At 36.9% G+C, this 72,089-nt stretch overlaps 2 protein-coding genes across 2 annotated transcripts; one reads left to right on the top strand and one right to left on the bottom strand.

The window, feature by feature from the left end:
* Nucleotides 1–31,377: 31,377 nt before the first annotated feature.
* On the top strand, nt 31,378–40,810 carry LOC149792113 (NKG2-D type II integral membrane protein-like). Its single transcript, XM_089969338.1, has 5 exons — nt 31,378–31,406; nt 35,168–35,289; nt 36,259–36,306; nt 37,968–38,144; nt 39,084–40,810. Exons 2-5 carry the CDS (start codon nt 35,175–35,177, stop codon nt 39,320–39,322), a joined length of 579 nt encoding a protein of 192 aa, XP_089825464.1. The 5' UTR covers nt 31,378–31,406; nt 35,168–35,174; the 3' UTR covers nt 39,323–40,810.
* Nucleotides 40,811–45,207: 4,397 nt separating this feature from the next.
* LOC149792112 (uncharacterized) lies at nt 45,208–50,784 on the bottom strand. The gene is made up of 4 exons (XM_089969337.1): nt 50,729–50,784; nt 49,455–49,540; nt 47,690–47,866; nt 45,208–45,929 (listed from the first exon to the last, which is right to left on the bottom strand). Exons 1-4 carry the CDS (start codon nt 50,740–50,742, stop codon nt 45,685–45,687), a joined length of 522 nt encoding a protein of 173 aa, XP_089825463.1. The 5' UTR covers nt 50,743–50,784; the 3' UTR covers nt 45,208–45,684.
* Nucleotides 50,785–72,089: the final 21,305 nt, after the last annotated feature.

Below are 72,089 nucleotides of genomic sequence, written 5' to 3'. Positions count from 1 at the left end.
AAGTCACTGATATTCGTTTGACTTACATTATATCTTCACCATTTAACTCAGTAGTTGAAGGTTCACTTTAAGCATTATATTTACTTAACCTGAAAGACATACGTTGCAGACTGGAGTGATTTCTGAAAATCTTATTTAGAGATTTAAATGAATCTTGTCAATCAAATTTTGTAAATCTAGTATTATTACTAGGAAACATTAAATTTACATCGAAATTTTAAAACAGAAAACCAAACCTGCAAGAGTTGTACTTTGATTTGATATTTCATTTTCAAAGATCCAAAATTACTAACGTTTTTAACCAAATTGAATCATGTGAAAACATCTTTTATTAGGGAATAGAGTAGTAGCTATGAAAATGGAATAATGTGATCACTGAAAGAAGTGTTGAGTCTGAGAAAATAGCCATTTTCTCTCACTCTCTTTCTCGTATGGGTATTTTGGCAGGTATGCACATATATGCATATTTATGTGTGTATATAAATGTGTATGTATGCGTATATGAATGTTTTGTGTACATGAGTATGATGTATGCGCATGCTCTCGTACTTATATTTGTAGAAGTGCTAATATTTTCATATATATTATTATGTTATCTTGAAATTATTAATGCAAAATATTTATTTTTCTATTCATTAGTTTCGGTCTTCTTTACTGGCTTCCTTCCTTTTATCTTCCCCTTGCTTTACTTGTGGTTTGCATTATATATATATATATATATATATATATATATATATATATATATATATATATATATATATATATATATATATATATATATATATATATATATATATATATATATATATATATATATATATATATATATATTACTTTACTGATATGCTGTGAAAATCTATAAATTGTTCCATTCTTATCCCTGACTGGATATAAAGTTTGCCAGTAGCACTAGTCTTTATTTGTAACTAATGCTGATTATTTACTATGTAACATAAATCAATGTGAAGCACATGTTTAACCTTCAGATGCTCAAACAAACTTGAAATGGCAAAGTAACTATAACAAAATTTTCTTCAGTTATTCATTTTGTCCAGGAGAACTAGTAAAACTTGTTTACTGTGTAATTAGCTACTCGAACACTTGTATAATATGTAATTAGCTACTTTAACACTTGCATACTGTTTAATTAGCTACCCGAACACTTGTATACTGTGTAATTAGCTACTCAAACCTTTGTATGATGTGTAATTAACTACTCGAACACTTGTATACTGTGTAATTAGCTACTCGAAAACTTGTATACTGTGAGTAGTGAATAGGGATACCCTACGTACAATGGGAATTAGCATTACAGAGCCCCCTTGGGACAATCTACGTACAATGGAAATTTAACATGGCGAAAAATCGTGGGACAATCTACGTACAAGGGGAATTTAACATGGGAATAAATCGTGGGTCACTTTACGTATAAGGGAATTGAATATGGGATTTTTTAAAAAAAAATTTTAAAAAAAAAGGGGTAGGCAATGGAAAGGCTATCTCTTTTCGAGAAATATGGGGGCCCTGAAAAGGGCCTTTGGGTTTTCTTCTGCTTCTAATTTCTTCTTTTCCTCCACCAACTTCTTATTTTATCTCCAACACTCTTTCTCTTCTTTTTTTTCTCCTCCTCTTCTTTCTTCTCTTCCTCCTCTTCTTTCTTCCTCTTCTCATTTTCTTCTTCTTTTTCAATTTTTTCGTTCCATGTTCTTATTCTTATCTTTTCCTCTTCATCCTCCTTCTCCTCCTTTATTTCCTTCATCACACCACTAATCTTGTCCTTTGCTTTTCTTAAGTTGTTAATTTCCATCTTTACACGATGGGGACTATAGGAATAATGGTCTTCAACGAGTCTTATTAGCATCTGTTCCATTATTCCTAAGTTGTCTAAAACGTCTTGTAAGGTTTGTATTTTGTCCATTTGGTTTGACGCCATCTTCTTTTTATTCTTTGCAGAATGGTTTGAACAACTAACACTATGGGTTCTTATACTTAAAGCGCGTACGTGAAGGAAAACATCCCCCTAAAACGTAAAATTGATCTTACCTAGATCATGACCCAACAACGCGCGAACGTGAAGGAAAACATCCCCCTACTTTCTCATTTCATATAATATAACCACAACTATACTCTCTACATACGCTAAGAAACCTATAATCTACTATTCACACTAACATACCTTAGCTCTTACAAACACACAAACTCACAAACACACAAACACATACCCTCACATTTTTTAAAAAGAGTTAGTGTTTATATTCACACTACTCTACCTACACACATTGGCAAATCGATCGTTATTTCTTTTCTAGAGTATTGGGTAGCCCTGAAAAGGGCTGTTTTGTTTGGAACTTCATGGACACCTGGTTAATGGTGGCACCTTCCAGGCCTGGCGCCACATACACATCTTATCCCCCAGTTACCTTTTACCTTTTGGGGGGAGAGAGCAGAGGCAGGATATGTCGCTTCAGAATCCCAATTTTCGCTCTCTGGGATTCTGAAATTTTTTCTTCTCTCCTTTTCCTCCTCCTCTTCTTTGTATCTTCTTTCCTCTTCTTCTTTATATCTTCTCTCCTCCTCTTCTTTGTTTCTTCTTTCCTCCTCTCTTATCCTTCCCTCCTCGACAATGGCTTCCGCGGCCAGTTCATTTAATATGCGCCTGGCATATTCCAGATGCACATGAAGTTCCAACAGTTTCTCCAGTCTCGTGTTCATTTCTTGGTGTTGATCAATCAACAAGGGTAGTTGGACTGCCGAACGAGTTTTAATTTATACTGAAAGCGCGGACGTGAAGGAAAACATCCCCTAATAACATGAAATTGATCTTACCTAAATCATGACCAAAAAAACAACAACAACGCGCGGACCTAAAAGAAACACTCACTTTTTTATGCTACCCATCACTATTGTAAAATTTTTTATAAATCACTTCAATAGACTATCCACATAAGCAAAGTAATCCAATCTAACCCCAAATATACACCTCAAACACCAAAAAAAGACATAATTTTAATCTACTATCCACACCAACCTACTTTATCACTTACAAACACAAACACACAAACACACAAACACATACCCTCACATTTTTTTATAAAAGAGTTAGTGTTTATTTTCACACTACTCTACCTACACACATTGGCAAATTGATGGTTATTTCTTTTCTAGAGTATTGGGTAGCCCTGAAAAGGGCTGTTTTTTTTTTGTTTGCTATGGCATTCTTTTTTAGTTTCTAAGAATGCGATGTCCTCGGAGGATTGACTTTCTGGCGATAGGTCTGCTTCTTCGGAAAGAGAAGAAGAACTCTTTGGTGTCGATACGGCAATCGACAAAGCCTCTGTCAGCTTCAGGTTGCTGCTGTTGTTGCTGCTGTTGCTGCTGTTGCTGCTGTCTCTGAAGTCTGTACTTCTCTGTCCATTCTTCTTTCTCCCTGTTCATTTCTTCTCTGAAGAGCTCTTCTATCAGGTCTTCAGTGATTTTTAACATTCTCACATTCTCTATTTCTTCTGGCTTCGGTATCAGACTGTGTCTGACCCTATGCAAATTCACGTAGGCTTCGTTGAACTTAGCTAGTTTGGAGCACATCTTCGTAGGAGGATGAGTCGACAATGGATGGTTAGACTGGGAACAAACCGGTTCTTAAAGTCAAAGCGCGGACGTGAAGGAAAACATCCCCCACACGGTTTTTCGAGCCGCAACGTTCATGAGAGGGATAGTAAGAAATGAAAGAGCATCAATCCAACATTCTTATAGCTAAACAAAAGACAAAGTCATTTTTTTTTTCAAAACACAACATTTTTTATTCAAAAATCACTTAACACTAAACAACAACTCTAACATTTTTAACAATAATCCAACACTATAACATCAAACATTTTTTTCAAATCACAAACATTTTTTTTCTCAATTAACAATCTACTTTAAACAGGGTTGACAACGTTGTGAATGAAATTGTGATTTCCACTGTTGGAAATCATTAGGCCATTGATGGACACTACGTTTCCTAGCTTGAGACAAAAGATACGCATAATGGTCACAAAACCATCGATCTACTTTCACATCGTTTCTAGCAGAAGAACGAGGATCGAAATGAGTCACTAAATGTTCTAAGGAATAGCCCAGGCTGCGATGATGCAGAAAATACACACAGTATTGTCCACACACCAAGGAATCTGTGCCTTGTAATTTCACGTTATTGAATCGGGTGGTTTGAGCATTTCTTCTCATAAAGTCGATGATATCGTCTTCCAAAGGGGGCAATCCGTACGAATCGAAATATTCCACACATCCTTCTTGAGGAAAGTAAACGGCTACCCAGTGGGTTCCTGGGAGATGACTGTCGTCCGTGTTGATCACGTAAGCTTGATGGTCTTTAGGTTTGCGATGAGGGAGTTCATCTTTAGCACAGACGACAGGATTCCAAGAAGCCGTATATGAACTGTGGTTCAAAAGGTAATAAAGTTCCCAGGTATCCATTTGTGTTTTTTTCTTCTTCTTCACAGGTAATAATAAGTCGTCAATTCGATCCTGACTTTTTGCTTGAAAATGTCTGACGAATAAACAGTTATTCGTTCTGTTTCCTCACTCTGATTCAGGAGAGCTTCGATACGATGGATCTCTTGAGTGGTTAATGGTGGACAAGAATGTTCACGCAAGTCTTTATACCACTGGTGCAACACGTCTTTGTTCGAAATGAGACTCCAAGCTTCGTCCAGATACTCGTCCAATTTTTCTTCTTGACTTAACATCAGGCATTTATCGTGTTGAATTTGACTGGGATGATCGTTTTGACATCCATAACAATTTTTCTTGATCAATTCCGTCATTTTATCGACCAAGTGTTTGGCAAAACAGGAGACTAAATGGGCTTCTTATTCTGGCCATCTCGATTTCATCATGATCACTTCTTCTTCTTTTTCTACAGTCTCCTTACATTCCATGTCCAAAGTTTCTCCACTAGGTAAAGAGGGATAACAGTCTTCCATGGTTTCTAGTAATCTAGAATGACTTCTCTCAAACTGTTGATTTCTATCGTATTGTCGAATTCTGCATACAGGATGACGTTCACCGTTACATCAGGGGTTCGGTTTGCAAACTGAATTTCCACACGAATCTGGCCAGATTTTATAGGGTGGAAATGTCCCTCGTCGCTGCCTTGGTCTGGAGTGAAATCGAAAGCCCACAAAGCATAGCCTCCTGCGTAATCTTTGTACGTAATACCGTGACTGGTGTTGGTTCCTAACTGGCCGGTGGCTTCGTACAGGGACAAGTACGATCTCAAGTAATTCTTCTGGGCAAAGTCGGGTTCGAAAGGTCGGGTACACAAGGTCTTGCCATCGCGACTGACTTCGATCTTGGACACGCCAAAGTGATGAAAGTTAAAAGGATTTTTACCTAAATCTCCGTTGAAAGCTGTATTCTCGACGATACCAATGATCAAACGTTTGGGTAACTGTCCTTGGAACAAATGATCTTCGATCATGGATCGCTGTCCCTTGGGAATGGTGAACGTTTTCACTTCCACGCGTCGTATGGGATACTTGGCGGTCGTTCTGCTCAATGTTTGACTGATGTCGTTACCCACTTTAGGTAACACTTCCACGCGTCGTACGTAGAGCCTGGCTACCTCGATGTCAGTTTTGCAAGCGTCATTACCTATCAAATGGAAAGCGGCACTGCTACAATTCAGTCTCAGGCGGACATCCACCCCGTTCAGCAAATATTTCTCTTGCAACCACATGTCCAAATGCAAACGATCCATCAGTTCTAAACTTTTGTTTTCTATGATTCTGTCTCTTCGTTCTACAAATCCCGCATTGTGTTCTTTCTTTGTATCAATTTCGAATTCTTCAAACTGGCCTGCATCGTCAGCTTCCCATACCACACAGGCATCGAGATGAGTGTTCTTGGCGTCTATTCCGTACGTCAAGCTGCTGCTGACCAGTTTGTTGTTCAAGTACAAGTCCACTCCGCTAAACAAGGAATGCATGAAATTGTTGACGGGAGCTATTACATCAGTACTTTCTAGGGGCGAATTGTCATTTTCGATAACTTTGACTTTCAAGTACAAGTAACTGCTATTCAGATCGATGTAATCTTCGGGCTGTCCTTTGATTTCAAACTCGATGGGAGCTGAGGCTGTCAATGAGGAGACGGGATGAAATTCCACCCACTGGGATTCTTGCATCGTCATCATGGTGGGGGGCATGGCAAACAGATCCAGTTCCGTCTTGGAACAAGCGCAAGACTCTCGGTGCATCATTTTTTGTTCTGTTCTTTCTCAATAATCGAAAACGTCTAAGTCTCGAACGGTTCTTCTTTTCTTGGCCTTTCTCGCTTGAAGTCTGGTGAAAGGGTGTTTTCTTCGTCGTCGTCTCTTTCTGCCTTGTCCTTGCTGAATGCCTGACTCGGTAGCGTGCAGGGCATTTATAGGTGTGTCTCGTCGGCCTAAAATGTCTTTGCCCGTTTGCAGCAAGACATTTTTGCCTGCCCTCATGAAGGCTTCTTTAGGGTTTTGTTTGTCGATGATGACATTTTGGAGAAATTCTTTGCCTTGCGTCAGTGCCGCATCTTTCAAGGCGTGCAATCCGCGTGTCACCATCGGTTTCAACACCGGTACCACCGAACGAAAGGCCGATTTTAACATGTCTCCTAAACCGTGTCCTCGCTGCTGAGCCACCCCTCGGTACACTGGATACATGACGTATGAATCGTGAGAGAACCGTTTTCGAAAATGGAGTTTCACCGTGACTTTTCCTTTGGTGAATGGAATATTTTGTCCCAAATCTCCTTTTATAGTAATGTTGACCGTGTCCAAATACGACTTGCTGACCGGTAAATAGTGAGGATGGACAAATTCGCGGTGGACGTGGTAAGTGTTTCCACCTTCCTGGTCACTGGATGTGGTACTATCCACTTTGAAAGGAATGACACGCAGTAACGGCACAGAGGTGTGTCCCACTACGTTGTACTCCACCACATCGGAGTACACAAACATTAAATTCAGTCCTTGGTTCAGTTCTACCGGTTTTCCGAAAGCTTTGTAAAAATCCATATTACTGTTGATCCTGGGGCTCCAATTGTTTGCGACCATTGTTGAATATCCACCCAAAATTTCAAACAAACTACCATTGAACCTGAAGGACACCAGTTGAGTATCCTGAAATTTCATCAGTAAGCGACGAGCCACTTTATGGTACTCCAGGGTGACACGTTTAGTAGGTTTGTTCAGGGCTTTGCCAAAGGCGAACTCGAACCTGTCCGCAATAGTGTCCACCAAATGTTGACCACTAAAATAAAACCCTGCCGGAATTTTGAAGGTGTAGATTTTGAAGACTGGATTGCTGGCTGGTCTTGTGTCCCCTGAAAACTCGATGTCATTCATGGTCTTTTGTAATTGTTCGTTCAGGATTTCGACCTCAAAAGTGTTTTGCTTTTCGGTGATGTTTTGGATTTGTGTAGGGTGAATCATTTCTACCAAAGCCACTTCCCAATGGGCTTCGTGATCTAAGTGGATGGCTTGAGGTAATTTGGCCGTGTAACAGCACAACGTGTTGTTGGGAAACACTTCCATGGAACTGTCACTGGGTAACGTTAAGTAAAATTGGTTTTCGTGACTCATAATTCCAGAGTTCTGTGGCTGTCCGAGGGGATATTACTGGACGTCAGAGGCGTGTCTCCACCCAAAATGGGGTTCTGGTTGTGGTTGTTGGAGTGGTGACTGGCACTGGCACTGGACACAACGTTCCCGTTCGAGGAGAATTTCAGGGAGGGATTGGGAAGCAGGTAACCGATGCAACTGCTCAATAAAATGGTCCACAATTGTTTGTCTCCTTGTTGCAAACTCAAATTGGCAATGGCTGCCCCGATGACACAATACACCACGAAGATTTGGCAGAAAAAGACGATTTGCGTTTTAGGCACACGTTCTCCACACCACACCCACAAGGGTTGTTTTTGTAAATCTTGCACAGAAGAACTGGGTGAAGAAGGAGTGGTCGACGTAGCTGCGTCTGCTGAGTGAAAGGGCATGATGGTCACTTCTTCTTTTTATAGTCGATGACTTGCGAAGCGTCGATCCAAGAATCGAAACTGGGTGGATATCCTTTCCAACGTACTTTGACTTCTTTGACACGTCGTTTGCCCACTTTACGGGTTCTGCGTTCGAGAATGCTTTCGATGTCGTACACGTCGTCTTCTTTTTTGGTGACACGTTGTAACTCGGGCAAATAAAACGTTCCTTTGAACACTTCTCCGTTCATGTCTTCCAATTTATAGACGGCAGGATGACGGCCATGCACTCGCCCAGTGACGCGAAACAATTCGGTCGTCCAGTTAGGTAAGTAACCTAACTTGTCGAAAGTGCGTTTGGTTTTGCCAATGTGCACCCAATCTCCTACGGCCAACATTCCACTTTTCTCGGGGACAGCCCTCGTCGGGGACGTACCGAACAGGCGCTCAAACACCAGCACTTCGTTGTCGGGAGTCACATCTTGCGGGGCACGTCCGATGCTTCGATGGTAAGATTGGTTGTACGCTTGCACCAGGTGCGGTAAGATGTCGATGTACTTCAGAGTGTGGTGATGCGTAAAATATTTCCACATGCGTTCTTTCAAAGTGCGTTGAAAACGTTCCACGATGCTGGCTTTGGTTTCGGGATTCTCGGTGGTAAAAAAAATGAATGTCACGTTTCTTTAATTCTTTTTGGAAAGCTTGGTTCAGAAATTCGGTGCCTTTGTCCGTTTGCCATCGAAGAGGGTGACGACCGCTTTGTTTCAACACCCGTTGCAGGGCTCGCACTAACTCGCTGCTCGATTTGGAAGTCAAGGGCACGACCCAGGCAAATTTGGAAAAGACGTCGATGACACAAAACAAAATATTTGTAGCCACGATTGTAGCTGGCCAAATGAGAGACATCGGCTAAATCGGCTTGCCATTGATGATCGATGCCTTCCACTCGGGTGCGACTTCTGGCAAACTTGCGTCAAATAAGTTTGTGTAAAGTGTAGGTAGCTTGTTCTTGTAACCATCGTTGTACTTGAGGTAAACGGAGACTTTTCAGTCGAGTTTTGGCAGCACGATACAATTTTTGAACTCCTGCGTAACCTGCAGGATGCGAGGGATCGTAGTAAATGCTAGCTAAGACTTTTTCCATTTTTTTGTGTTTGTGTGTTAATAATGCACCCACTCTTGGAAGAGGCTACTCTTTTTCTCTTGGGGTATTTTCTTGGATTGCAATGCTTTGCGTGTGCGGCCAGCAATAGGTGTTGAAGAGGAGGAGGATGTCTGAGCGGGGGATATCGGTTCTTGTTTCACTTCTGTCTTCACTTCTGTCTTCACTTTCTTTTTCTCTTGTGATGAAGAAGGGGTGGCCATCATCTTTTTAATCCATCCAATTCTGGAGGTAGGTGGTGTTGTTAACTTGCGTACTTTTTCTGGTGGAGTTTGAAACCCTTCTTCTTCTTCTTCTTTTCCTTTTTCTGTCTTGGTCACTGGTACTGGTGGTACTGGTACTGGTGATGGTGCTGGACTTTTCATCAAGGTCTTAAAATCTTTCAAAGTGGGTAGAGCTGTTTCGTCTAAAGCTTTCTGGTGAAAGAGTTGTAGTCGTTGCAAGAGTTGACCGTACTTTTGCGATTTTTCTGTTTCGGACAAATCTTGGCGATCCATCAAGGACTGCAATTCGTGTTGTAACTGGGACATCTCGCTCAAATTGGGATTGGGAGGTAAATGCGGGGTGCGTTGTTCTTGCCACCGATGGTATTCCATCCATCGTTTGTAAGGCACTAAAGCTAGTTTTCGTCCTTCCATGGGGTTGTCAGGGGTCGATTCTGAGATCTTGGGACTTCCGAGGGCCTTTTTATGTTGCTCCCACCAGTCCTCCCAACATGGTTCTCAAGACTCCTTTCAGTATGGGGCCTAACAAGAGAGGTAAAATGCCTCCACGTTGGACCAACATCTTCTTTTTTGACGAATGGGAATTTTCTTTTGAACCATTTTCCGAAGAACGTGACGATGTTTGCCTAAGCATTGTTTCTGGTGTTTGGACAAAGGGATCGTGCCTTTCAAAACGTTCAAACAACATTCGCACACGGTATCGATGACCTCTTTGGAGGCCGTTTGAATGAGTTTTTTTCGTAGGGGTGGAGAAGCTTTGGACAGGACAGATAACAGGTCCCCTTGTTTGGCTAAACGTGGTGGCAGTCCTTTCCTTTTCTTTCCTTGGGGTTTTCTGGAGGGTGACATCTTTGAGTCTTTAGGAGCACCAAAAAAACACTCGGTCACAAGCCTTTTTTATACTGGAACGCGTCGCCACTGATTGTCTTTACGGCGTATTAGTTTGAGGACAGGCATGACACGTCATGCAGGGGTACGTAACGGACTAAATCGAGCCAGTTCTTGCTTGGACAAATCCAGTAAACTTTGTAACATACCCGATCTTTCATGGACTTTGATTTTGGGAGAAGGTACTTTGTGAGCAGCAGCCACTGCCGCTAAATTGGAGGGTCCTGCCACTGGGGAAGTTCTTTTGGGGGTCATCAACGGAGAAGTTCTTGGTGTGATCAACGTCTCCAGGTACTCTTCAGTTCTGGGTGTCATTAACGGAGAAGTGGACAAACGTGAGGCTGCCGGAGACGCAGTCACCGCTGTGGCATGTCGTGGTTTTCGAGTGTAAGGTTGCGTCCTGGCCGAAGTGCCTCTCTTGCGACTAGTTTTCTTCTGTGGACTTTTCTTTTTCTGAGGACTTTTTCTCTGTTTCTTTTTCTGGGGGCTTCTTTTCTTTTTCCGGGGTGGTGTCTGGTAAGAGGAGGGTCCTGCCACTGGAGAAGTTATTCTTCTTGGGGACCTGGTCTTTTTCTTTTTCTTCTTGGGGCTTCGTTGGACTTTTGTCTTGGGGAGAACTTTGGGGGCATTAGGATCCCATCTTAAGAGTGAGCGAATGATGACCCCTCCTAGAGTACCGCTCCCTCCAGGTTTCAAAATGATTTGTTTTTTGGTTTGAGTGTCGATGCGGGGATCGGCCAGTTGGACCAAAGCGACTTTGTTTCGATCGAAAAAGCGTTTGGTTTGATGAGGAATCTGAATGATTCCTTGGAGTAATTGACGTGCCGTCACCGTGAACCATCGTAAGACTTCTTTGAGACTAGCTTCTAAGACACGAGCTCGTGTTTGTGGATCTTTTTCTCGACTGATGCCATACAAGGCACGAATCAATTTGACGGGAAGATGCGACTGAAGGGTCGTCATGTTCGCACTGAGAGTGAGACAGACGAAAAAGGGTCTGAGGTTTTTATAGATTTTTTTATGGGGAGTGAAATGAAGTCGAGGACGGAGACGTGTACAGGACAGGCCCTCCGTCTTGGCACCAGTGGTGAAACAAGTGGGTACGAAATCGCAAATCCTCGGGGGTCGTAGGTTTCAAATCGACGAGTAAATAGGCGTGTGGCGTTTTGAGTGGCATCGTCGTACGCCTGAGTCAGCCAAGGCGTTCCTAACTGTTTGGCTAAGACTTGCACTTGCGATTTATCTCGAGGGCTTTTAAACAAGACCACGTAATGCGCATTGAGACTGATGGTGCGATGGGCTTTATTTTGTTGAAACAAATTTTGGGTGATGTAAACGACACTGGCATTACGGTGATGCCCTTTGCGCGTGAACCACAGTTTAATTTCTTCTTCGTCTTCTCCTAACATGTCGTCGAAAATGACCAAATGGGTTTGACGGGAGTCAGAGACGATGCCGTCGTCTTCTTTAGGAATGCCTTCCACAAACACGATGGAATCGCCTTGACTTTCTCGCAAGAGGCTGTACGCCGATTGCCACTCTTTGTAACACCACACGATCCGCTGAGGGGGCCGATCGATCAAATGATGTTTATGTTCGATCAAACGTTTGACGAATTCGGTTTTGCCAGAACCGCTAGGTCCAGCAATGAGCATGTTAAAGGGATGGCGAAGATACAAAGCCTCCCAACTGGCACGATCTAAGTGTTCGTCGATGACTTTGACAGTGGAGGAAGAGGGAGTAGAGACAGCAGAGGTAGCCATGGTGTGAGAAATGTCACTTGTGACACGAAAACAAACAAGACAAGAGTTTATATACTTTTTCAGAACACGTTTATTGAATGTTTTTTTTTATCAAACATGAATACGAAAGAGAAAAATACATAAAAGCCAAAGGCTTAAGTACAAGGATAAAAGGCACATGATAACGATGAACGTGGAATAAAAACAAGTGTCTGTACAACAACATGTTTTGGGTAATGTTCTAACCAGTTCTATAGTAGGGGGTAAGGTCACACAAGTGTCCTCCCGAAAGGGTCTTTCAGGTCTGTCCACGACAGTCCTGTCCTGGGTGACGGGTTCTTCTGGCACCGTCACTAACACGGGTTGAAAAGTAACTTTTTTCCTTGAACAATTCTCGTGCATACTGGGCCACTTCTTGGGTCCAAGCCTCAAAACCCCATTCTTTCCAGGCACGGACATCTGTCCAATGGGGATGTAAGTCACAAGCTACACACACATCGTCATACACGTCTTGGGTAGCTAAAAGTTGACGAATCTTTTTGTCCTGTTGAGGTCGAGAAGTATCCAGATGAAAACGCAAGGCTTTGAGCAAAAGGAGTTTTTCGTGACCATTTAAGGCCATTGAGGTGGTAAGTACTGATCGTAAAGAGTCCACAAAGAATCGGCTGGTAAACGAAATCCCAGAAAACAAGTCACTAAGACACACACCACTTGTCGTCCCAAATTGAATGGATAAAATTCTTGTAATAATTGATGGTAATGATCCACGGTTTGAATATGGTCATTGAGTTCCTTCCACGGAATCTTTTGGATGACATGTGACATAAACCGTGGCATGGCAGCCTGTTTTTATATTCTCTTTTTTTTGGATGCAATACACGTACTTTCTAGCCAGAGATCTTCGTTCTCCAGTAGGGAATCTAAATCTTGCATACTGTAACCGAAACGTCAGAGTTCGTTTAGAAGTTTCCTCTTCCGCTAAGTAGATTCCACGTAACAAACGTTGGTAATCCTTTAACTTGTCTTCCTCAATGTATTGCTGTAGGTGAATCTCGAAGTAACCATAATTATGAACATGTCGATCATTAGCGACCTCAAAGTGTTGAACAATGTCTGACCATTGAAACAATTTCTGACGAATCAGTTCTCTTATACCATTCAGGTACCAGTGGTTAAAGATCTGGTGACGTAACGGATGCAATTGTTCTTTACGTTTCACTTGTATTTTCACCAGCTCTCGGTAAATCCTTTCTCTCAACTCCACAGGCAAAGCACGAATGTTCTCTTGTAAAGTATCCATAATTATATACACTGTTTTTTGGAATCGTTGGCTGGTGACCAATAGCCTCGTTTACCTTTGTGCCTAATGTAATATCCACTCATAATCAATCTTCTTGTACTTTGGAACAGAGCATAATTTAAAAACGGACGAATCACTCTGAGTTTGCGTTTCACTTGTATTTTGATCAGTTCTCGGTAAATGCGTTCTCTCAACTCCACAGGCAAAGCACGAATGTTCTCTAGCAAAGTATCCATGAATAGGTCATACTAAATCCTCTTTGGTCTGACACAAGAAATGTACTGTTTACACAAACATGGTTTTACTTCAGTGTCGAATTTAAATCGTTGAGTCACTAATCTACACATTACAATTCGTTCAGAAGTTTCCTCTTTCACCAAGCTGACATTGTGTTCAAGATGTTGGTAATTCGTTAACTCTTCCTCTGGAATTCGATGCAGTACGTTTACAATGATGTAGGTAGAATCGTCCATACCAAACCAATCCTTTTTAAAACTAGAGGATCGTTCATCAATGTCTGTCCGAAGAAACACTTTCAATTGAATCAATCCTTGTAAAGCCTTCAGGTACCAGTGGTTCAAACACCGGTGACGTAACGGATGCAATTGTTCTTTACGTTTCACTTGTATTTTGACCAGCTCTCGATAAATGCGTTCTCTCAACTCCACAGGCAAAGCACGAATGTTCTCTTGTAAAGTATCCATGAACAGATTATTATGGTAAGAAGTTACTTCAATGTCTCGGTCCCACTAAAGGTAAGTAATGACAATTCGGTGACCATCGAGCATGTTCAACGTAGGCCGAATCTTGCGGTTCCCAGTGGTGAAGTGACACACCGCAACTGAAGCACTTGACTTTATCTCCTTCGCCCAAGTAGAAAAATCCGGCTCTGGCTAATTCTTCAGGGGTCGGTCCTCCCAGATACTTTGGCCATTTTCCTTTGAACGATTGAAGACGATTTTCAAAGTCGCAGTATTCCGACAAACGCACAGGAAACGAATATTCGTCTTTCACAGGTTCGTTTCGATGAGGGTTGAGTGACATGGGTAGGAGTTTGCTCAGGGCTGGATGACATCCGTAGGGGGGTAGACGTGAAGGTGAACATTCCCCTTTAAAACGAAACCCAGTAAAATGTCCAAGAGGACGAGCAGCATCGCTTTCGCATCCCACAGGTTTGACACGCACAGCATCACTTTCCATGATAGGGGCAGGGGCACTAAAGTTCCCATGATGCTTTACGGCATCGCTCAGGTCACAAGGTACAGCATCGTACCCATCGCAAGGCTCACAATCGCACTCGTCTGCAAACTCCGTTACGCAATTACAATGGTAACCACATGGACAATCGCAGTTTCCTTCCGGACATTTTCCGTCGCAATGTCTGGGTCTTATCCATCCAGTATTAGTCACACTAGAGGAGGATACAACCTTTTTACAATCCCCAAACTGGAACGATGTCTCTTTCAAAGTATTCATCTTGTTCGCTCGGTCTTGGTAGTCACAATGAACTATCGATCTTGCCTAGGGTTCCTTTTTTATATACAGACCAATACCGACGTGACCGTACGGTAAGGTGAAATGATTGGGAAGTCTCACTCGCATCTGGTACACGATTTGATAGATTTTTTCCAGGGGTCGACTGACGATGTGGTGAGTGGGTAAACGTACAATCTTGTTCGGTTGGTGAGTGGTCACTTTAAAGTTTCCATCCTCTCCCGATTGCAAGACTTCTTTCAATACCCCAAAGTTGACCACTCGACTGGTACGATAATTCAGAGTCAGTCCTTTCACTTTGCACGTCGTGTGCACTTCTCCTTGTTTGTCACGGTATTCGTAGCCGTAATTTTTGGGACCACCACTGACGAAACTTAGAATCTTGTCGTCGGGATGCTCGTCTGTCCAGGCTCCTAAACGGTCTCCTTCGATGTCAGGGTGCTGTTGAATCGGGTGATGGATGTAAATGCAACTGTCCGTGTCAAAGTACAGGACGCGTTCCCCTAACAGTTCTAAAGCTTCGTACAATTTTAAGCGAGCATGGGCTGTCACGTAAGCCGCAATGATGACATTTCCAAAAGGGTCGTCTTGTACAAAGTCCAGATCTTCTTCGTAATTGACCAAGATCAAATCCTCTCGAACGACGTCCACGTGTTTCATGTATTTGGTTTTGTCGTGAATCATCTGGAAGTAGCGGGAAGGTTCTGTCAAATATTCCGTCTTGGGTAAACACGGTCGTTGTGCCATTTTACCCCACAAGCAATTTAACATCACTTTGGCAAACGATCGCCTGCCTTCGTTTTTTTCGATGTGGTCTAAAAAGATGCCTTCTTGTTCGTAGTATTTCTCTTTGAATTGTATTTGGTCTTCGGGAGTGTGACACCAGGAAGGATAGCCGCTGGCTTCTTGTTTCAGTTTCAAAAAGGCATCCACGTAGTCAGCGAAAATGCCTTTCTGCGTGGGGTCACCCTTGTGGTACTGTTGTGTCTTGGGAAAGTGGCAAATTTCGTACACTTCTAACAGTTGGTATCCCATGTCCAGAGCTTTGAACAATTCTACGCTGACCCAGGTTCCCGTCAAGGCACGTTCTTCCTGGGTGTGCTGACAAGGTTGGTCTTGGTTGCACGTTTCGGCACAAGTACGGCACAAGGGAAACATCAGTTTGCCTTGACAATGGTGAGGTAAGACGGGATGGTATAGGTTCGTGGGAGGCAAAACTTTACACTTGATCAAGCCTTCGTATTGTCGAATGTTTTTCAGGTCGATGTGTTCCGTCAACAATTGTGGGTGCCCTACAGGAAAGCGACAATATTTGCACACGTAGGGATACAGCGAACACACGTCCAAGTATTTCATTTCTTCTCCTTTCTCTTCGTCGGCTTGGTACAGCAAACAGGTGGCATTGGTTCTTCCTCCGTACAAACTATCCCTCGGGTTCAGCGGGTCCATGAACTGGTAACTTTCCACGAGGCGTTTAAACTCGGGATCGGTTTTCATACGGTGATCGTACTCGTGTTCCCACATTTCCACCACTTGGTATCCTTGCTGTTCTAACTTTAGGCGTCGCTGACAAGTGTCCTGGTACAAGTCTTCCATGGTTCTTTGTAAAAACTGATTTTTAGTGCCACGGTCAGGGTAACAGATGGGACATCCGTGAAATAAGCAACCGTTAAACTCGTACACGATCTTGGGGTTTTCTAAGTCCCAGCCATCGACCGAATACGTTCCAATGGTCTTTTCGCCCCCTCCGTTGCGAGCATGCTGAATCCACTTGTCTTCCTTGTCGCACAAGTAATGTAACCAACGTAGGGCTTTGACCGAGTATTGACGTTTGACAAAGTGGGTCGTTTGAGGGCTGATGACAGCCACGGTGTTTTCAGGCATGAATCGTTGTCGATACACTAAGGAACACGCTTTGGCAATGGTGCAAGCTTCTTTCAAAGGATCGACCCCTCCGTGTTCCATGAACAGTTCTCGAAATTTTCCACAGCAACGTCGTAAAATGTCCACGTCGGAACGACAATACTTTAGCATTTCTTCCTGAAAGTCGAAAGGGTCCGAGGCGTGAGCCTGGTACCAAGCGTAGAAATCTTCTCGTTGTTCGGTATGCATGTTGTCGGGGTCGTAATAGTGAGCCTCAGGCAAATGGGGTAGAACGGCGTGTTGATTGTCTTCCGTATTGAAAAAGTGTGTTAATTACCCTTTAGCCATTTCTGTCATTCCAAACGTTTTAGGCATTCGACTCAAAGGCATGGCCAAATAGCTCATCGAATCTTTAAACTGCACTTGTCCCACTTGCATGAAAATGATTTTGGCTCCGTTCAAAGTGACTTTAGGACGCTCGGTGCCTTGTTCCGTATAGTACCTCAAAAGAAACTGTCCATCGTATCCGGAGAAATTGTGAGCCATCACTGTGGCATGACGATGACAATCTCCGTAACGTTCTATGTCCTCTTGGCTCCACGTCTTGTCGATGGGGTCTAAGACCCATCGAGCGAAATCGACTAGCGTGTTCGGTCCCCGAAAGATTTTTTCACGCCCTCCAGGAATCTTGCTGCAGTGAGGGCAATGACTGAAGTTAGGTTCTTGAATACACTTCTCGCACGCTCGATGAGCCACGCAGAAATTAGGGATGTGAATGCCAGTCTCTTGCATACATTCGAAATCGAAAAAGATGAAATTGCCTTTCTTCTTGTGACCGTCCTCTTTCTCTGACGGGGGTTGGTATTTTTGCACGTAACATTCGTGTTCCAAGTCCACGATGTGGTGACAAATGTGACATTTTTTCTTTCCTCGACATACGTGTGCCTTGGCAGTATTGGTACATATGCCTTGTCCGCAGGTAGGGCACAATTTCAGGAGTTGACAAGCACATTTCTTCTGTGAACCTTGTGTTTTCAAATGTTGTTGGTAACAGGTAGGGCTGACAAACGTGCGCAGACAAGTTGAACAAGGCACTGGTTCTTCGCTCAGACAGGGTGGAGAGGCCAAACATCCTGGGCATTTCGATCCACAATGTTTGTGTTGCTCTCGATTGTTATAACCATAATCACATTTCTCACAATAATAACCGTATCCTAGGAATCCAGTGATACTGGTAATGGTATCGAAATGGTCATCGTTATAATAAACATGAATGTATTTTCCGTCCTTAAATTCTTGGCCTCGAAACATCAGAGGCCCGCGCATGTCTTGAGGGTGCACTTTCAAGGTGTATCGTGGAGCTAGGGCATCTTGCAATTTTTGCATCTCAGGAATGCCACAGGGTGTGTCTTTGGACAGTCCGGCTTGTTGCAACAGGAGTTCTGCTTCGTTTCGTTGTTTGGCTCGATGGGAACGTTGAATAGTGTTCCAGGCTCTTTTCCATTCTGCCGTGTCGTTCTTGTTGGCATAGGTTCGTCCCACCACGATGGCACGGGCTAAACACATCTGGTCATGAGGGTTGTTAATTCGGACGAGACTTGTTTTGGTGTTGCGAAGGTCGTCCACCAATAACATCTTTTTGCGTCCTGTCCCTTGAGGAGGAGAGACGTGGGTCATGTCCAGTGTGGCTTTTCCGTCGGTGATGTCAAACTGGTCATTAGATTGTTGTACGTGTTGAATCTTGTCCATGACTTTGGAAGCGGTCAATTCTGCAGGGGTGCTAAACTCGATCCAAACAGGGGATTTCAAACCGTCGTGTTGTATGGAAAGTCTCAAGCGATCGTCTTCTTTGGGTTGACATTGTCGCTTGAGTGCAGTGAGCAAAGAATCCCACACCCCAGTGATAAACACTTCTGCTTTCTCTAACGGCACTTCAGCCTTGAAATCTTTAAACTTCACCGTGTATTTGTAAGCCGTGGTTCTAAATTTTCTAGAGGAACGCTTTTCCGTCTCTCGAATGGAATAGTATTTTTCAGGGTTGAGTAAGGGTGGTGAACTTGGTTTAGAGGGTTCAAATTCTGGTTCACTCATGTCCTCTTCAAAATCACTGGCATGAATTTGTGCCAAGATTTCAGCCCTGGTTCGAGGCGATAGATCACGTTTCTGCCTCTTACTTTCTTCTTCTTCTTTCTTCTCGAATGAATAGGATCGTTTCATCTTGAGTGTAAAACGTCAAATGACTCAAGTTTAAACACCATAGACTAATTTATAGTCATGGCAGACCAGCGTATATAAAAGGGTGTGTGTCTTGTCCTTTCACTATTCATTTCACTCTCAAACCGAGCACAACGATGGAAGAGACTACCCAGATGGAACGTTTCGTCAGAGCTTTGCGAGGGGTCATTAGAAAATTCTCTTCAGACCAGCCCACGGACTACTCTCCTTCCTTTCGAGATAAAAGTCAAGATACTTGCTATATCTGTCAGAAGAAAGGGCATTGGTCTTCAGAGTGTCCAGACCGTCAAAAAAGAACAAAAACAGGGGTTAAAAGAGACAAAAGTCAAGATACCTGTTATTATTGTAAAGAAAAAGGACATTGGTCTCCAGATTGCCCCAAAATGAAACAAGAGGAATCAGAAGAAAAGAGGGATTCTTCAGAAGAAGAGAGGGATTCTTCGGAAGAAGAGAGGGATTCTTCAGAGGAAGAAAGAAGACAATTCTATTTACAAGAGGCAAAGAAACAGGAGAAGAAGAAAAGAAAAAGGGAAGAAAATGAGGAAAAGACGGTGAAGAAATTCAAAAAACAGAGAGACTAAACAAGGAGACAGAAGAAGTCAATGAACTTTTAATTAAAGTGTTATGTTGTGAATTGTGAATTGGATTGTAACAATGGATAAAAGAATAAATGAATGATATAAGGTAAGAGTCTTTGAGTTTTGATTTTAAAATAAAAAGCTACACTCACGCACTCATACACAGACACGTACTATAAGGGTAAAATGGGTGGGGTTTATTTTTGAGTTATTGGCAAATTGAAATTGTATTTCTTTTCGAGAAATGTGGGTGGCCCTGAAAAGGGCCTTTTTCTTCATGGTGAAGGGGTGAGTTTAAGCAATCAACTTTAACTGCCTTAAGCCTTTGCCACGGCCAAGGCCTACTTCTGGACTGCGTAATGTTGATGATGATGATGATTGGGTTGAAATCACTAAGGGTGGTACGGTAGGCTTAGTCACAGGGTTGACGTGTTTAGCTCGGGAAGGTCGTATTCTCTTCGGTCGTAATAAAGAAGTCTGATACATTTGTTTCAGACTTCTTAACTCCGCTAAAATGTCCAACAGTACCGTGACCGTTTGATTTTCACCCTCTTGTTTCTTTGCTGCTACTTCTTCTTGCTGTTGTTGCTGTTGTTTTTTTCTTACCTCTTCTTCTTGTTGCTGTTGCTGTAGGAGAAAAGCCTGTTCCGCTTCCTTTTGTCGTTGTATAAATTTCTCCAATTCTTCTTTCTGTCTCTGTCTAAAATTCTCCACTTGCGGTAATGAAGAAGGTAACGAAGGTTCCGGAACAAATTCTTGCGAGGAGAGAAAATCCACAAAATCCCAATTCACCTCTTCTGAAAGTAAGTCCGGGTTCCCTTGGGCAGTCTCCCCTGCTGGTGCACCCCATTGGATCGTTTTCTGAGTTTCCATCATGTTGAATCACTGTCGCATAGATTGACTGCACACAAGCGCTAGCGAATCTATATAGACTACGTGACGTCACAGACTGCTCTCTTCGGATTGGATGCGGGCTGACTGAATTTTGTAACGCGTGTTAGGATTGGTGAATGAACTCAATCCGTTTCAATCCTTCCTGTACCTATAAATAAGCGCAGTTCACTGCATTGATTCACCTGTTCTCGGCGCCTCAACATGTGGACCGATGTGCACTCTTCAACGCTTGTGTCAACCATGATGTTTAGGACGGACATGCTCATGTATGTCCGGTCCAAGTGGACCGTTGTCCACAGGACAAACACCAGCCTGTGGATACGTAGGATCTACGTTGAAAGACAAGGATGCCTGAAAAGAGTGCTAATTTACGGGCCAACAGTGAGACGCAGCCTAAGGACAAGAAGAAGACCAATGCGGTGCCCTTTATGTTAATGAATACATTAACATAAACCCAAAGGCCCTTTTCAGGGCCCCCATATTTCTCGAAAAGAGATAGCCTTTCCATTGCCTACCCCTTTTTTTTTTAAAAAAAATTTTAAAAAATCCCGTATTCAATTCCCTTATACGTAAAGTGACCCACGATTTATTCCCATGTTAAATTTCCCTTGTACGTAGATTGTCCCACGATTTTTCGCCATGTTAAATTCCCCTTGTACGTAGATTGTCCCATGATTTTTCGCCATGTTAAATTTCCATTGTACGTAGATTGTCCCAAGGGGGGTCTGTAATGCTAATTCCCATTGTACGTAGGGTATCCCTATTCACTACTACTGTGTAATTAGCTACTCGAACACTTGTATACTGTGTAATTAGCTACTCAGACACTTGTATACTGTGTAATTAACTACTCGAACACTTGTATACTGTGTAAATAGCTACTCAAACACTTGTATACTGTGTAATTAACTACTCGAACACTTGTAAACTGTAATTAGCTACTCGAACATTATATACTGTGTAATTAGCTACTCTAACGCTTGAGCTGTGTTTCAAATATTTAATGTCAATACTGTCATTGGCGTACATGAACATTTGTGATGTATAGTTGATGTAATTTATTTTTGATTTAATTGTATTGTTTGTTTGTTACTTTTATATTTTTTTATTCCTTTATGTGCTATTGGAATGTAAATTTATTTACTTGATTTGATATTGTTCAGTTCTGACTGGTTTTGACGTAAACAGCTAATAACAGAAACTTTGTATCTAAGGCTGACCTAGTCCCTGACATAGATTCAGAACCAGTAAGAGTTGAAGTAAACAACTTTATTAATTTTTTAAATTCTTTCTGAGTAAGATTCAAAAAGTGGATTGGAAGCAATAATTGGAGTATGTGACAAAGAACATGTATCAATTAGGTTTATCCTGAGAATTGATCCACATCCGGACATCTGTTCTGCGTCGTAGCTAGATTTATTACTGATACTTTGAAGAAAGAATATTGATTAGTGCTTTAACACTTGAGAAGTTAAAATGTTTTATGTCGTTACCTGTTTTGGGCAAATTATTTTGTTCAATTTAATTTATTTGTATTACAAGTTTGTTTTCCCTGAAAATGCTAGTGCTCTAACATATTTGCAACAACCTGAAAGAACTCACACACTCTGAAGTATGGCCTTTAACTTATCAAAAGCCTCCTAACATTTTTCAGACTAATAAAACTTGGTTTTCTTGCTCAACAAATTTGTCAGGAGTTCAGCAATTATGGAATTATTAGAACAATATTTCCGATATTATCGAACCATACCTAAAAAATTTATCAGTTGCTTTTTATTATTTGTTGGCTGGAGGATGATCTCATGACTGGGTTGATTATGGCTCTAGAAATTTCCTTTTCCATCAAAATATTCTTCATTTCTAGTAATCTGGAATGTCCTGATATATCATGAGTCTTGAATGTCCTGATGTAATACACTGATACAATTTAGAACGTCTTAAATTCTCAATCCCAAATTGATGTTTTTGTCCACGTAATAAATGTGGAGTATACGTATTTTGTTCTAGCGACCCGTTTTAAGGAATTCTTAGATTTATTTGTTTGCTTGTTTGATTCCTGGAACTCGGTGCAGTGGAAATATTCCTTAACCCGAAATAATTAGCCAATTACTAGGAGCAAAAAGTCACAGAGTGAAGTATTAGTGAGTTTCCATGATGCCATGGTTTACCTTTAGTGAATTCAGGTCAGAATCACATGAATATCCCTGTCGTTCCATCGTCCCTATTAAAATCTAGTGGTGTACATTGATTATGTGACTCCAGGTAGAGCATTTATGGTTGGAGACTGGTAAATTACACAAAGGAATAAACAAGAAGGGACTCTGCAGATACCAAATGTGGTGCAGTTGTACTGGCGAAATGTGGCTGGAAACCATAGTTTTTCTGGCCTAAGGTGGCGTAGTTAAAATAGTTCCATGTGTTAGGGGGAAGTTGTATAGTTTTACTTCGTACAATTCTGACGGTACGGAGAGTTGATGAAGAGGAATCATGCATATGTGCCGTTGATAGACAATGGAAAGTTGTAAGATATGTGGTCTTGCAGTGAATAAATTAAAATTTATGTATATAATGGACATGTTTTTCTTTATAATTTACAATTGAAGTTGTATGGAGTCTTTGGAAATTTGGGGTAAACTTATTACTTTTAGCGGAATCTCGCCAGGGTTTGACATCGCTCGGTCAAGCAAATGCCCCTGGCTTGTAACGGTACGAAAAAGTTTCCATCCACATTCCTGAGTATAATGAACATGATCACATATTTTTAGATAATTGCAACACATACCCCATGAAATATAAAACGACATATTAAAAGATCTTTTGGAAACCATTTGGTGACTTTTTAATCGAATCCATTGATGCAAATCTGACAATTTAGGTGAAAATGAGTTTTCCGTTTATCACGGTTTTAGAACATATTGTAAGAAAATGTCAGTTTAAACCTGTAGATGGTAAGGTCACGGCTATCTCTAAATTCCCAGCGCCTATTAGCATCATTCAACTGATACATTCTTCGGATATTATCGGAATATGTTTTCAAATTTCTCCATAATTGCCGAACGTCTGAGAAATTTGTTTAGTAAGTAATCAACACTGGATTGGTCGGACGAATGTCAGGTGTCTTTTGACAAATTACAGACTTCTTAAAGTTATACCAGGTCTTTAAATTCGAAAATGCAGTCAGTTACTTAAAATATTTGTTTATGTAAATGATGCACGGGTTGGTGGAATATTGATCTAAAAAGATAAAAATGCATTGGAACATCCAGTGTTTATTTTTCCAAAACACGTAACAAGAACAAGAGAAATTATTTCCTAATCGAGAAGGAATATTTGACTTTATTATTGGCTTTGCGACATTTTTAAGCGTATATTAGTTCGGCGCATTCTCTGATTATTATATTCAGTGATCACAACCTCTTAATATTACTCAAATTCCCCAGCAAAAATCAGAGACTGTTAAGATTAAGATTGATGCTGCAGGAATACAATATCGACATTTAAAGACATCATAATAAAATAAATTTTAATTGCAGATGCATTCTCACAAGCATATACTAATTATATTGCTTTATTTTGTGTCATTAATAAGACATCTTTTATGTAATGGTAATTATTATATTATTATATGTATATTTAACTAGTATGTAAAAGAAAGTGTCACAAACTAACTTAAAATTATTCCTTTCTTTTATTTATGCATTTAATAAGTTTAGACTCATAGTATAATAAAAGACCAGAAAATACATTATATGAAGTCGACTGTGCTAAAACACAGTATCCAAAGTTCACTGTAGAACACAAACTCATGTAAGTAATATGATTGTGATAGTGGCGTAATAGTTCCCTACATGCGAGAAGCTCGCGCACATCGTGATACCCGCAATGGGTCTGTATAACGCGACCATGTGTAATGTAAAACTTGGGCAATCACACCTACAATTTCGTGTGTGTGTGTGTAATCTGTCACATTATTCTGACACCAGGCTGACCAGTCCTAACACTAACCCATTAATGCTGAGCGCCAAGCGAGGACACTGTTAGTACCGTTTTTGTAAGTCTTTGGTATGACTCGGCCGGGGATCGAACCCACGACCTCCGGCATCTGAGGCGGGCGCTCTAACCACCAGACTACCGGAGTGGTCTACAATTTCTAGGGACAGGAGCTAAACCCCGGACATTCAGAGCGTTCGGTTTCAAGTAGGAAATTTCCTTATTTTATTATATTAAATAACATACGGTTAAGTGTTGCAACTGGGAATCATCCTATTGAGAGGTAAAGTTGTTTTTCTTTTTGTTTATATAGAATAGGAGTAGTGTTTTGAGGATTCCATTTTATTCACTACGACTCATTCTAGTATATTGCTTTTCACTACTTACATAGTTGTTAGTATAAGTCATTGTGTATAACCTACAGACTATCATGTTTGTCAAATATATTAATTGTAATTCCTATTCAAGTATGTAACGAAAGTACATCGAATATAATATGCTTTTATGTTGTAATCTAGTTCTATCATAGGTCAGCTCCAAAGTAACTGTCTCATATTTAAATTGTCTTGCATTCATACAATGCTAGGTTTGTTTTCATTAGTGCACAGAGATAAAGTTGTTGTTGTTGTTGTTGTTGTTCTAGGGTTTAACGCCATTTTTCAGCACAAGATAGGCTATACATGGCGGCCAGTATAACTGGTGGAGGAAGAACCCTGGAAAACCCAGGGAAGAACCACCGACACACGAGAAGCTACTGGCAGGCTTTCCCACGTACAATAGTTTGTGTTGCAATTTTTGGAGGGATGGGTGGGCGTGTGGGATTGGTTGTTGTTGTTGTTCTAGGGTTTAACGCCATTTTTCAGCACAAGATAGGCTATACATGGCGGCCAGTATAACTGGTAGAAGAAGAACCCTGGAAAACCCAGGAGAAGCTACTGGCAGGCTTTCCTACGTACCCACGCTAGCCGAGCCTTGGACTCGAACACACGCAGACAGAGGTGAGATGGCAGTGATCCGGAACGGTGAGCGCTTTAGACCACTCGGCCACTCGGGGCCCCCAGAGATAAAGTAAATGTAGACGTGACATAAAAGAGCACTGGAATAAAACAGAGCACGAGGGCACCGCATACAAGTCACTCTGTGATGTACACATTCAGCCTATAATCTATGACTAGAAACGACTTTCATTTTGTAGCCGCTTCCAACCCTGGAGAGATAAGACCAGGTTGAGACTGCTAACGGAAGATGTTAGCCATGGAATCCTGCCACAAGGGCGGACAACCCGGAATGTTTTACGAACGTCGGGACACGGGGGTCCCAGTCACACGAATTACCCTATAATCGACTACACAGTGGAGAAGCCACAGGAAAGCACAGATCAAAATCAAGGAGACATTGGAGGGTGCACAAGAATTGGACATTTCGGTCCGTGGTGAAATCCAAGAATATCCGAATGCAAACGGCACTTACTTCCCAATACTTCTCCAGGCGTCAAAGTTGTTTGCATTTTCTTCAGTATGTCACAAACTGAACGAAGTGTGTCGACCTGTTTTGAAAACTGAACTATTTTTGATTACAGCTGGCTTAAGCTGGAAATTAGCAGACGAAATCTGGATAAACTAGCTGTGTTGGAACTACCAAGGGGTGCAGACTCGTGTCTTCCCTTTTGTTATATTGGTACAAATTAGACCCCAGCCCTGACGGAAACTACTAATTTCGTTTGTAACGAGCGCCTGTGTGAGGGCGTACCTATGCAGTGAAGAAACCATTGAAGGGCGTATATTATCAGAAAAAGATCGGTGCGGAAATTCCAGTGAACAGAAAGTGCTCTAAAGAACCTTAAGAATAGTCAATATTTAAGAACTGTTTAACTGCAGTTATTTGCTTTTTTTTTCATACTATTGTGCAATACAGATTTTTTCAAAATAAATTTATTAATTATAATCATCTAATTAAATCGTAATTTTTGGTGCGTCATGTCTCTATATTTTCCACGAGTGGCAATTCCAGCCATCCAATCCTCTGTACTATGAGAAAGCTTTATTGTATAAATACTTCTTTTCTTAACGAGGGAGTTGTTATGTATATCTATATCATGTGCATTATTTTCGTCAGTGGTCGAGGGTAATGTCTACCTGATTTTGTCATGCTTCTAAGAAGTAAATAAAATGCTTACATGAAATGGAGTTGAAGATCTTCGTTTTTCCCCATGGAATTATATTGTCATACGTCAAGTGAAATAAGTAAATATACAATTTTATAAACAAGTATCCATTCTTGTTTCATATCAATCTTTGGGAATCTGTGGTAAGAGTTTGCAGTTGCGTTCAGATATTCTTTTGAGAGGAATTATTCATTTAAATGTTTCATTGGATTATTTAAAATTTCGACTAAAACAGTGATTATTCAGACACTCTGGGTTATATCACTGAGATAAATCTGGCCATTCAAGAATCGTGGCAACGAGCACATTCAAGATTATTAGAATTCATTCTGTACTTTTGGACTTGTTATAGAACATTTAGGATTATTTGACATTTAACCGGCAGTACGGTGAGTGTCTTTTAATATTTTACATTGCATTCAAAGGAAATAAATTGTTGAAATTTACTAAACGTTTTGATTTCACTTCTTTTTGTTAGAAAGTTTAAGACCCTGGTTCGTAACAATATTAACCAGCGCCCGTCCTTATAAAGCTGACTAAGCCTAACTCTTAAGGTGTATTGACTTTTTATCGCATTTGACCACCGTAAATGTCCTTCACTACCCGGGGCTAAAGGTATTTGTCGTTAGTGTACACGACAGCGAGCCATAAAATCCACGTGACCTCATAGTCACTGAAAATAAAATTGAAAGACAACATTTTGAAATGTTTTCCAACCCATCCCAACTCTTTTTCCAGCTCCTTAATCCACGCTTATTTATTTATCTGCGATAGATATTCCGCGCAAAACTATAAATGCAGGACGGTCCACGTTTCTGAAATATATTTGGATGAGAAATCAATTATTTCGGTATTTTTCTTGTTCATAAAATATTCAAAACAATGTACCGTGCAAAAGTATAATCCGTTCTCTTTGACTCCTATCCTTTCCTCTACAAAACCTTGATAATTCGAAACTGCCATTTATTCCATTATTTCAGTCATATCGTCTCCTCTACAAAACCTTGATAATTCTAAACACTGCAGTTTATTCCATTATCGATCAATCATATCGTATCCTCCACAAAACCTTGATAATTCTAAACACTGCAGTTTATTCCACCATCTATCAGTCATATCGTCTCCTCTACAAAACCTTGATAATTCTAAACACTGCAGCTTATTCCATTATTTCAGTCATATCGTCTCCTCTACAAAACCTTGATAATTCTAAACACTGCAGTTTATTCCATCATCTATCAGTCATATCGTCTCCTCTACCAAATCTTGATAATTCTGAACACTGCCATTTATTCCATTATTTCAGTCATATCGTCTACTCCACAAAACCTTGATAATTCTAAACACTGCAGTTTATTCCATCATCTATCAGTCATATCGTCTCCTCTACAAAACCTTGATAATTCTAAACACTGCAGTTTGTTCCATCATCTATCAGTCATATTGTCTCCTCTACAAAACCGTGATAATTCTAAACACTGCAGTTTATTCCATCATCTATCAGTCACATCGTCTACTTTACAAAACCTTGATAATTCAAAACAGTGCAGATTATTCCATCATCTATCAGTCATATCATCTTCTCTACAAAAAACATTGGTCAGAGTAAGCTCTAGCTTATTCTATGCCTGCCTTAAAATTCATCATCATGGTGACGATCTTCATCTACATCATCGTTGTATTCGTCTCCTCTTCCATTTACTTTGTTTTTGTGTTCCTCCGACATTTTCTGAATGGATAACGAAACAATATTGTCATGTTATTTCCTATACGTGAAATTTGTAACTATGAAGTTGGATACCAATATTTGCCTCTTTTTCTTGGCGATCTCGATGCAGATAGAAGATTAATGTTAAAAGTATATATTTAAATAGCACTTGCATTAAAGTAAATAGACTTGCAATTATTTTTATGCAATGCAACAACATACGATGGTGTACATGGATAAAGGACATACAAGAATAAAGATGAAAATTACAGAATGAAAAAAAAAAGAGTTTAAAAACGAACTTCCTATACAGTAAAATGGGCAATTTGAATAAAATATCGAGGCATCAAATCAATAATCCGCATAGCATATGAAAGCATGAAATTCATAAACCGCATAATAATTATATTTGGGCGTTGTTAAGTGTTTAGGCTCGAATAAACAGTAACACAAGAAAGAGTGAGAACAACAAGCTTTTAATAATATAACAATTTATTTACCTGGAATAATACTGTGAAAATAAATAACAAATTATGAGAACTTACGGTTTCCAGAATCAAATCCAAAATTAATAAAAGAATAATCCACGAATAAAGTTTTTGCAGTCCAAATATTGAAATGTTATAGTGATTTCAAGTTTGAGTCCTGACGCAGAATCCAAGATGGAAGGCGATGACATATGATGTAGCCTGTACTGTGTTGACGTCAACAGTTCCTTATACAAACACAATAATTTATCCTCCAGCCTTCGAAATCCAAACAGAATTTTCAATAAATGTCCTTGTTCAAGAATTCTGTATGAAAACAATAATATTTCCAGAGAAACTAATTAATCTTTTGGAGTCCAAATAATATGGAGAAAAATTAACTAAAAACTCAAACGTTCATTTCTGGTCACAACAGAAAACAATTTGACATCAAGTGTTTAAAAGCCCTGGACTCCGAGATCTCTCTCTCTCTCTCTCTCTCTAAACATCACTTTTAATACTAAGTATTTCGCAATTTCAGAAATGCCTAATTGCGAAATATATTGCGAAATAGAGGATGACGTGATCATATTTACATGTAAAAGTCAGATAGCTCCTGCATGTCCTTGATAGGAACCAATCATTTTAATGCTAGAAAAAGTTGTTTACTTGACCCTCAATCAAGGCCAGGAACTATGTCAAAAATAGAAACAAGTGTTTATATTATTAGGTTCTAAGTTAAAACTCAGGTCAAACCGAATTTTCTGGAAAATACCAAATTTCTAGTAAACAAAATTACATTACATTGAAATGTAAAGAAAATAAAAAGATTCAAAACCCAATAAACAATCAAATCAAATCAAACACAAATTAAATCAAATATAAATTAAATCTAATATATGTAACGGCGTCACACGGATAAAGCGCGTAACACGCCTAGGAATATATTCATTGATAAAAAAGACTCTTTTTCTGTGTTCAACACAGTTTATTGCCATATTAGCGGGGCCCCGAGTGGCCGAGTGGTCTAAAGCGCTCTTCGTTACGGATCAAATATAAATTAAATCTAATATATGTAACGGCGTCACACGGATAAAGCGCGTAACACGCCTAGGAATATATTCATTGATAAAAAAGACTCTTTTTCTGTGTTCAACACAGTTTATTGCCATATTAGCGGGGCCCCGAGTGGCCGAGTGATCTAAAGCGCTCTTCGTTACGGATCACTGCCATCTCACCTCTGTCTGCGGCGGTTCGAGTCTAAGATTCAGCCAATGTGGGTATGTGAGAAAGCTTGCCAGTAGCTTCTCGAGGGTCGGTGGTTCTTTCCGGGGTTTTCCCGGGTTCTTCCTCCACCATTAATACTGGCCGCCATGTATAGCCTATCGTGTGCTGAAAAATGGCGTTAAGCCCCACGACAACAACAACAACAAAAGCCATATTAGCTGGATGGGTTTCAAGTCCTGCTATTGCAATGCTTGGAGAGAATTACTTTAATATATGAGAGAATTCATTAGGTAAAAACAAATGTCATGATAGACAAAGATAGAAAAAAACGAGATTTCTTTAGCAGGGAAAGTAGAGGAAAGGAATACATGTGTATTTATGGCCTATCCAGGCTTTATTGATTCAATTGTGTGAATATGCATACAGATATGACTGCGTTACTGGATGGGATTTGGTGTAAAAATCTGCGTCGATAACATAATACCGAGGTTGGAATGATCTCCATATTTACACGTGTTCCTGCTTTTGGGCATTAATACCATGGTCATCAGGCTATATTAATACCATAAGACGTCAAACAAAATCCCCAAACATTAAATTTTAAAGGACATTTGCAAATTTACATTCCGCTTCAACGTATTTATAAAAAGGTATACTTGCAATTACCAAAATGGGCTAGTTGTCTTTTCTTATATTTAAGGGAAATAGTCTTTATCCCTGATTGACGAGATGGAGACTTTGTCCGAGGGACGAGATAGTCTTTTTCCTTGAGGGACGAGATGGAATCTTTGTACCAGAGGGACGAGATAGAGTCTATGTCCCTGAATGACGAAATATAATCTTTGTATCTGTGAATCTGTAGCACATTTGACCGTATAAAATCTAGATTTTCTAATGTCGCAGAGAGAAAACATCATAGGTAAGCAAGTACGTCTTGCAATGATTGTATTTTTTTTAACAGCTTTATCACTCCTATGAGAATGTTTATTTCACATTAGGTCCCTTCCAAGCTATTAAATGTCAACATGATGAATTTACTGAACTTTGTTGTTTAAAAAAAGTGATGGCTTAGTACCAAACTATCGACATTTCCTGTTTACAGAAATTGGAAATATTCGTTCCTTCTGACCTTCCGTTGTATGCATTCGTATGTGCGTGCTTGTTTCTTACCTTACTTCACTTGTTTGAAAACACAAAACACAAAGACAACACTCAAGTAGGCCTTAATATTTCACTGTAATGGTTCTACTACAAAAAAGATCATGACATTATTTTACATCTATTTATGGGCCTTCTACTAAGTATTCTCAGTGCTACTGTAGTCAACGTGAAGATTGAACTATAGGACAATTCAGCAGGCGTCAACAGTCACGTGAATTTGATGCCTATATAAGGAAGTCATTCGAAAGTGATGTAGCACTTCGATTATGTGGAAGGACTCCTGCCAATCGTGTCAAAAATAAGTAAGTAATTTTTTCCTTCTTTTAAATTTTTGAAATGCAACATGAACATAAAATGAAACAAATGAATAGTTACAAATTGATCATCTTGTAACAAACATACAAACTATATTCATTAACACATTTTTAATGAAGCAAGTTTACGATGACATGGGTTAAAGTAAACCATATAAATAACGTAGATTCTCACAGCTTGGTATGAGTTTTCGATATGTTCAAAATACATGCTAGAATTTATATTATGCCCTAATAATAAAAAATGCAGGCTAGAATTTATATTATCTCTTAATAATAAAAAAAATGCATGCTAGAATTTTAAATTGACTTAATAATAAAAATGTAGGCTAGAATTTATATTATGCCTTAATAATAAAAAATAAAAAATGTATGCTTGAATTTATAGCTTAACCGTGACAAATAAAAATGAGACAAAATTATAAATACCAAGGTTAATAATGAATAATGGATTACAATTCCCATTTACTATTCTGAGATCGTTAAAACTAAATAAAAAAACCCCAAGAAAAACAAATATATTGTTAATGCAACAAATTATGGCGGCTAAAGTTCTTCGATTGGCGCTAGATGGAAAAATAGAGCTAACAAATGTTTAATTGCATTAAAGACTGAGTTTAAATTGATAGGATGGCATTTTAATTTTAGCATTTGTTTTAAAATCATGCTATCATTTATTTTGAATTGATACAGCTTGTACCAAACAATAATAACGTAACTGACATTTGTAATACAATGATTAAAATGAATGCGAACTCTTGATGACTGTTATATGTGTTTTATTCGAGAACTATTTCAATATAATATTATATTACTATAAAATTGTAAAACTAGCTATGATAATATATTACATACTACCATATGATATTAATTGCCGTCATATTGTATTAATTATCACGATACTGTATTACTTACTGAAATGTTATATTACTTATCACCATATGATATAAGTATAATACTATATTTTTTTACTAAAAGAATATTATATCAATAATTGCAAGATTGTAATACTTATTACAATAAGGGGTCCCGAGTGGCCCAGTGATCTAAAGCGCTCACCGTTCCGGATCACTGTCATCTCACCTCTGTCTGCGTGGGTTCGAGTCCAAGGCTCGGCTAGCGTGGGTACGCGGGAAAGCCTGCCAGTAGCTTCTCGTGGGGTCGGTGGTTCTTCCCTTGGTTTTTCAGGGTTCTTCCTCCACCAGTTATACTGGCCGCCATGTATAGCCTATCTTGTGCTGAAAAATGGCGTTAAACCCTAGAACAACAACAACTACTATTACAATAATGGGGTCCTAACCTTAATCCTACAACAATAGTGGGGTCCTGGTTGGTTGGTCGAGTATTCTAGAACGCTCGCCTGTTCAGATCACAGGTCTCTCACCTGTGTCCGCGTGGGCTCGAGCTTAATTTCGTTCATCGTGGGTATGTGAGAAGGTAATACAGTATTTTCCGGTGGTTCGTTGGTTCTTTAATGACTTTTTCTGGGTTCTTCATTCAATAAATATACTGGCAGCCATGTATAGACTATCATGTGCTGAAATATAGCGTTAAATCCACAAAACAAATTGAAAACGTCTATAATTTACGCCAATAATTGATTACTTCCTTTTATATTGTACAGAAGACAGAAAGTAAATAAGTTTTCTAAAATACTTTCTTATGGTCTTGTTATCTTTTAATTGTTATATTTATAAATAAGATTAGTTTATTTTTGTATCGAATTCATAAATGATGACATACCAAATTACAGAATACGGCAGTATTTTTTTCTTGCCAGCATCCGTCATTTTAGATTATGCTAATGTATGCATCTTATCTATATGATAATAATTTCCAATTAAGGTGAAACGTTATATCACTGAATGTTCATTGTCTTAAAATAAAATGTATTTATAATTTAGTACTCGAAATAAAGTGTTGCAGTTTTTAGTGATGTCTAGCACTGGGGCATCATGCCGTAGACATGTAGCATGATGTCCCACCCAGTTAAATTATCCTGACACCAGGCCGACCAGTCCTAACACTAATCTCTGAATGCTGAGCGCCAAGCGGTGCGGCTGTTAGTAACACTTTTATAAGTATTTTTTATGACTCGGCCTGGGGATCGAACCCACAACCTCTCGCATCAGAGGCGGACGCTCTAACCAATAGGCCACCTGAAAGATCTGTGAAAGTATTTGGCATAACAATGATACGACACAAATGAGACAGTATTTGACATAGTAAAGACATGTTTTTTGGAATACCTGGAGACAATCAGGTAAGAAATTAAAAATGTATTAATGTAATAACTAAGTTCTGTGCATTATGTATATTGCTGACGTCTTTCTTGTTTATATCGGTACTAGGTAAAGGCAAAGGTGTGTGAATACTGTAGTAGACAATGAATCACAGAAAGGAACGGCTGAGCCTAAAACGAACAAGTAGAATGGAACTAAAGTGAAATAGCAAAGACTTATTCGGTTATTTGCACACTATACTGACATTTGTGAGAAAAACAGAACCTTATTTACGACTGGCATATAATATTTATGCCATGGAAATAGAATAGGCGATTAAAGCATATAAGACTTCAACACAAAAAGACAACAACACGAAAAACAGAAACAAGAAACAACAACAATAACAAATAGAAAAATAGCCACAATGTTGTAATGTTGCAAATGTAAAAATACATTGTCACATGCACTACATTAATGCAAAAACTAACAACAGTATAAAATGTGATTAGAAGCGTAATTGATTTTTTGTTTCGGTTGGATATAAGAGCTAGTCGTTATACAATCATTTTGATAAGGAAAATTTTAAAATAGCTCATGATGAACTAACCCAATTTGTCAAGATCTTTAATATCTTATATGTCACACCATACGTCGTCATTTATGCACAGGTCTGAGCTGAAGCATTATTGAAACTTATATGTGCTTGTAACGTGTATCAATTATTCCGTAGCTAAACAACAGGTAGATATTTACATTACATAAACCAAGTCATCAAGACAGTGTAAGAAATGAATATTTTCTTCTCTCATTTCAATTTCAATTAAAATGGCATTCGTTTTGTCAGGGTGACTTTTACTGAATGGTGTTTCGTTTTCTAATTGTCAGCCAGTTATGGGTTATCAACCCTGAATATCCCACGCTATACTTTTTTCCACTTTAAGACTGGTGTTTAACATGATTGCATAATAAGAAACCTATTTCCTACTGTACTCATGGTACTAATTACTTTTCTTCAATATACCAATGAAAGAAACCTAATTTTTGAAAATTCATTATTTTTCAATTTCTAACATAAACAAACCAAATCTATGTCTCACAGCGTAGAACCATTATCGATAGATACAAAATCAATGTCGAACAGCATATAACCATCCTCGATAGATAAATATGTGCTAAGAAGTTGCACTGTTTGAAAGCAGCATGTGTTTGAATCTTACATCACCTTTACCGAATGAACAGCTGGTGTTATTATAGTAGTTCCAAAAACAAGCTAGTAAAAACCTGACATTTCTTGAGAAAAAATTTCACCACCTCATTTTAATTACAAATAGTTACAGCTTATTAAAAATATTTCTTATGTAATGGTCACTTCTCATCATCAGTCAATCGTGACCTTTCATACCTTATAATCCCATATGTCACTTTCTCAAATAAATGTCTACACTGGTTCTGAATTTTAATATAATTAGTACCGTCAGTCCAATACGTGTTTCCAACATCTTTTATTTCTTTTTTTTCTGCTAGGTTTATAATGAAACTAGTACAAATTGCGTTTCTATGCCTGACTCTGTCTGCACTGGCAGGTGGATTATTATCACAACAAGGAGGTTTTGGTGGAGGTTTTGGAGGATTTAGTGGCATTTTTGGTATGTTTTCTACCACGTAAGACTAAAATCCAATATCGTATTCAGCTCCCTCTCCATCCCCATTTTACTTCTGTCTGTCTGTATGCATGCATGTATGTATGTATGTCGCTCTGTATTTCTGAATACATGAAACTTACAATGACTCTTAGAAATCAAATGTTAGTAGATGAAAAATATGTCTAACCCTCAATGACAGCTGTACGTCCGTGCTAGTATGCGTTTACACGTTTCCAAACATACCTACCTGCTTACTCACCCCTTTAATTTAACCATATTTACCTACCTGTCCATATAGTTATTTTATCAAAGTTCGTACCTACCGCAGAAATTAACAATAATAATAACAAGAAGAAGAAAAGAACGAAGTTTTATTTGAAATATGAATTCTATAAGCATGCAAATACATATGATAAGAACCCATTGAATTCAATTGAATAATAACTTTATTTCAGACTTAGATCCATAAGAATAAAAAACATACATACATACATACACACACGCACACATACATACATACATACATACATACGTACGTACGTATGAGTAGAAAATGTGTGTACGCATACATACACACATACCTACCTACCTACATGCATGCACGCACGTACGCACGCACGCACCTACCTACCTACCTACCTACATACACATACATACATACATACATACATACATAAGAATGAATGGGTGCCCTTGTACGTGTGAGTTTACATACTGCACGGTAATACAGGACTCAAAATCAATACCTCTGTCGATGGATAAGTGCATTCTTTTTAAATCTCGCTCTTTCAAACTGGTACAAGTAATAATTTTATTCCATTCCAAGTTTCTTGTTTATTTTCCCATTGGTTTGAATTCAGTGCCCCATGGTTAGTTTGTCACACTTTGCACTTCTTGAATTCAATCTACTGGGTTGGCTGAAGGACTATTTAGAGTATACCTACATGTATAATTGTCCTACTTTAATTTCAGGTCTCATCATCCTTCTAATTTTCTTAGCTGCTCTCTCCAGGAAACTTAGTAAGTTTTCTAACTCATTTTTTTTTCTTTTGTACTTTTTATTGCGTTTCTTTTTGTTTTTCATCAATGTTTTTTTTTCCAGTTCTCTTTTTTTTACTGTCATCCTGTCTCTATTTCGTCCGTGAGACGCGTGTGAAAGAATATATCAATACAAAATCACGGTTAGTTTATATGCTATACGGAAAATCTTACATGATTGCTAATTTCAAATGTAATTGAGAAGTCGAATACTTTCTATCTGTTGCGATTCATGACAAGCAAAAGACTGATATCGTTTCAAGTTTCATAAATGACAGTTCAAATGAGCCCAACATATGACTGCTAATCGCATGTCGAAAATTTGTGATTTTATTTTACCAAACATCGAGTCATTGTAGAAAAATTACTTCAAATAGATTCAGATACATCTGTCATTATGAATTTCCTTTGCTGACGTCATTACGTATAATTACACGCATTTTTATCTAATTATATTAAACTTACGATATAGGGATGATACGGTAAATAAAACAGTACTCATAAGATAGAAACCATGGATTGCGTATCGAAATGACAAAATGATTTTGGTTATTTACCGTAGTACTTCTAGCAAGAAAGGAAGATGTTATTTCGTGATTTGGACCTGTTGCTGCGAATAAAACAATATACAGCTTGGCATAACGTTTGCTGAAACTATTTTAAATTGTATTTTATTTAAAGAAATATCGAATCAAAGCAAATACCAATCTAATATATCGCTAATTGAACATATATAAGGTATCGTAACTTATTGTAAGATGCCAATTTCGCTTTGATTTGAATTACCATCCCGTGGCTTTACGCAAAGCTTTTGCGAGTCATTTGTTTTACATTTTACATTCTTATGCGCCCAGATGTGTGGCGGAGTTTATGTTATTTTTATATCGGTCTTATCCACCTGTCAGTCTTTCAGTCTTTTCTTAATGTTGTGTTCGTTGTGCTTAGTGAAGTTCTGCTCCATATACAAAACAATTTCCAAGGATTTGTCAATAGTAGTCTATTGATATTCAGAGCTATTGATATTCAGAGGGTAGTCTATTGATATTCAGAGGGAATTCTATTGATATTCAGAGGAAAAAAAAGACGCTTCTTCTGACGAGCGTAAACAGACCTGTTTTTAGCAATCACTCGAGTATATTTACACAAACATGTATCAAAACTTATGCAGATGATACTTGCAAAGCCTTACCTGGCACAGAAAAGTCAATGGCCACAGTATCATATTATGCAAAGTAATTAGTGTAATATAAACTAAGATAATGTCTTTAACTAACTGGATTGTCATTGATGACACAAAAATGCATATAACAGTGGTCAAGACCACTTTACCTCCCTCACTTTCGTACTTGCGATGCTCACCGCCCCATTATGTAGTACATGTGCTAAAACTGCAAACAGAAAAAGAAGCAGAGCCATTCTTTTAAACGAATATTCGGAGGAAATCAATGTCCCGATCGATCAGGATCAGTGTTGTTTTACAACACACACACACACACACACACACACACACACACACACACATATATATATATATATATATATATATATATATATATATATATATATATATATATATATATATATATATATATATATATATATATATATATATATTTTTTATCTGCAACCTGTTTTCCTCATAGAATGTCCTACCAACTACATAGCCACTTCGCCGAACTCAAATACGTGCATCCGCTTCTTTACTACTGGACAATCGTTCGCAGATGCACGAACGGCATGTCAGAACGACGGCGGAGACCTACTGAAACCTGATCTAGTAAATTTTGACATAGTTCGAGCACTCGCCGACGCAAATAAAGGTTTTACGTTCTATCTATCTATCTATCTATCTATCTATCTATCTATCTATGTCAAATTGGAACAAAATTTTACAACTGGAATGGCATATTTAAAAACTAGCCATACGATCATTTCAGATGATAAACATTTGAACTCAAATACGTAATTAATTGAAATTGTTTGGTCTTGCTGAACAATGACATTGTAAATTATTGAACGTAGTGTGGTCCTTTCTTTACGCATGCAGAAGAGCCCGGTGGAATTTTGCTGCCATGCTAAGATGTTGGATTGATACCGTAAATATATTTCGTCTTTAATTCTGTCAGGAATATATACAAAAAATAAAACCATGAAACCTATACTTCTTTCTTAAATGTTTTGTAAGCGTGTGTGAAAAGAGTAAATATAACATATTATTCTTGAAGATATAATTCCATGATCACTGATGTCATGGAGCATTCTATAAATACACGAGTCATGAATCTTTGATACGATTGGACCATTTTGCACTAGTCTTGTGGATGTACGTAATTATAGATCTCTCAAACTTACATTAGAATGCAGTATAGATCTCTCAAGCTTGCATTAGAATGCATTTTATATCTCTCAAGCTTAGATCAGAACGCATTACAGATCTCTCAAGCTTACATTAGAATGCAGTATAGATCTCTCAAGCTTACATTAGAATGCAGTATAGATCTCTCAAGCTTACATTAGAATGCAGTATAGATCTCTCTAAAACGTAATTAAGCTTTTAATCTACTAGTCTTACCAGACAGATTTTTGAGATATTTCAAATCTGAATTTCGTGACAACTTTGCATCATTGCACATTAGTTACTGGCATTCATTTGTAAATTTAATTTTTATACTGTATCATGGTTCAGTTTACCGAAGAGTTGAAGATAGTTCAATATATTGAATCAGATTAATACTGAGAAATACTTGAACGTCTTGCAGGTGCTGGTCCCTGTGATTTCTGGATCGGAGCAAAAGAGGCGGCTAGCGGTGTTTGGTCAGATTTAAACGGCAACTCGATCTCAACTGTGAGTGGCCTCTTTTTTGAGACTGCTGGAGACTTTGATGACAATGCTGCTGGTGAGTGTGGTGTCCTGGATCACACCAGGAGCTTCTACCTGTACGGAGAAACTTGCACCAACTCGAATTGTTACATTTGTGCTAAGGATAAGACTTTTTAATCATGCTGTCCACTAAGAGTCGGAGGGATATTACAGATCGATTAACTTGATGGATACAACACACACACACACACACACATGCCAAAAATCCACGGTAAACCTAGGAATTAAGATCAATAAACTACTGATCATTTGAATTTTTGAAAGGGGAGTGACTAAGATATTTTTAGATAAATTTCTTTTGTTCCTTGTTCTGGTCCTTAAAAAAAACTACTAATTTCCATGATATCAATTGAAAAATAAAGTATATTCTGGTAAAATAAAACAAATATCCTGCTTTAGAACGAAAACTCCCGACAAGAAAGACTCTTCATGTCAACTCATGGGAGCTCAGTATGATCAATACCACGTTGGGCGTCAAGCAAGTTTCAAGTAACAGTGTAAATTACGTTGACATGAGTTGTGTCCACACGTTAACAAGTATGGTCATTCTGTACAACGGACTAGAAAGAAAAAAACTGTATAATAGAGTATTTGTCTCAGCTTTGTTTGGGTATGTTGAACTGTATGATGACTTGACAGTCTAATGATCTTTCCATATCCATATCGTCTGCGTTTTTGTGTATGTACGTCTGCTTTCACAGGTACTTTGTGACCTCACAAGAACTGATGACACATGTTAGAGATGATTAAAACATATATTTTCATTGTGCACATGACATTTTTGCTGGCATTAAGTGAATAATGATTATATTTCATTGCATGGGTGAAAAGCGAGTGGCGATGTTTTCTTGTCATGTATATATTCGCACATAAAATATTAGAAATAACATAATTCTTCCTAATTCAATGTAGCAAACTGAAGTAAAGATGAAATATGTGACTTGTTCGATTAGAATATGATATCTTGCATGTGTTATTTTTAGAGTAATTGCCTTAGAAAGATAAGAACACATTCAAAAACACAAAAGCAACCAATAAATAAGAGATAGATGCCAACATGAATGTACCTCTACAATTATCAAAAAGAAGACATGTACGTAAAATTGACATGTGTTGAGAATTGCACCGGTGAGACTACCGAAAACAGTACTTAAATGGAACTCACATGGCAAGACTATATTTATCCCTGAAAAGAACATTCTTAAGAGAGGGAAACACTACACGAGATTACCGCCGTGGCACACGACATCGGAAGAGGGCCGGTAAAATATTTCAGTCCTATACGACGCACTAGACGCAAAAAGATATAATGACCGACTTCCACATGATCCCTGGCCATACTTTCCGCTTGACCAAGCATATATTAAAATGGCGGATAAAAAGAACCCTCCTTGTCACATTGTTATCAGCGTATAATGACCGCAGTGAGATACTAGCGTGTAATTTCTTCTAATGTAAAATCAACATTATTTATATTGGAAATTCCAGTAATTCATGGAATGGTATAGAATAATATTGTATATTTTTTGGATACTGCATATTTCATTGACACTGACTTGCATAACATTGAAACATACTGAATACAAATAAATAAACCATGAAGAAGTACGACTATTGTTGTAATTTTACCACTTGGAGCCCAGTACTAATTTATTGTACAATATGTGAGATTTGTCCTCTGTATGCCTTGTGCCCTTTACGGGCGTGATCTGATTTTCAGCCCTGGCTTGCTTTCAGAGACACAACATTTCTTGTTAGGTTAAGAAATTAAACAGAAATATTACAAAAATATGATGTCATATATTTTCCATTAAATATTGTTTTTAAATTCATTTAATATTTGAATTTTATTTTGATAAGAACCAATATAAACCCCAACTAAATTTGAATCTCAAAACAAACAGAATCGAAAGCCTGGTTATGCTTATCTCTAATTGTAAGTTTGGCACAAAAAGTGCGTGCTTTGATAGCAATGTCTTCCGTATGTGTTCTCTCTATACTATGTAATTTTAAATCGATTTCTGTGATTTTATTGATGGCTGATTATTTACTTTTTCAAGGCTAAATTATGTACGATTATCAATGTTGACAAACTGGGTGTAAGTTAATTTGAAGAGCGAAATACAAGAATGCCACAATTTTACAATGTTGGTTGCGATATATATGCATGTTTCGTTCGCTTTTCTGAAACATGTTTTAAAATGTACGTACGTTTAAATCTTATTATATCCATGGCAGATTTATTAATTTATACCTTTGTCAATATTTCATTTTCATCACAGCTTTCTTCTCTGTCAAGAATGGTGTTTTCACAGCAACAAAATCGCAGTCACCTAGTGAAGTTATTCATATTTGGTTTTCAAGTTTCGTAACTCACATACTCACGAAGATAAGTTTTCTTCTCTGTCCTTTCTCTTTTCTCTATCCCTCTATCTACAGAGTGTTGGGTCTTCAAAAACATGTTTACTGACATTTCACAGAGAGGACAGTTAGCCAACGCAAGGTCCTGTCGAACGACAAATTTACTTATGCGACATCTCTACGAGAGACTAATTTGCCGATGGTATATCTTAACGACCAACAGACTTGAACAAAATTAGTCGAAGCCCGCAACATAACAAACAATAAACAAGATATCACACAACTAACCAAGAAATAATTGAACAAACAAATATTGTATACTGCATATTATATTATTAGGAACATTTATCATCATCCAATTAAGCAAACTATACAATAAAACACATCATGTTCATAAACATAGTTGCCTATTTATTCAATATTACAGTGTAGCTCGATGTGTGCCTGGGAGACTGTTAAAAATATGGGGGCATGGCCCCCGTGGTCCCCGCCGATGGTTTCGTCTACTTCCCCCCCCCCCCAACCCTCAAGAAAAGGTACTGCTGGATTCGACCCTGAAAATCTGTCATTGGTGTTGGTTTTATAAATGGGACACACGAAAAACCACGCTATACTAATTTGATACGTTTCTGAGTTGTCAAGGAAAAAAAGGTTACAACGGTAAAGAGTATCTGGCATACTTTAAAAACACAATCATGATAGATTGGTATGTGTAACTGCAAACGTGTTTGAAGACTATGTTGTGCTTAAAGGAACGCTGGTCTAAACTACGGAATATTTATTCCGTAGTTTAGACCAGCGTTCCTAGTGTCCAGGGTTGTATTATGACGAAAAAGACTGACCCATAAGGTACGAGTAACAACTGGACTTGCATCGAAAATATGTCACTTTTCATATTTATAAATAACATATACTCGAACAACTACTACTATTACCGTAGAACCTGATACCCCTATGTAAATGTGAATGAGACTAAGTCCTAAATCCCAGACAAAGGAATAGCTCACATGAAAACAAAAATAAATAAATAAACTACAAACTTACGTTAAGATCATTTAAGAAGACGGATAAGGAAATAGCAAACGTGAAATCATAGAGATCTGAGTTGTTTGCTTTCAGCCTAGCGCATTTGTTTATATATGGGCACATCAACAATGTCTTTCTCTTGCTAGATATCCAAGTGAATTACATATAAAAGATACGGCTCTATGTATGGCAATAGTTTTCTGTCATACTTGTGTCATCCATAGCAAGACTCTTTGCCTATTTCATATGCTGCCCCAATTGATTGATATAAGGATAATTACATAAACTGTTCGACATCGTGTCAAATATGTTTTAGAAGTACTATGTTTCAAACGTTTACAGTTGTAAAATAAAACCTCTTTAAGAATGATTTTCGCTGTCTTTAGGGATTATGATCGAGCTAACAGGACCTCCATCAGTATTTTTATAATCAAGAATATACAGTATTTCTTAAATTCTATCCAAAACCCCCATTTACTTTGATTTTCATTGTATATACTAGCTATCATTATCGTTATTATTAGTATTATTATTATTATTATTATGATCGAGCTAACAGGACATCCATCATTATCTGTATATTCACGTGTCAAGAAACAAATTTTAAAACGAGACGTACGTACACAGGAACGCTGACAGTGCTGATATGGAAAAGAGCTTTAGACCGATAAAAAGTCATCACACAGTTCAACATATCCACACATAAGGGACACAGTTACAACATTTACAGGAGGTTTTTGCACTCCACAGTACGGAATATCACGTCTACATAAATAAATGGGGACTTTTATTTTATTACATAGATGTATTCTTAACAATAAGAGACCAGAGTTTGCATTAATTATGTTTAATTTTGTATCCAAAGTTTACTCTTCAATTGGCTAAGAATCTGATTAGTTTATTTATAATTCCAAGTTGTTTTGTATTTGTGACATTATCAGTATATATTATATCAGAATTTTGCTCTCATGAGTTTTTGCCAGTTTAATAACATACTTTTAAAGTTATGGCTGAAAAACTGCCTCGCATCGATATAGCAAATGCATATGCTACTATATATATATATATATATATATATATATATATATATATATATATATATTAAAAAACATGGCTTTTAAAGTGTTGGTATAAAGCAATTTGATATACTAATATCATTGGTATATTAAATTGTGATCCGCCCATGGCGCAATAATACGCAGATATAAACATTCTCGCGACTGTCTGCAGTTGATTCTAGATCAATGATCAATTTCCACACATTAATCCTTAGTGACGTATGAAAATAGCGATACAACTATTTATTAATCCTCGTTTTCGAAATGAATTTAATATTATACACACTTTCATCACAATTAATATGCTTTATGTTCCCCTTCCCCACTCATGCATAACGGACAAACTACGCAGAGATGTAGAGTGAGATAGAAAAGGAATCTGGGCTGGATTAAAACCTTGAAATAGATACTATACCAAGTAACCTACAAGAATATGGTTCATCGTAACGGTATGTGTGCACTTTTCCTTGGGATGTATCTAAAGTGTTTATCAATGATACAAAGTTGCAAATCATGTCGACATTATACGGTAAATTTAAATATGAAAATGTCCAAAGGTCTCTCTCTCTCTCTCTCTCTCTCTCTTCTCTGGACCATAGTAACAAGTTTAGGGCTGACGATGAAATGACGATCGTAGACGATTTTCGTTTGTGTTATCTCACGATGACTCTGGACTTAATGAATGTTGGTTCACGTTAAGTCAAACAGACCAAATGATGAGAGAGAGAGAGAGAGAGATTGAGTTTGTGGTCGGTGGTACTCTTACTAAAGCAGAATAATGACTTAGATCAACTGTATATATATATATATATATATATATATATATATATATATATATATATATATATTACCTCTTGTTAGTTCGCCGTGCTCTACTTTCATCATTAAAACCATCTTTCATGTTTAATACATAAGTGTGTCTTATATTGATTTATTCAATGTGAAGAAAAATAGAAACTAAAAAAGAAAACAGTCAACTTATCAATATGCAAAGGTGATTGTAATAGCCACAAAAAGCATGCATGTTGTAGCGGTCACACTCAGGGATGTAAGGAGTGCATTCATTCGGTCAATACACAGCTGCCTGTAAGAAATCTTAACTCTGTTCAAAGGGCAAATGTATGCATTTGTGTGTGACATAAATACAATATATGTATAGTATGTACGCTGTATTAATGGTTTACTACTCGATGTATAAAGTTTTCTTTAAAAGTAAAATCGGCAAGCCTCATTTCCTTTTAATGAAAATTGTATTCATCCGTGGTATATCATTGTTGTTGTTGTTGTTAACGTTTCTTAAAGCTATTATAATGTTCTGAAAAAGTATAAATGAAATATGAAAATGTACAAAGGCTGTCTTTATCTCTCTCTCTCTCTCTCTCTGGACCATCGTAGCAAGATACAGGTGAAACTCTATGAAAAGAAAAGCGTAGTAGAGGATTTGCGCTTGTGTGATAGCAGGTTGTCTATGGACGTATGAATCATAGTAAAATTTAAGTCAAACCGAGCAAAGGATGAGAGAGAGAGAGAGAGACAGAGACAGACAGACAGACAGAGTTTTACGATGGATAGTACTTTTATTAAAGCAGAGTAATGTCTTAGATTAACAATAGTATTCCAGATTTTGTTTTATTTGTGCTTAATTTTGATTTACCAAAGTTCCCTCTTCACTCTTCAGTTTACGAAGGGATTGATAAGTTAATCTATATTTTTCCAAACTAGTTTGTATTTGCGCCGTTACCAATATATATTCTATTGGAATTTTGCTCTCACGAGTGTCTGCCTATTTAAAAGAATTGTCGAAAAGCTGCCTCGCTTAGATGTGTTAAATAAGTTTGTTACTAAAGAGGGTTGACATCAGAACTAGCAACTGATGTACACATCAACAATGTCTTTCTCTTGCTAGATGTACAAGTGAATTGCATAGATTAAGTACGGCTGTATGTATGTATGTATGTATGTATGTATGTATGTATATATATATAATTTTCTCATTGCATTACATTGGTTCTTTCACTCTTCAAATCATAATCTTTAAAATATGCCTCTGTTTGCCTGGCAAATTGAACACTTCGGACCGACGCAACCTGCTCCGCCATCGTTTAGGTAGAATCCGTCATTTGAAGCCAACTGACCACATGCATTTGCACCACCGCCGACAGGGTTAGTCATTGGATTGAAAAAGGAGCTAGCTGATAACGCATCGCCATTTAAATATGACCAAACTCCATCAGTGCTTTTTTCCTCGGCTCCCACCCAGAAATCACAAGGACCAGTACCTGTACATGCAAGAGTTTAAGTTGTGTCAGTATAGATCTACTTAAATATACAGAGCCATTTTCAAAACCAATTTACTGTAAACTATAAGTATAATGCAGGCTCTACATTTTTTAACTTTAGCTTCTAAAAGTAATGACATTGGCAAAATCGCCATGCAGAGCATTTTAGGAGCGACTTCGTTATATTTAGATTGGAAAAACCTCCTTTATATCCGTGATGTAATAAAGTTACAAAGTTTACCTATCTTGCTAAAAGTGATGTCTTTGTTTCCGACATAATGTTACGTTAAAACTTGGAATTGGTTTGATTATTGCGAATATATTTATCAATAATGCATGTTCAGTTATATACACATTCGTTGTCCTAAAAGCAGAAGAGCTCAAACGGTATCATGTCCATGTATCCTGTTCTAGCTGAAACTTTAGCGGGTTGTGTTTAGGTATCTTAGTTTCTGGGTTCATTTTATGTCTGTATTATTTATACACTGTCAACTATCTACAACACTGAGTTTTAAGGGCAGCATATCAACTGAAAAAACTATAGTCTACACTTAATCAACTATCAGCCCCACAGCAGTGTTCGTGTCTCTACCATAATTGCTATCAGCCCCATAGCAGTTTTCGTGTCTCTGTCTATAATTTCTATCAGCCCCACAGCAGTGTTTGTGTCTCTATAATTTCTATCAGCCCCACAGCAGTGTTCGTGTCTCTATCTATAATTTCTATCAGCCCCACAGCAGTGTTCGTGTCTCTATCTATACTTTCGATCAGCCCCACAACATTGTTCGTGTCTCTACCTATAATTTCTATCAGCCGCACAGCAGTGTTCGTGTCTCTACAAATTCAAACATACATGCTTGAGCAATGGTAAGCGAGCTTTATGTATCTCATACCATTATCATGTCGATTCTGTATTTATAGTATTGAACTGAATATATGAATGCCTCATAACTTGAAATGGCATGTAATTACGTATCAATTACTGAAATTTTGCATCAGCAAACGTTGTTGCTCACGTTCAAAAGGAAAATTATATGTGTGTACATAATTACGTTTAGTGTATACTTCTTGGATATACAGTACAAACTGAACAGAAAAATGGGAACCAGCCCATGGAAATGGGCGAACACAAAATAGAGTATATACGGGTTTGGCTGTCCAGGATTGGTTGATAATAAATGTTATTTTGTTGTAAAAAGAATATTTTGAGAGCTTTTCCTAGTACAATTGAAAAGTAGATATATTCTTTTACTGATGGAATTTCAGGCAATTAACAATCTTGAACTTGGAGCACTCATTGCTGAATTGTAAGCACACGCTTCTCTACAGAGAAGTTGTCATTCAGGTTTCATCTATACCAAGAAACATAGGTTTGATCATGAGCACTCGGAAACTTAAAGTTATTGAATTTTTAATATCTTGGTGTTTGCATAGGTTTACTATGGGAACTGAATTAGTACCGCGTGTTCTCTTATTGAATAGGACAAATCACGACTTATTATTTTCTTTAAATACCTATGTAGTATTTAATATACATACTATAAGAGCTACTATACATTTCAATAATGTATAAGTTAATAGTTTCACACACACACTCGAAGTTTCAATTAATTACCTGTGTGGTTTAAAGGAATTTAAATCAAAACTACATTTTCTGTGAAGGCAGTAAATAAATCTACAAAGTGTGTCAGTCCAATAAACAGTTGACATTTTGCAGAGAGAGAGAGAGAGAGAGAGAGAGAGAGAGAGAAAGCGATAACCTTTGTTCACATCAGCGAGTTGTCGAATCTGGACAAAATTTCTAGGATCAAGTCTTATGAGATCTCCTCCATCCGCCTGACATGCTGCCCTAGCAGCGGTGAAAGAGTTCGTTTCGTTAACAAAGCGGATACAAGTTGACGTGCTCAGGGGGGAGGGTATGTATTGCGCAGGACATGCTACAAAGAAAAACGCATGAGAATGTAAAGATAGAATTATAAATGGAGTCCATTGGGGTTGATATTTTGCTTTAAGGGCATCACACACACACACAGAAACAATACACAAGTATGATAATAGAATTATAACTGTCGATTGGTGAATTAGAAAAAGTATGTTTTTTAGGATATCGATTTGAATCAAGAGCTATATTGTCATCAAGTTTATGTACTTTCAGAATTCCAAGAACACTGGCTGCTGTTTCAGACGGTTTACCATGTCGAACACTACGCTGGATTAATTTTAGCGCATTAGCCTAGTTAACACAAAGCATCTCATAGTGAATGTACAAAACTAGTGAAAATGCGTTCCCAAATGGGAACTTAAAAGTTCATTTCAGCTGAATGAGACAGACGATGGTATGAAGCATATATCGAAATAAAAGTCCAACATTATATCCGACTGATTCAACCAACCAACTGTACCAAGCGATTATCGAAATACAAGTCCAACATTATATCCGACTGATTCAACCAACCAACTGTACAAAGCATGTATCGAAATACAGCTTAAAAATTATATAGACTGATTTACCCAAGCAACAGTATCAAACATGTATCTAAGTACAAGTCAAACATTATTTATGACTGATTTACCCAAGCAACAGTATCAATCATGTATCTAAATACAAGTCAAACATTATATAGACTGATTTAACCAAGCAACAGTATCAAACTTGTTGCAAAAAAACATAAAGAATACAAATTCAAACTCTTACATATTGATTTAGTTCAAAGACTTAGATGAGTCAATTAATATGTTTAATTTCACAAATGGAGTCAATTAAAATTATTTCACAAACGTTGCAAACCAAACCAATGAAACTTTCAAGATGTCAGTAAAAGTGTATAAGAAATTGAAGTTAGTCAAACATGTAAAACCAACCAAATCACTGGAATGAAGACAAAATATCGAGTGAGATTTAAAAGACTGGTCTTCAAAGATATATCTTACAAACCTGTCAACTAACATAAGAAATTATTTTTTATCCTGCCTGGAGACGATACAGATGCATGGAATAGCTCACCACCAAATTATTTGGAAGCAAAATAACGCACACAAATATATTGAAATTCCGTAACGGAATATATAAAGAATTATGATTTGTGTACATTGACATGTGAGGTAAGTAACAAAGTCTGAGGTATACATGCATCTAGGTAGGTGGGTCATTAGATACGTAGTTTTAATAAAACTGTAACTAAGAGCATGAAAGGGTAAGAATATAGAGTCTCATTAGCTGGAAATTAAAGTTGCCTGAAGATTAATTGTTTGGATTCTAGCACTTAGATTTGTATGATTTGTTTTAATTGCCAGTTATCAATGGGGATGCATACATACATACATGTTGATATGTACATACATACGTACACTAATAGATTCAAATATGAATTTATTTTGTTCGCATGATTCAGTTTAATGTTTGAACTATCTTCCGTGATTCTAAATTGTGTTCTACTCGAATACTTCGCATTTGCTTGGTATAACTGCTCCCTATTATACTTGTTCAGACTATGGGACTTTTTGCAGTACATGTAAGAATCTTACTTGTTGGAGGTCGTACTAGTCTTCCGTCAGCCAGAGCCAGAAGCGACAGGCATAGAAACCCAACCTGTACCTGTTTCATGATTAACCTAGAAGACACAAAAAACAAATTGTTTTGGAAAAGCATTTATCAAGACAGAGATAATCAGAACTAACCCTCTTTATTCTTTTATTATTAGAATTGTTCATAACCATTCGCCAACGATTGCAAAAAAATATAATTCTAGTATTTTAATTTCGCACATTAAACATCATTTAGCAAAATGAAGATGGCTATTTTTGATGGCTATTTTTGAAATGAAGATAGATATTTTTTGTCGTAAAGAATTATCATTATAAACGGTAAAAATTAATAGTATGATTACATTAAATGAAGATGGCTGTTTTTCCAAATGAAACATCCTTACACAAGGTAAAAGTTAATATTATAATTATATTAAATGAAATAATATGTAAAGATGAATCGATCTATGTTCTTTAGTAAACGAAATGGAATCTCGGTGGTTGATCGAAAAACAAGCAAAACCTATCGGCTTTCGCAACACATATGCCCTCATTTGAAATTTATTGCACAAAAATTCCCCACTTTCTTTATCTTAATGGTTTTACTATATTTTTCAGTATTTGAGTTCTTTTCACCTTCAGAAAATGTTGAACAATTCAATTTGAACACAATAAATATGGTATCACAAAACTTTTGACTCATGAGTTAATAGGATGCATCAATTTCCATTGGCTGCATCTTCCAGATCAAATATATTTCCTTCTTGCATCGTATATTCAAATTAATGGTGAATAAACCAAGAAAATACTAAAATATTATAACGTCCGTATGTGGTTATGGATATAGTATACATTTATGAATTGATAGCATCAAGCACCTTTCACAGTACCATATCCCCATAAGATTTTGGCGAATGAACTGCATGTTTCTGAGATTTAACTTTGCATACAAATAGAGAATGTTTTATCCCTAGTAACTCATAAACCCTTGTATGTCTTACCTCAGTTATAACTCTTCATATTTGATTACGCGTTTACATATTATACAACACTGTAAGAATAAAATGGATTTGTCTTTTTATTACGGATTGTATTTATCAAACAAACTTGGTTTAGATTAATTAGTGGCAACATACGTCTATTTTACTTGTATCAATATTAAAGTAAATACGTTTTTGAATGTAAAGATAATCAAATCTCTCATTAGTTCTATCTTTTCTTTCCTTTTTCTTTTGTATTTCTTAAATTTTAAAGATGTGAACAACATTACTTACTTGTTTGCCAACATGCGCAGGAGTCCTCTACTAAATCTCAATTATGACTTCAATATCGAATGATTTCCTTATACAGGCATAAAAGTCACATGACTGTCTATGAATATTAAACTGCCTTATGGTTTCATTTTCACGTTGACTACAGTGTTATAAAGAATCAGTCGTAGAAGGAATCTGTCAACTACCAAAAATGCTATCACTGTCTGTAATATATGACACCACTAGCATCAAATATTGAGGGTCCCTTGATATTTTTCCTCTTCTTTTACTAATCAACATACCTAAGAAAAACTGATATTGCTGGAAACACATTCGAATGCATACGGGACCACCTTGACGGTTTATTGCTTGAACGGCATCCACTGGGTCACAAAGACATTTTAAATAAATAAAAAATGTATGCCCTTGTGGCAAGATGTACTTGTTTTCCTTTGAAGTATACTCGTTATGACAACAATCGATTTTTTTTTCTAAATGCGGAACGGCAATGAGGAGACATGAGGACATGAAGCTAAGCTGTCTGGTTTAAACACGAGGGCACGCCATGAACTAGTCTATACTTCGATAGAAGTCTCTTTTTCTTTCAGACATTTTGTGGAAAAATTGAGAAGTCGCGTACTATAATATTAAACGCATTACTTAAGATAGACTTTCCTTACTTCCGTTGAATCATTCTTTCCTTCAAATTCTAGCATGACCTCAGTACCACAAAGCTGGTTCAAATAAATACAGTGCATAATTCTCCCTTCAGTACTGTGCTATCTATCCAACGTGCCGTTCAAACAAAATTATTCGTCTTGAATTTTCATGTGTGCAGAACAGCTAAACCTATAATTACGCCTAGTTGTTGTATGAAACAGGTAGACCGAGAGCGGGAAATATTGTTTGCTTGTTTCAACCATCCTATATGATGTTTTTTGATGGTTTATGGTTGAATCGATCCGATCATCCGATCATTAAAAGCTTTATATAACGGAGTGAACATTTTAAACGTTCAGACAATTTTAAAAACAAAATAAGATCATCACAGGAAACAGATCCTGTCAATGCATGCCAAAATTTAAGGAAAAGTTCAACAGTTTTAGTTCACAATTCATTCAAACTAACTTAGATTTATCACCACACATGTGAAGAAAGCATCTATATATATATCTATCTATCTATCCGTCTGTCCGTCTTTGCATCTGTCCGTCCATCCATCAATCAATTTATCTAACTACCTGTGTGTCTGTCTCACGGTCTGTCTGTCTGTCCGATTGTCTGTCTCTTTACTTATTATTTCATTCTAACGTACGTAATAAGAAACGTAAAGCGCAGCAAGCATTCAATACTCAAAACTAAATTTATTTCTAGACGAAAGTGAAAGAATTAAAAATAACTTGCAGTACTGTACACATTCCTAAATGTAATATCAATAATCTGGAAAGTCTCCTAACCCTAACTCTGAATTAAAGTTGTAATGTGCTTATGTTCTAACACCACGGACGACTTGCTGTTTTAATATTCCAAAGTATTTTTATTCCACGGTAATTTCAATGAGACTAATTAATATCAAAGTCCTTAGAAAATTTCACAATAATCCAGTAAGGTATTGTCTGTTTTAAATAAATGTCTCAAAATCTGCAATTTCAAAGAACAATAAGAAAAAAAAAAAGAAAAAAACCCACAAAAAAACAAAAACAAAAAACAATCAAGAACCTCTCGTAACTCTTATAAGACTGAAATAGAATCAACGGTGCATATCTTGTTCATTTATATATTCACTAAATACACAGCCAAGAAACTAAATCTAAATTGCTATTAATGATTCCCCAGAAGCATTTAAATTATTACAAAATACTTTATCAGTCAACAATAGCTTTTAACAAAATAACCAATTCCCCGTTAGGTCAGTCATGTTATATCCACAGTACATTTGTAATCCATATATCACATGATGTTGCCCTGACCTGCCTTCCTTGACTTATGAATGGAAATGGGACTATGTTTTGGACCTGTACACTTCTTATGATGGTACATAACCAAGTTACAGAAACTTAGAATAAAAAAAATTCATTATTCAAGTATTATACATGATATGGACAACCGTTACACTTTCGATCTATCTATTTATCTATCTTCTATCTATCTATCTATCTATCTATCTATCTGTCTGTCTGTCTGTCTGTCTATCTATCTATCTATATATCTATATGTCCGTCTGTTTATCTATCTATCTATATATCTGTCTGTCTGTCTATCCATCTATCTATCTATATGTTTGTCTGTCTGTCTGTCTATCTATCTATCTATCCATCCATCCATCCATCCATCCATCCATCCATCTATCTATCTATCTATCTATCTATCTTCTAGCTATTTTGCTGACATCAATTAGATGTTTACAAATAAATTATTATTGCTAAATGTCGTTACCAGCTTTTCGTTTGACTATCTGAAATGTATTACTAGACGGATGAAAAACGATATAACGATTATAAAATGATATATTATATAACTATAACCATTATAAAATGATATATTATATAACTATAACCATTATAAAATGATATATTATATAACTATAACCATTATAAAATGATATATTATATAACTATAACCATTATAAAATTAGATATTATATAAATATAACCAGTCAATAGTTTTGTGGACTTGATAACATCAGCCTTCGACGTTAAAAGATTTCCTCTCCAGCCATCGCCCAAACGATTTTATTCAATAATTAATTGAGAGGACCATTTTTTTTAAAAAAATATGTTTGAAAAGAAGCTATTCCAGTGCCAGTCAAACTACCGACCTATAGCTCTGTCATGAAATGTTAGGCAGACAACGGAAAGAGTTTTAAATAAATTTGTTTACAATAACTTTATTTTAAATAATTTCATCTGCGAATATTGGTTGGACTTTCCCCTACAAACGTCCACCTACATTTCACTCAATAGCTATATTACACAGTATATGCGCTGCTTGAGGCAAACGGCAGATCGAATGATGCTTGATACCATCTGGCATAAAAGATTTTTTGATTTATATGTTAAAAATATACATACTGTTATCTAATTGGTTGACTATGCAGCTATCTTAAAGGCCGATTTAAAAAAAAGTATTTGTTAATGCCACTAAATCAATGAACAAACAAACGCTTGCTAGAGTCCCTAAAGCTCTCCTAAAGGTACATTATTATGCATGTAATTATCTCTCTCTCTCTCTCTCTCTCTCTCTCTCTCTCTCTCTATCTCTCTCTCTCTCTCTCTCTCTCTCTCTCTCTCTATATATATATATATATATATATATATATATATATATATATAGAGAGAGAGAGAGAGAGAGAGAGAGAGAGAGAGAGAGGGAGAGATATTGATTAACCCTGATCTTACACCTAGTAAATTTTAATGTTTCAAAGAACGAAGTTTTATCATTTTTAATCTAATTCGACTGAGTTTTTCCCGAGCTTATGTTCCTATTGGAGTTTCTACATCTTACTGAGCCGTAAAGACACCTTGATCTAACAACATTCACTAACTTTGGTAGATTTTCGAAATATATCTCCTTAATGTGGAATAACTGTTAGATATGTTGGGTCTAAATACAGTCTAAGTGGCACACATAAGAAATAATTTATCGCTCTTAGACACGCCCACTAATTAAGATACACTCTGGGATAATTGCTAAGTGGTACACATTAGAAATAATGAATCGCTCTTAGATACGCTCACTAATCAAGATACACTCTGTGATAATTGCTAAGTGGCACACATTAGAAATATTGTATCTCTCTTAGATACGCCCACTAATCCAGGTACACTCAGAGATAACTGCTTTATCACAGAGTCATGGAGGGTACTAGCAAATAAACCGGCTGTTTTTAACTGTTACTTAGTTTAAGATCATAGAATCGTATATATATATATATATATATATATATATATATATATATATATATATATATATGTAAAGGGTTGCTCTATTTACCTGATTGTTGTTAAATTGAAGAAAGATATGGCATTATTTATTCCTGGCAATTATAGATTTCTGTATTTTCTTGGTAGAACGTACTGTTGTCCAATATCTGTCAAGACCAATAATGCATACATTTATGATTTCTTTCATGTAATAGATCTCTCTCTCTCTCTCTCTCTCATGTAAATTTCTAATTCATTTATGGTTATTGGTTTGTGTCAGAAACACGATCAGTACTTGATTTGGACTAGCGGAGATCGTATTGAGGTATTGTTACTGTTGTTTGTTCGTACCACATTCAGTAACTGGTGCCGGCATTTTGCCTTTTTTGTCATTTTTATTTCAAATTTCGTTATAAAGAAGGATCTTTTTCCGCAATAATTTGCCTTTTTAGCTTATCTAATTTTTTAAACCTTGTAGCCCTGCCCCATTTATCAGCATTTATAGCAATAAAATATGCCTGAACAGAGAAGTGTTCTGATTATCATATTATTGCTGTCTATCACAGGTTTTATATGGTATTTTTTATTTTAAACGTAGATATATTTTATCTCATTCAAATTCGAGATATTTTAATTTTTTTTATACCATGGTGTATAAAGAAATAGGATGAGAAATTCCTGATTATAATGTAATCAGCCAAAGAGGTTTCCGGCGTGAATTCCGCTAGAAGTTACATCTTTCCTCTTGTATTTTTCAACGATTACCATACAACTACTGTTGTATACTGGACATTCCAACGCTTCCAGACAACAATTATTTTTTACTGTAATTAATACACGACCACAAATATCACAACTACACATTCATATTACAACTTCCTGTCAACCTCACTGTGAAGTTCTATGTGACTCACTATTATGCGTTGGGGTGGAGTGCTCCCAATATTTATTTGAATTACTGTGGAATTCCCACCCTGGCTCGTTTTTGTAGGAAGTGAAATTAGTGATATAGAGAGGTAAAGCTCCGAGACCCCAGTCAGCAATACCGACAATTAAATTATTAAGAACACAAAGGTGAAGTCCAAAAGAATAACAATTTAATACAAATTAAACGATATTAATTTCTCAACCAATTTTCTTCCTCTCGACCATGTGACAACCTATTTCATCACGTGATTATAGTGTGATATGGCTTTCCCCTGTACTTAGTTTCTACTCATATGTGTTTACTACGCCAATTGCTTTCCTCCTTCCGGCGTTCTCCGATTCTTCCTATCCTCTTCCCCTTTTGTCTCCTATTCTCCTCCTCCTTCTTTCTCTCTTTCTCCTTCAACGAGGCTTGTTCTCCGCCTACTTCTATTCTGTCTCTCTGAGTCTCGGGACTTAAGTAATCGATAGTCTGTCCCCAAAATCTTCCTACGAAAAACACAAAGACGTTAGCATTTGTGTTAGCCATCTCGCTCACACTAAATCAACAATCAATCAATCATCAGATCAAGGTTACCTACATCTTTGGTCACGCATTCGTGCACATCGAAAAACACACACGTTCTTATAGAAACAACGTCGCAATAAGAGCGGTGTTCTACTTATCATACAGAAATCACTAAATTGCGTCACATCAATATATATATATATATATATATATATATATATATATATATATATATATATATATATATATATATATATATATATATATATATATTAATCTCATTATTCTCAATAATATCACAACAATCCGACGCATTTCTGTACTTTATACTCCCGCAAGTGTACACAAATATTCAAATATCCATAATATTTAAATTTTCAAACTGCAACTATTTTACAAGCTAACATTTAATTCAGAATGGCAAAATCTAGAATATTTCATGAATGAATACATTAGTTTACGAAGAAGTAACTAAATGGCTAATTACAATGTTAATTCTGACGAGCGACCAATCTACATAATCATAGCTCATTTCTCAAGTACGCACGTGAATTAAACAATACAAAGGTAATTCTACGTACTAACGATTCTAGTAAGTAAATATATATACTGCACATAATTACAATTACAATGCTGTAACATTCTGCAACAATCGAGCAAATAACTCACTGACCTTTACGAAGCTTTCTGTCCTTAGAATGTACTAAGAATTTTCCCGCCAAATCACGAGTGGCTCCCTCGGAGTGAGTATATTCTGCTTTACCAGTACGACGGCTTACAAATCACTAATTCGTTATCAGTCCAAATGACTGTTAAATTCTGGTTCGAATTGATGGCCCCACCCTTCCTCAATTCTGATTTGATATCAATTCTACCCCCAGTCGGTCGAGATTAACAGACGAGCCTCAGGCCATCTGCCAAAGCGGGGAGATTTACAATAGCGTTGAGGGTCCTTTGTTCTTAGAACAAAGCTTGTAACATCTATTTGCGAGTGTTAACACCTAACAGCGCGGCTCATGTACAAACAAAAATCGCCATAACATTGCAGGGTCGACATACTCATTGCGCTAACCCATTCCTTTGTTCCTGACTTACGTAATCGCGGGCAGGAAAACGTGACACTCACAAATGCATGGTTTTCCTCATTTCCGTAACATAACGCCAGTATCTCACACCGTGAAAATATACAACTCAGCCCCTTAAAACGGAACTATTTCTGGTGCGCTAACTTAGGCCTGTCAAGTCATGATTTTAAGCCTCATTTCGCCTGTAGACTATACACCAGCGGTTCCCAAAGTGGGTGGTACCGCCAATGGGGGCGGTAGGATTACCGAGGGTGGCGCTAATGCTGAATAATGCTTGTTACGGGGTAAGGTAGGGGCGCTGAGGATAACCAAGGGGGTGGGATGGCCCGTAAAAGTTTTGGAACCAATGCTCTACGCTATATTTACGATCATGTCAACAATAAACAGCTCCTCCAGACGACAGAACAGACCCTTCCCGTTTATTCCATTGTGCATTATACCAATCCTCAATCATAAATACTGCACATGGAGTCACACAAGCAAATTCACACAATTAGAATTTAATAGGGACTACTGAGGTTAAGGTCACTTATCCGGCATTGACCTGAACTCACGAAAAATAAACCATGACATCATAAAATCTCACCTCACTTCATTCCTTAACGTTTGCTACTAGTAATTGACTAATTATTCGGTCTGAGGACTATCTCCCCAGCAACGACTTCCTATAATCAAACACTAACCACAAAAATGTAAGCAATCCTTAAAATGGAGAGTTCTAAACAATTTCGCATACTCCAAATTTATGGCAATAATATTAACCAAAGAATATGCGAAGGAAAATTTCCATGAAAATGGCCAAAAGACGTCATTGATTTAAAGCATACAAACCAATAAAAGAGAATGAAACAAATTACCTACTCTTCTATTATATAAAATGTTATCACTGTACACGCGAAAAGTTTGCAATTCTAACCTGTGTCTGTAAGCGTTTTAATATTTCTAAGTTTATCTGATAGTATCGTATACATCTATCATCGTCTGCCAAAAGAGTCAAATAACACAGCGCAATATTTCATCATTATGTACATATAACTTACCTCATGGCAACTGAAAAGCCGACAACATTTACAAAGATGACAATAAAAATGTTTTTTTGAGTGCTGAATCTTTATCAGACAGAAATACTACTACGGTACCTAATCGGAATAATATGGTTGAAGTACATCTGTAAAAAGCATCTTTTTGAAATTTCATGAAAAAACAATATTTACAGTAATTGTAAATTTTCTTCTAAGCTGTATTTCATAAAGCAGATTCGTCTTTCAAGGAATGGAAGACCCTCCACCCGGCTCCCATTCCTTCACACTTATAGATTTTAGTGTATATATTAAACTTATTGGTGGGGCCCCGAGTGGCCGTGTGATCTAAAGCGCTCTCCGTTACGGATCACTGCCATCTCACCTCTGTCTGCGCCGGTTCGAGTCTCAAATTCAGCCAATGTGGGTATGTAAGAAAGCTTGCCAGTAGCTTCTCGTGAGTCGGCGGTTTTCCGGGGTTTTCCCGGGTTCTTCCTTTCACCATTAATACTGGCCGCCATGTATAGCCTAACGTGTGCTGAAAAATGGCGTTAAACCCTACAACAACAACAACAACAATGAACTTATTGGTACAAAAACTATTTAGGATTAAATGCACTCTGGGAGATTTGTTTAATCAGACCTATGGGCCATTAAACAGAATCCTTTACCTCCAAGTAGGATGTGATAAATATTAATGTGATGTCTATCACGTTGCTTAAGGCATGCAGATAAAAGAATCGAGTTATTTCAAATAAACGCAGTTAGATCACCTTGACAAACAAGATTGTTCAATCCTGAATATTTTCTTGACTTGAACTTTCCACCGCGGTAAAGTGTATTAAATGTGCATCAATACATATTTAGATCAAATTATGTGTATCAATATGACACATTACAATCACGTATGTGTATCAATATGACCCATTACAATCACGTATGTGTATCAATATGACCCATTACAATCACGTATGTGTATCAATATGACCCAGTACAATCACGTATGTGTATCAATATGACCCAGTACAATCATCATGTATGTGTATCAGTATGACTCAGTGCAATCACGTATATGTATCAATACGACACATTACAATCACGTACGTGTATCAATATGACATATTAAAATCACGTACGTGTATCAATATGACCCATTACAATCACGTATGTGTATCAATATGACCCAGTAAAATCACGTATATGTATCAATACGACACATTACAATCACGTACGTGTATCAATATGACCCATTACAATCACGTATGTGTATCAATATGACCCGTTGCAAACACGTATGTGTATCAATATGACCCAGTATAATCACGTATGTGTATCAATATGACACAGAACAATCACGTATGTGTATCAATATGATCCAGTACAATCACGCATGTGTATCAATATGACCCATTACAGTCACATATGTGTATGAATATGACATATTACAATCAAGTATGTGTCTCAATACGACATATTACAATCACGTATGTGTATCAATATGACATATTGCAATCAAATATCTGTATCAAAATGACACAGTACAAACACGTATGTGTATCAGTATGACCCAGTACAATCACATACGTGTATCAATATGACCCACTAAAATCATGTATGTATATCAATATGACATATTACAATCATGTATGTGTATCAATATGACATATTACTATCACGTATGTGTATCGATATGACCCAGTACAATCACGTATGTGTACCGACATGACCCAGTACAATCACGTATGTGTATCAATATGAGCCAGTACAATCACGTATATTTAACAATACGACACATTACAATCACGTATGTGTATGAATATGACATATAACAATCACGTATGTGTATCAATATGACCCAGTACAATCACATACGTGTATGAATATGACCCAGTACAATCACGTATGTGTATCAATATGACATATTACAGTCACTAATGTGTCTCAATATGACATAGTAGAATCAATTATGTGTATCAATATGACACATTACAATCACGTATGTGTATCGATATGAACCATTACAAACACGTATGAGTATCGATATGACCCAGTACAATCACGTATGAGTATCGATATGACCCAGTACAATCACGTATGTGTATCAATATGACATATTGGAATCACGTATGTGTATCAATATGACATATTAGAATCACGTATGTGTATTAACATGACGCAGTACAATCACGTATGTGTATCACAATGACCTTTTACAATCACGTATGTGTATCAATATGACATAATACACACACGTATGTGTATCAATATTACCCATAAAAATCACATATGTGTATCAATATTACCCATTCCAATCACGTAGGTGTATCAATATCACCCATAACAACCACGTATGTGTATCAATATGACCCAGCACAATCACGTATGTGTATCAATATGACCCAGTACAATCACGTATGTGTATCAATATGACCCAGTAGAATCACGTATGTGAATCAATACTACCCAGTACAATCACGTACGTGTATTAATATGACCCAGTACAATCACGTATGTGTATAAATATGACCCATTACAATCACGACTGTATGTTTATCAATACGACATATTACAATCACCTATGTGTATCAGTTTGATCCAATACAATCACGTATGTGTATCAATACGACATATTACAATCAAGTATCTGTATCAATATGACCCAGTACAATCACGTGTGTGTATCAGTATGACCCAGTACAATCACGTATGTGTATCAATATGACATAATACACACACGTATGTGTATCAATATTACCCATAAAAATCACATATGTGTATCAATATTACCCATTCCAATCACGTAGGTGTATCAATATCACCCATAACAACCACGTATGTGTATCAATATGACCCAGCACAATCACGTATGTGTATCAATATGACCCAGTACAATCACGTATGTGTATCAATATGACCCAGTAGAATCACGTATGTGAATCAATACTACCCAGTACAATCACGTACGTGTATTAATATGACCCAGTACAATCACGTATGTGTATAAATATGACCCATTACAATCACGACTGTATGTTTATCAATACGACATATTACAATCACCTATGTGTATCAGTTTGATCCAATACAATCACGTATGTGTATCAATACGACATATTACAATCAAGTATCTGTATCAATATGACCCAGTACAATCACGTGTGTGTATCAGTATGACCCAGTACAATCACGTATGTGTATCAATATGACCCATTAAAATTGCGTATGTAGATCAATATGACATATTACAATCACGTATGTGTATCAATATGACATATTAAAATCACGTATGTGTATCAGTATGACATATTACAATCATGTATGTGTATCAGTGTGACGTATTACAATCACGTATGTGCATCGATATGACCCAGTACAATCACGTATGTGTATCAATATGACCCATTACAATCACGTATGTGTATCAATATGACAGATTACAATCACGTAAGTGTATCATTATGACCCATTACAATCACGTATGTGTATCAATATGACATATTACAATCACGTATGTGTATCAATATGACATTAAAATCACGTATGTGTATCAGTATGACATATTACAATCATGTATGTGTATCAGTATGACATATTACAATCACGTATGTGTATCAATATGACCAATTACAATCACGTATGTGTATCAATAAGGCACATTACAATCACATATGTGTATCAATACGATATATTACAATCACGTATGTGTATCAATACGACCCATTACAATCACGTATGTGTATCAATACAACCCATTACAATCACGTATGTGTATCGATATGACCCAGTACAATCACGTATGTGTATCAATACGATTTATTACAATCACGTATGTGTATCGATATGACCCAGTACAATCACGTATGTGTATGAATATGACCCAGTACAATCACGTATGTGTATCAATACGACACATTACAATCACATATGTGTATCAATACGATATGTTACAATCACGTATGTGTATCAATATGACATATTACAATCACGCATGTGTATCAATCTGACCCAGCACAATTACATTTGAATGAATTTGACCCATTACAATCACGTATGTGTATTAATATGACATATTACAATTACATATGTGTATCAATACGATATATTACAATCACGTACGTGTATCAATATGACCCAGTACAATCACGTATGTGTATTAATATGACCCAGTACAATCACGTATGTGTATCATTATGACCCATTACAATCAAGTATGTGTATCAATATGACCCTGTACAATCACGTATACATTGTAAATAATTGGCACCATTATATGCTAACATGATCAAATGGGATCAAACTGATTCCATTCATTCGACTTGGTGAAATTATCTGTTTTCGATCCGCAAAATTCAATCGTGCCATTTAATTACAGACTCTTGGGGGGGGGGGATTAATTGCCGTGCAGCTGCATCTTGCATTATTGGTTTTGTTTGTATTATTGCCTGGTTTTATGCTGCATAAAATGCTAGATTCCTCGTAACAGGCTGGAAAATATTTTAAGCCATATCTTTACTTTCGGGTTTATATTTAACCCGAAGAGTCCATATAAATAAACAAGCTGCGAATGACCACTTTACCCAGAGCCATCTCGTTTCTTGGGATGTTTTTTTTTTTTGTTTTTTTTTTTTCTTTTTATTTTTCTTTTGTTGTGTGGGGTGACAGTAAGTCAACGGATGGCCTGGAGTGAGAACATAATACTCGTTATAATTTATATATATATATATATATATATATATATATATATATATATATATATATATATATATATATATATACACATACATACATACAAAAATACTACACTAACTATAAGCACATCAAGGGGAAAGATAGTAATTTGACTGCAAATTTACTTTCATAAAGGTACTATGTTGTTTCAATTTGTTTATATTTTGTGTACTTAAGTTGAGCGTAATTCCTAGCTTTTCTTCCTATATAATTTTGATTATTATAATATGATATTCATATTTGATTCGGAACATTTTATATTCTTGGACACTGTAATACGGCATTAAGGATTATTTGGGAGTTAATTAAAATAAACGAAAGTGTATTTTGACTCTTCATGTATGTGTTCTTAGTGAATCACTTATTACTGAATAAATACTTCAAACGTTGGTGTCATTTCTTTTAATGATTAAACATTGTTAAAGCTGCTTTAAGAAGCCAAATCTTTCTCTCTCTCTCTCTCTCTCTCACACACACACACACATACACACACACACACACATTTTTAACAATGCAAACGCATTTTTCAATAAAACAGTCACTGTCCAATTTTGATATGGTCATATATTTCACACATTTACATATATATGTTTTAACATTGAAATTTAAGAAGTAAATATTAATAACTACATTTTGATAGTTTATGAAGAACTAAAGTAACCATTGATATAAGCTGCTTTTCTGATAGTTCAATCAAACATACGGATTTTAGCCAGGAAGAATTACATAGAATCTTCTTGTTATTTGTTAAAATTGGATTGTTTTAAGTGAAATTCCTAGGTGTTTGTATCTCCTTCATTCTCTCCCTTGCTCATAGTTTGTTAACGCGAAACATAAACGTGTCACACTGTTTTGACACACACACACACACACACACACACACACACACACACACATTTAAGCAAACAAAATCAATAAAATATTCGATCAAATACGTGATGATCATCATGATTCCCATCAGGGTTTTATATGATACTTTTCTTTAGATGAATATTATTACAATGCGCGGGATTTTAATGAACACGCATATCTTTACCTAGCGAAAATGGAATAAGTAAGATTAATCGATACTGACCTTCACCTAGCGAAAATGGAATAAGTAAGATAATCGATACCGACCTTTACATTCCGAATAACCCGCAATCAGCGCACATAATTATTTCTAAACTACATATTAGAACATGATAAGAAGGTTTTAACATTAGTTTCTCGAAATGTATATTTCGTCTGTAAGGGCATTGCCAGTTGTAGAGGTAATTTTTACTTTTATTTGCTTTGAAGATATTAGAATAACATCCATTGTATAAATGATATTGTTTCCATTGGGTCCATTATATCCTCTGAGGAATATTTGATTTATATCATTATATTATAAATGAAGGTTTCTAATAGATTTATTTTACAAATCTCTTTTGAGCTATAATTTTACATGTATGTATGTATGTATGTATGTATGTATGTATGTATGTATGTATGTATGCATGCATGCATGCATGCATGTATGTATGTATGTATGTATGTATGTATGTATCTTTGCACGCACGCACGTAGGTATGAATGCGCATCGTTGTCGTTGATGGTGAGACATTTATTGTTTAACAATGCCTAAGTGAATGTTTTGTATAAGTAATAATAGTTCTATGGTGTTTGGATAAATAAGGTTGCGCACATTTGTGTATAAATATTTATGATACAAATATTTTCCAAATGAAAAATAAATAATGCCAGGTGCTTTAATTGTGAAGACAAAAGACAAACAGTGCGTTGAATAAGCTTGATTTACTTGTATAACCCATTATATTCTTTGCGTTGAAATAATAGATTAATGTGTTAAAACCATGAACATTATTAAGTTACTTTTTTCTTTCCGTTTGAAGAAAATATAGTAAAGCTGCTGTTGATGATGATGATGTCTGCTTTCACAGGTACTTTGTGACCTTACAAGAATTGATGACACATGTTAGAGATGATTGTACACATGACTTTTTTTTTGCTGGCAATAAGTGAATAGTGATTATATTTCATTGCATGGGTGAAAAGCGAGTGGCGATGTTTTCTTGTCATGTATATATTCGCACATAAAATATTAGAAATAACATAGTTATTCTTCCTAATTCAATGTAGCAAAATGAAGTAAAGATGAAACATGTGACTGGTTAGCAAAATGAAGTAAAGATTAAATATGTGACTTGTTAGCAAAATGAAGTAAAGATGAAATATGTGACTTGTTCGATTATAATATGATGCTCATGCCTGTGTTATTTTTAGAGTAATTGCCTCAGAAAGATAAGAACACATTCAAAAACACAAAAGCAACCAATAAATAAGAGATAGATGCCAACATGAATGTACCTCTACAATTATTAAAAAGAAGATATGTACGTAAAGTTGCCATGTGTTGAGAATTGCACCGGTGAGACTACCGAAAACAGTACTTAAATGGAACTCACGTGGCAAGACCATATTTATCCCTGAAAAGAACATTCTTAAGAGAGGGAAACACTACACGAGATTACCGCCATAAAATCTCAGTCATCCAGTGAAGTTATTTATATTTGGTTTTCAAGTTTCGTAACTCACATAGTCACGAAGATAGGTTTTCTCTCTGTCCTTTCTCTTTTCTCTATCCCTATATTTACAGAGTGCTGGGTCTTCAAAAGCATGTCTACTGACATTTCGCAGAGAGGACAGTTAGCCAACGCAACGTCATGTCGAACGACAAATTTACTTATGCGACATCTCGCCGAGAGACTAATTTGCCGATGGTATATCTTAACGACCAATAGACTTGAATAAAATTAGTCGGAGCCCGCAACATAACAAACAATAAACAAGATACCAAAAAACTAACCAAGAAATAATGGAACAGACAAATATTGTATACTACATATTATATTATTAGGAACATATATCATCATCCAATTAAGCAAACTATACAATAAAACACATCATGTTCATAAACATAGCTGCCTATTTATTCAATATTACAGTGTAGCTCGATGTGTGCCTGGGAGACTGTTAAAAATATGGGGGCATGACCCCTGTGGTCTCCGCCGATGGTTTCGTCTACTTCCCGCCTCCACCCTCAAGAAAAGATACTGCTGGATTCTACCCTGAAAATCTTTCATTTGTGTTGGTTTTATAAATGGGACACACATAAAACCACGCTATACTTATTTGATATTTCTAAGTTGTCATGGAAACAAAGTTGCAATGGTAAAGAGTATCTGGAATACTTTAAAAACACAATCATGATAGGTTAGTATGTGTAACTGCAAACGTGTTTGAAGACTATGTTGTGCTTAAAGGAACGCTGGTCTAAACTACGGAAGAAATCTAGTGTCCAGGGTTGTATTATGACGAAAACGACTGACCCATAAAGTACGAGTAACATCTGGACTTGCATCGAAAATATGTCGCCTTTCATTTCTATAAATATCATATACTCGAACAACTACTACTATTACCGTAGAACCTGATACCCCTATGTAAATGTGAATAAGACTAAGTCCTAAATCCCAGACAAAGGAATAGCTCACATGACAAAAAATAAAAAATAAAAAATAGAAAAAATAACTAAACGACAAACTAACGTTAATATAGATTCGTCTAATTAAGAAGACGGAGAAGGAAATAGCAAACGTGAAATCATAGAGATCTGAGTTGTTTGGTTTCAGCCTAACGCATTTGTTTATATATGTGCACATCAACAATGTCTTTCTCTTGCTAGATATCTAAGTAAATTGCATCTAAAAGGCATTGGCTCTATGTATGGCAATCGTTTTCTGTCATACTTGTGTCATCCATAGCTAGACTCTTTGCCTATTTCATTTGCTGCCGCAATTGACTGAAATAAGGACAATTAAATAAACTCTTCGGCATCGTGTTAAATATGTTTTAAAAGTACTGTGTGTAACCCGTTTACAATTTTAAAAGAAAACATCTTTAATAATGCTTTTTCCTGTCTTTAGGGATTATGATCAAGCTAACAGGACATACAGAAGTATCTATACATTCAAAAATATACAGTATTTCTTAAATTCTATCCAAACGCCCATTTACTTTGATTTTCACTGTATTTACTAGCTATCATTATCGTTATTATTATTATTATTATTATTATTATTATTAGATAAGATATTTTATGTTAATTATTGTTAAAGCATACTCACTGAATTCATTAACCCAACAACTATTCGAGTGTTTGATATTTAACACGTCCTGTACACATGTAAACGGACCTTTTAAAAATAGCTACAAGATCACTTCAGATGCTATATAAAAATGTCAAGAAACAAATTTAAAATGAGGAACGCTGACAGTGTTGATATGGAAAAGAGCGTTAGACCGATAAAAAGTCATCACACAGTTCAACATATCCACACATAAGGGACACAATTACAACATTGACAGCAGGCTTTTGCACTCCATAGTACGGAATATCACGTCTGCATAAATAAATGGGGACTTTTATTTTATTACATAGATGTATTCTTAACAAAAATAGACCAGAGTTTGTTTTATTTATGCTTAATTTTGATTATCCAAAGTACGCTCTTCAATTGACTAAGAGTCTGATTAGTTCATCTAGAATTCCAAATTGTTTTGTATTTGCGCCGTTATTAATATATATATATATATATATATATATATATATATATATATATATATATATATATATATATATATATAAAATCAGATTTTTGCTCTCATGGGCTTTTGCCAGTTTAAAAGCATACTTTTAAAGTTATGGCTGAAAAGCTGCCTCGCATCGATAGAGCAAATGCCGATGTCACTATATATATATATATAATATATGTTATAGTATGTACGCTGTATCAATGATATACCACGAGATGTATACATTTTTCATTAAAAGGAAACGAGGCTTGCCCGAGTTTCCTTTTAATGAAAAATGTATACAACGAGTGGTATATCATTGATACAGCGTACATACTATACATATATTTTATTTATACCACATCAAAGTTTTCATTTTATATGGGAGATAAAACTGACGGCCACAAACAGCGCACTTTAAGGGAGTGAACTATTCACAACCCCTCGCATGTATGTACGCTCAAAAAAGAAGTTCTGTAGTTATTCATAATTTCCTGTACACTTCATTCATATTAATTTATATGTTTCCTTTAGCAATATTAATGAAATGAAAACACAAGGCTGATAGTTAACATTCAAAATATTTTTAATAATGTGCATGCAAACATTGAATTTGCAGCGTTCGTTGTCATGAACAGTAACAGTGCGGCCATTTGCATCGATAGCAACCGTACGATTCGAGCCGGAAATGTCAAAATAATGAAGGAACAATAGGTAATTAAACAATTTAACCGTAACCACATTTCATTGATATCGTTTATGTCCATATTTCGCTATTTCTACTGACTGTCAGTGTCACTTTCAATAATTCTCCTACGTTTCCGCTGTGTGAGCCCTGTTTGAGAATTCGCCTGTTGAAGGTTGACCCAGTTAGGATCTCGTTCATGTTTTCCGTTGGGTTCATAACAAACATATTTTGTACGGTGATGTTTGATCCGTAGAATGGGTTGCTGATAATCTTATTCTGCTGAATATTACACGTTTGGGAACTTGATATACTGAAGTCTGCAGCTGTGCAGCTGGAAATTTCTTTGTTGTGGGGGTGAGGGTTAACATCATCATTACTTGGGTGGCCGGTGTTGCTCAGGTAATTGGAGTACGTCTGTTGTTGTTTTTCACTAATGTCTGAGTAGCTGTTTATAGACTGCACGTTAAATTTGCATGATATCAGTTGGGGGAATGTTTTTGTCTCTTAACTTCTGAATTAAGTACTTGCGGCTACTGACTTATCTGATGTCATTGTTTTCTTTTTTCCACAGAGTTACAGTGTTTGATTTTTGCCAGAGGCAGAGACTTGAAACAGCAGTATTGACAGAGATGACAGCAGACGACACAGGGTGGAGCTCAATAATATTTATTTCCTGAATTGAGTATTGTTGGTTTTTTTATATAAAAATGTTAGTTTCTATAAAATATTTTACAAGAAAACCATTATCTTGTTATTTTTTCCTTTTTAAATGTAATATTACAAGAAATTCATATCCATGTTTAGAGAGTATAATAGCTATAAAAACATCTTCATTATGCGTATTCATACGCCATAGGCAAATCACAATTTGATATACCAATACTATTGGTATATCAAGTTGCCTTATACCAACACTTCAAAGGCCATGTTATTTTTAATGGATGTATAAATATATATATATATATATATATATATATATATATATATATATATATATATATATATATATATATATATATATATATATATCATTTAAAGTGTTGGTATAAAGCAATTTGATTCTAGAGCAATGATCAATTTCCACACATTAATCCTTAGTGATGTATGAAAATAGAGATAAAAGTATTTATTAATCCTCGTTTTCGAAATGAATTTAGTATGGTACACATTTTTATCACAATTAATACTGATTTATGTTCCCCCTCCCCTCTCATGCATAACTGACAAACTACGCAGAGATGTGGAGTGAGATAGAAAAGGAATTTGGGCTGGATTAAAACCTTGAAATATATATTACACCAAGTAACCTACAAGAATATGGTTCGGCGTGCACTTTTCCTTGGGATGTATCTAAAGTGTTTATCAATGATACAAAGTTGCAAATCATGTCGATATGTGATGTGATGTGATTTTGATTTTTAACGTAGCTTTAACAATTTTTCAGTCGTATCGCTACGATGTCTGCAATGTGGCAGTTTATAGTGATGTCTAGCACTGGGGCATCATGCCGCAGACATGTAGCATGATGTCCCACCCAGTCACATTATCCTGACACCAGGCCGACCAGTCCTAACACTAACCTCTTAATTGCTGAACGCCAAGCGAGGCAGCTGTTAGTACCATTTTTTTAAGTCTCTGGTATGACTCGGCCGGGGATCGAACCCACGACCTCCCGCATCCGAGGCGGACGCTCTAACCACTAGGCCACCGGAGCGGTCATGTCGATATTATATGGTAATTATTTAATATGAAAATGTCCAAAGACCTCTCTCTCTCTCTCTCTGGACCATCGTAGCAAGATTAGGGCTAACTATGAAATGACGAGCGTAGACGATTTTCGTTTGTGTTATCTCACGATGTCTCTGGACTTATGAATGTTGGTTCACGTTAAGTCAAACAGACCAAATGATGAGAGAGAGAGACAGACAGACAGACAGAGACAGAGACTTTATGGTCGGTGGTACTCTTACTAAGCAGAATAATGACTTAGATCAACTGTAAATTTATATCAAAAACATATTTGAATTACCTCTTGTTATTGCGTCATTTCGCTTAGTTTCTATTCCACATTATTTCCATGCGTCGGTACGTGAATGGCTAAGCTTTCACGTGAAAGGCGTAGCCAACCATATATTGGTAGTGCTCTACTTTTATCATTAAAACCATCTTTCATGTTTAATACATAAGTGTGTATTATATTGATTTATTCAATGTGAAAAAAAATAGAAACTAAAAAAGAAAACATTCAACTTATCAATATGCAAAGTCTCTCTGTCACTGTCTCTCTGTCTGTCTGTCTCTCTGGACCATCGTAGCAAGATACGGGCCAAACTCTATGAAAAGAAAAGCGTAGTTGAGGATAGTAGTTAAGTGGGGCACCCTAGGGACAATGGGACTTAGCATTAAAAAGACCCCTGGGCAACTCTAGGGACAATGGAAATTTAACATGGAGAAAAATCGTGGGCAACTCTAGGGACAATGGGAATTTAACACAGAGTTTGGGTCTGTCTAGGGACAAGGGGAAATTAACATGGGAATAGAGTTTGGGCTTGTCTAGGGAAAAGGGGAATTGAATATGGGATTTTTTTTATTTTTTAAAATTTTTTTAAATTTAAATTTAAATTTAGGCAATGGAAAGGCTATCTCTTTTTGAGAAATATGGCTGGCCCTGAAAAGGGCCTTTGGGTTTATGTTAATGTATTCATTAACATAAAGGGTACCGCATTGGTCTTCTTCTTGTCCTTAGGCTACGTCTCACTGTTGGTCCGTAAATCAGCACTCTTTTCAGGCATCCTTGTCTTTCAACGTAGATCCTACGTATCCACAGGCTGGTGTTTGTCCTGTGGACAATGGTCCACTTGGATCGGACATACATGGGTATGTCCGTCCGGAACATCATGGAAGACACAAGCGTAGAAGATTGCACATCGGTCCACATCTTGAAGCGACGAGAACAAGTGAATCAATGCACTGAACTGCGCTTATTTATAGATACAGGTAGGATTGAAACGGATTGAGTTCATTCACCAATCCAAACACGCGTTACAAAATTCAGTCAGCCCGCATCCAATCCGAAGAGAGTAGTCTGTGACGTCAGTTGGTCTATATAGATTCGCTAGCGCTTGTGTGCAGTCAATCTATGCGACAGTGATTCAACATGACGGAAACTCAGAAAACGATCCATTGGGGTGCACCAGCAGGGGAGACTGCCCAAGGGAACCCGGACTTACTTTCAGAAGAGGTACATTGGGATTTTGTGGATTTTCTTACCTCGCAAGAATTTGTTCCGGAACCTTCGTTACCTTCTTCATTACCGCAAGTGGAGAATTTTAGACAGAGACAGAAAGAAGAATTGGAGAAATTTATGCAACGACAAAAGGAAGCGGAACAAGCTTTTCTCCTACAGCAACAGCAACAGCAACAAGAAGAGGTAAGAAAAAAACAACAGCAACAACAGCAAGAAGAAGTAGCAGCAAAGAAACAAGAGGGTGAAAATCAAACGGCTACGGTACTGTTGGACATTTTAGCGGAGTTAAGAAGTCTGAAACAAATGTATCAGACCTCTTTATCACGACCGAAGAGAATACGACCTTCCCGAGCTAAACACGCCAACCCTGTGACTAAGCCTGTCGTACCACCCTTAGTGATTTCAACCCAATCATCAGAAGTAGGCCTTGGCCGTGGCAAAGGCTTAAGGCAGTTAAAGTTGATTGGTTAAACTCACCCCTACACCAAAATAAAAAGGTCCTTTTCAGGGCCACCCACATTTCTCGAAAAGAAATACAATTTCAATTTGCCAATAACTCAAAAATAAACCCCACCCATTTTACCCTTATAGTACGTGTCTGTGTATGAGTGCGTGAGTGTAGCTTCTTATTTTAAAA

The sequence above is a fragment of the Sinohyriopsis cumingii genome, chromosome 9 (assembly GCF_028554795.1).
Source record: "Sinohyriopsis cumingii isolate HCF-2022 chromosome 9, ASM2855479v2, whole genome shotgun sequence".
Taxonomy (NCBI): Eukaryota; Metazoa; Mollusca; class Bivalvia; order Unionida; family Unionidae; genus Sinohyriopsis; species Sinohyriopsis cumingii.
This window is presented reverse-complemented; position numbering and strand designations above follow the sequence as displayed.

Excerpts from the sequence above, each read along its gene's own strand:
- LOC149792113 (XM_089969338.1), top strand. The coding sequence starts at position 35,175 with ATGAAACTAGTACAAATTGCGTTTCTATGCCTGACTCTGTCTGCACTG. Across the intron at positions 35,290-36,258 it reads AGGATTTAGTGGCATTTTTG|GTCTCATCATCCTTCTAATT; the intron begins GTATGTTTTCTA and ends CTTTAATTTCAG. Across the intron at positions 38,145-39,083 it reads ACTCGCCGACGCAAATAAAG|GTGCTGGTCCCTGTGATTTC; the intron begins GTTTTACGTTCT and ends AACGTCTTGCAG.
- LOC149792112 (XM_089969337.1), bottom strand. Across the intron at positions 47,867-49,454 it reads ACTAGTACGACCTCCAACAA|CATGTCCTGCGCAATACATA; the intron begins GTAAGATTCTTA and ends TTTTCTTTGTAG. Across the intron at positions 45,930-47,689 it reads ACTCGCTGATGTGAACAAAG|GTACTGGTCCTTGTGATTTC; the intron begins GTTATCGCTTTC and ends TTGCATGTACAG.